This window comes from Eleutherodactylus coqui, chromosome 2 (genome assembly GCF_035609145.1).
Source record: "Eleutherodactylus coqui strain aEleCoq1 chromosome 2, aEleCoq1.hap1, whole genome shotgun sequence".
In the NCBI taxonomy this organism is placed as follows: domain Eukaryota; kingdom Metazoa; phylum Chordata; class Amphibia; order Anura; family Eleutherodactylidae; genus Eleutherodactylus; species Eleutherodactylus coqui.
In genome coordinates, this window is record NC_089838.1 from 113,767,149 (window position 1) to 113,839,076 (window position 71,928).

General features: G+C 44.1%; 2 protein-coding genes across 7 annotated transcripts; one reads left to right on the forward strand and one right to left on the reverse strand.

Moving 5' to 3' along the window:
* Window positions 1–5,447: 5,447 nt before the first annotated feature.
* Window positions 5,448–26,046, forward strand: KIF20A (kinesin family member 20A). Of its 2 annotated transcripts, XM_066591370.1 has the most exons (20): window positions 5,448–5,530; window positions 12,347–12,525; window positions 12,841–12,930; window positions 13,809–13,928; window positions 14,026–14,164; window positions 14,262–14,443; window positions 14,699–14,831; window positions 14,924–15,124; window positions 15,597–15,708; window positions 16,426–16,494; window positions 16,611–16,754; window positions 17,308–17,473; window positions 19,674–19,838; window positions 19,917–20,056; window positions 20,146–20,248; window positions 21,144–21,354; window positions 21,614–21,705; window positions 23,756–23,815; window positions 24,306–24,443; window positions 25,398–26,046. In XM_066591370.1, the coding sequence occupies exons 2-20, from the start codon at window positions 12,370–12,372 to the stop codon at window positions 25,707–25,709; spliced, it is 2,733 nt and encodes a 910-aa protein (XP_066447467.1). In that variant the 5' UTR covers window positions 5,448–5,530; window positions 12,347–12,369; the 3' UTR covers window positions 25,710–26,046. The 2 variants fall into 2 exon arrangements, with proteins under 2 accessions (XP_066447467.1, XP_066447468.1); XM_066591371.1 differs by lacking the exon at window positions 23,756–23,815.
* A 7,279-nt stretch (window positions 26,047–33,325) lies between these two features.
* CDC23 (cell division cycle 23) lies at window positions 33,326–52,654 on the reverse strand. 5 transcript variants are annotated; one of them, XR_010790299.1, is made up of 17 exons: window positions 52,506–52,654; window positions 48,806–48,878; window positions 47,154–47,291; window positions 45,580–45,622; window positions 44,414–44,519; window positions 44,198–44,330; window positions 43,332–43,509; window positions 43,153–43,250; window positions 42,976–43,057; window positions 42,742–42,895; window positions 41,790–41,909; window positions 39,719–39,794; window positions 38,720–38,781; window positions 37,522–37,618; window positions 36,145–36,264; window positions 33,890–34,888; window positions 33,327–33,843 (listed from the first exon to the last, which is right to left on the reverse strand). XR_010790299.1 is itself a non-coding variant. In XM_066591375.1 (16 exons), the coding sequence occupies exons 1-16, from the start codon at window positions 52,613–52,615 to the stop codon at window positions 34,712–34,714; spliced, it is 1,746 nt and encodes a 581-aa protein (XP_066447472.1). In that variant the 5' UTR covers window positions 52,616–52,654; the 3' UTR covers window positions 33,326–34,711. The 5 variants fall into 5 exon arrangements, 4 of the variants coding, with proteins under 4 accessions (XP_066447472.1, XP_066447470.1, XP_066447469.1 ...); XM_066591375.1 differs by having other exon boundaries at window positions 33,326–34,888; window positions 36,145–36,261; window positions 37,540–37,618; XM_066591373.1 differs by having other exon boundaries at window positions 33,326–34,888; window positions 36,145–36,261.
* Between the last annotated feature and the right edge of the window lie 19,274 nt (window positions 52,655–71,928).

Consider the following 71,928-nt stretch of genomic DNA (forward strand, 5'->3'; position numbering starts at 1 on the left):
TCTGTCAACGATGAGCTCAAAATCAGGGAAGCCCAGAATTAAAGTGGCAAGACAAGGGCCTACCTTTCACCTGTGATTTTTGGAGTCTGGGGTCCCGTGATCCTGGTCCCGTGGTGTTGGCAGTTGGCGTCGTCAGATATCGGCTGCAGGTAATGAATAAACTCCGCCCCACATTCTGGGCGCCAAGTAACTGTCGGGGGTCCTTCCAAAAGAGACCAGATGCTAATGTTGCCTAGGTCCAAATTAGTATAAGCAATCAATCGAGCGCTCGGAGAAGACACGCTGACAGAGTGTGATCAAAATGGCTTCTAGTTTATTGAAGGAAATACACTGGATTATAAAGACCATAGACCACTGCCCAGGCAGGAAGGACTTGTTTTGTGGTCAGCAAATAATGGCAAGGATACATTCCTTCTTAATGAGCTATTGTAAAGCAAAAGGAGACAGTACATCTTGTTAGTTTAGAACACAGGATGTTCTTGTTCACTAGATAAGAGAGACCTTGAAGCTTCAGAGAAGTCCATTCTCAACCACCTGTTTCCCTAACCAGAACACATTTTGTATTTAAACTATTTATTCGTATTTTGATAGCCTAGCAACTAAATTATCCCCCTACATGATTCACCTGAAACGGTGAATTATACAGTTCTGTGAAGAAGTGTCACCTGCAGTTCTCGGTAGATACCTGGAACAGATCTTGGAAAGCACTTTGCGAAACTCTTCCCTTGCTTAACACCTGAACAATTAAAGATAGGGCAAAACTGACACTTCGGCTGCATTCACACGAACGTATATTGACTTGGTTTTCACGCCGAGCCGATATACGTCGTCCTCATATGCAGGGGGGAAGGATGGAAGAGCCAGGAGCAGGAACTGAGCTCCCGCCCCCTCTCTGCCTCCTCTCCGCCCCTCTGCGCTATTTGCAATGGGGAGAGGCGGGATAGTGGTGGGGCTAATTTGGGTACCTTGGCCCCGCCCACACCCCACCTCCTTTCATTGCAAATAGTGCAGAGGGGCAGAGAGGAGGCGGGAGCTCAGTTCCTGCTCCTGGCTCTTCTATCCTCCCCCCCCCCCCTGCAGATGAGGACGACGTGTATTGGCTCGGCGTGAAAACCGAGCCGATATACGTTTGTGTGAATGCAGCCTTCCAGTGTGTCTGAGTAACTTCTAGCCAGCACTGATATATCACATTCTCCATTCCCATTGGGAAAACGTGAGCTGAATTTGATATGGCAGATTTCAAAATGGCCGCCAAAAATGTCTCTTTCACCAAAAAATGCAGCCTAGCCACTGCAGTAAGAACGGAGCTGTCTGCTTCCATCAGAAATCAGGTCAGTACATGAGTGCATAGGCTCGGCGAACAGCTGATCAGTGGAGGTCCTGAACGATGCACCCTGCCAATCTACTACTTTCCTGAGAATAGCCATCAATCGTTCACAACTAGAAAACCCCTTTAAATGTCCCAAATTCTGTTGGTAACTATGTATTTACTATAATAAACTCAGCAAATACCTGCACCATGAACTGCCTTCCTACTGTAAAGATCACGATAGGTTCCCTAATGGTGTCCACAGTTTGATAAGCAGCAATCTGGGTATGTTCAGCCATTGCTTACAAGAGATACCTTGATAATTGGGGGAGAGTGGTGGACCACCATGCCCCTTTGAAGAATGCCATTTTCACTTGCCATACTGCATAGATTGCTGGTGGGACATATTAGTCCCATGACAGCAATACTCCTGGACACATTGCTCAAAGGGCTTGTACAGAATTAGAAAAACATGGCTACTTTCTTCAGAAACGGTACCATACATGGACACAGGATGTGTGCGGTATGCAGCTCAACCCTACTCTCTTCTATGGAACTGAGCTGCAATACCAGATACAACCCATGAACAGTTGTGGCGCTGTTTCTGGAAGAAGGCAAGGTAGATAGCTAAAAGCCATAGGGGTGTGAATTTCTTGGAGAGGGACCAGCAAGAAGCTTTTGGCCTCCTTGCCAGTGTCCTTTTTTAATTTTTTTCAAAGTCAGACTGTTTTTAATTCTATCAGTAACAGGTGCTGGAGAAAGACCCTGCTGCCCTGCCAGTGTAGTAACAGGGAGTTATACAAGTGCTCAAAGCGCCAGGAAGGAAGCACACGTAAACGCTGTAGGGCTGGGTTCACACGGGGTATTTTCAGTAGCAGCAAAGTGGACAAGATTTTAAAAATCTCCACATGCTGCAGGAATAACCCGTACAAAACTCGTGTGGAAACTGACTTACAATATGGAATTAAAATGCGCAACGCGTCAATTATGTCGCTGTCTCCACTGCAGAACTTGCCCCCTCTCAATGAGGGGGTGAATTCCGCACAGGAATTTGCGACGAACACGCCTCAAAACCAGCACCAAATAGTGCGAGTTTGGAGATATTCCACTTGAAATCAGCCTAAAGGAAGGTAAGCCTCCCAAGTGACGTGCAGAGATGCAAAGGCACCCTCAGGTGCTATAGAAGGAATTAAAGCTGCGTCACAGTTTGGTGTGATGCAGCTACAGTTGTGTGACAGCAGTAGTACCCCGTTTCCCTGAAAATAAGACATAGCATGATTTTCCAGAATTTTTGAGGATGCAAAATGATTTTTCAGGCTTTTTGAGGATGCTTGAAATATAAGCCCTACTCCAAAATTAAGCCCTGCTAACAGTTAATAAAAAAGTCAATTTAAATAGTGTCCAGGCAGCTATACATGTAAAAAAATTAAACCTTTTTGAACAAAAACTAATATAAGACACTGTCTTATTTTGGGGGAAACACTGTATTTGTGTGCAGAGGGTCAGCCGCACAGCACTGCAGAAGAGGCGGTGGCAGCTGCAGTGTATGGAGAGCGGTGAGCAGTGCTGTCCCCATGCTGGGGAACAGCGAGGGAGGATCAAAAGGGCCCTGATGACTGAGGGCCGAAGATAGAGAGCCAGGATCAAAAGGGCCCTCATAACTGCAGTCTGAAAGCAGAGGACCAAAAGGGTCCTGATGATTAGGGGCGTAAGTTGGAAGGTGAACCATACAGAGCCCAAGGGGATGCAGATGGATTGGGACTGCTGTGAACAGTGACAGAGCTTGTGAGGATGGCCTCGGTAAAGCTGCTTAGTGTGCACACTGTAAAGGGAGCAAGAAAGTAGAGAGAGGAAGACGTACGAGGGGCTGCTGATAAGTCTTTGGCTTTACCCAGGAAGAAATGAAATAGGAAGATGAAACTTTACATTTCTTCCACATACTCTCCACTGATGTCAACATGTCTTACCTCAGTATTCCAAGTTCAGTAAGCCTTGCAAAAAGAATGATTTCAGTTGTGCCTCAAACCAGTCATCTGTAGCAGCCATGGCATCAGAAATGGTGAGAAATTTGCTACCCTTGAGGTGTTTCTTCAGGTTTGGAAACAGATGATAGTCGGAGGGAGCTAGATCTGGTGAATAAGGTGGGTGGTCAACCAGCTGGAAGCCTAGCTCCACCAGTTTTGCCGTGGTCGCTTGTGCAGTGTGAGCGGAGGCATTGTCTTGCAGGAACAAGATTCCTTTGGACAGCTTGCTGCGCCTTTTGGCCTTCAGAGCTGCCTTCAATTGGTCCAAAAGTTCAATGTAATACCTTGCATTGATGGTGGAACCATTTTGAAGGTAGTCCAGTAGCAGCACGCCCTCCTTATCCCAGAACACAGACGCCATCACCTTAGTGGCTGATTTTTGCACCCTGAACTTCTTTGGGCGAGGAGAACCACTGTGCCTCCACTCTTGACTGCTCCTTGGTTTCAGGGTCATACAAATAAATCCAGGTCTCATCCATAGTGACCAGTCGATCCAGGAAGTTCTTATCAGTCTGGAAACGCTGACAAATGGACCGGGAAGTTTTCACTCGCATGCTTTTCTGATCTGTTGTCAAACATTTGGGGACCCACTTTGCAGATAGCTTCTTCATGTTGAAATGTTCATGGATAATGACACAAACACGTTCACGAGAAATCCCCATGATGTCTGCTATTCCTGCAGCTGAAATTCGCCGATTCTCCAGTATGAGGTTGTGCACAGCATCGGCGATCTCCGGAACAACAACCTCTCTCGGCTGTCCAGGACGTTCCTCATCATTGGTGCTAAAGTGGCCCGTTTTAAGTTTGGCAACCCAGTTCTTAACTGTAGAATATAAAGGGCATTGATCCCCCAATGTCTGCGACATATCACCATAAATATCCTTTGCGGTCTTTCCTTGCAGTAACAAGAATTTTATCACTCCTCTGCTCTCATTTGCTGTGAATACCACCTTAGATTCCGCCATTTTCCCCGCATTCCTAGATCACTGTTGTCATAAGCTACAAACACTAAATTTTGAAAACATATATTAAACATATAAGGCTTTCATGTGATGTAACATTCGTTACCATAGAAACAAAAAAAGAACACAAAGCCAAAGACTTATCAGCACCCCCTCGTACATGGCATGTGAGACCCTGAGAGTGGTGATGTCTACGACATTGTGCGTCCTGGCTGAATGGACCTATGGGGTGAAAGCTCAGGTTTTGGGAAGTGATGTGGAAATTGAGTGAATGTCCGGAAGACCCGAGAAATTTATGGATGTCTTGTGGTTACTATATATACTAATGATGTGAGGGTGCAACAAGCCTGATGTAGTGGGTGGGCCTGAGGTAAATTGGGTGTCTTGTGAGTACCGAGGCATCTCCCACGGGGCGGTATAGATTGAGGCTCCAGTTAGTGGAGTCTGCATCGGGCATATAGAGCCTGAGGCTTTGGTCAGGTGACTTGTTGCGGCCCGCTTCAGGACAAAACGTAAAGTTGATGTTACACATAATATTTTAGAAAACTGTGCTGCAACGTTGAAGTCTAACAAGTTCTGCTATGGTTGTTACTTTTGTTCAATAAAGTTAGTTTTTAACAAAAAAAAAGTGCTGCCTCCATCTCTGCCTATCAGCGGCCGCCATCACTTGCTGTAAGTATCTCTGTTTATTCTGGGGTCTGTATATGTAGGGTGTTTGTATAAAAGGGTCTTTATAAAGAGGGGGGTGTATTTATTTTGGAGGGTCTGATTTGGGGTCACACTTATTTTGGGTTGGGGGTCTGTATTTATTTTGATGGCAGGTCTGTATTAGTTGGGTGGGGGTATTCATTGTGTGCTGTGATGGAGTCAGGTACAGTTTGTGGTTGCTGCCCTGTTATTGCCATCTTAGGGACAGGGTATAAAGACACTGGGCACAGTCTCCTCTCACAAGTATGCCAGACACCGGTACCAGATGGTTTCTATCCGGGCACGTGACCATACGTAAGATCACATGGCTGGGTGATAGAGGGAGGACGAACACTCACTGCCCAGCAAGTTCTCACAGCACCGCCTCCTTATTCTGATTGGACAGTTTAGAATGTTCCGCTCAGTGATTGGCTGGCTCGCACATGGTGCGTTGTGAGTGGCTGGAACCCGCAGCGCCTGGTTTGAAAGTGCAGTTAGTAACAGTCGGTCAGCGGTGAGTGCGGAGGTAGCGGCTGTTCTCTGCACAGGTAAGTGCCGACACCGGGCAGTTATATTACATACACGTGTGTTTGGGAGGGCAGCGCGCACACTGCGAGATAGCGCTGCGCCTTCCACACGTGCGGTTGTGCTATGTACAGGAAGCGTGTTCTCCGGCTACCGCACACTGTGTGACTTGTGGCCCCTCCTCGGTGCAGATCTGATGTGAACGATTTGTTGGTCAGGTAATGTTTTCATTGCAGTCACGTGACTTGCATGCGATCTCTTGATCCCCAGGATCTGGCGGTGATCGCCTGGATCCACACCAATGTGGCGGATGGCTTGGCCTGCTAAACTGATGGCAGGCATAAAATGAGAAGTGAGTGAGCCGTGAGGTTCTCCCCGAGCCCCCCAGTGGCAGCTATGCCGTGCTGTAGTGTATGCAAGGTCCCCACAGACTGACTCCTGCCTGATAGTGTTCAGTTATGGTGGCATGGAGGGGATTTACACTGGAAACACACAGTTACAGATCACCCTATTTTTGGCTGCTTCTTGTTTAAGAATTGCCCTTTATTTCCTATGTGAAACTGAAAAAATAAATGACTTTGTGCTTGTAAGGCCGCCTGCACATGGCTGGGTTGGATCCTGCAGCGGAATCCGCCTGGTGACCCCCACATACCTGTCCAGATTCTTCTGTACTGCAGATGTGCGGCCAGCACACCTGCACAGTGCCGATAATTGTATGCTGTCTCTCGGCGATGATGATGGCAGAAGGGTCAGTGGTCGGACAGCTTCCATGAAAGCCGTCTGCACAGAATCCACTTTCAAATAGAGTAGGCTGCGGTCTTTTATTTTTTCCCCTCTTTCTTCTTCTCCCCCACGCGAGCGGAAAATCGCAATTGATTTCTGCTCGTGGGCAGGAAAAAACTCTTTTCCATAGCATGCAATGTAAGGTATTTGCTGCGGAATACAGAGGCAGGTGCCCGCTCCGGGTTCTGCAATGGAAATCCATCCGTGTGCAGCCGGCTAAGTGTGATTTCATTCTTGTGTGATTCGATATTTATTTATTTTTCTTTACAATTGAGTGAATGTGTGAATTTTCATGCACGTAACAAAACCGCAAGTACAGCCGTGTGTTTTTGCTTGCAAAATGCATCACACAGAAAAAACACCTACAGGTGTTTGTTATTGGGTGAGAAAAAAAAAATCAGGAACAGCTCAAGGTAAAAAAAAATTTTCTTTGAACAAGTTTGTATATAAAGTAGTTGACTCACCTGGTGCCTGCGGTCCCCGCCCCAACCAGGGGACAGGCCACTGCACCTCTGGAATTAACCCTCCAAACGTCTACAAACTCACTCCCTTTAACCAGAAGGAATCGCTGGTGAGCAGCAGGATCTCAACAGCGGATATGCAAATGGGCCCAGGAATAACACAGAGGAAGAAGGCAAAAAACAATTGATCCAGCGCTCCTTACAAGGACAGAGTACCAGATATCTTCATCCACAAAAAGACACTTGTTTCTTTAGGAGGTCCCCCTCCCTGGGAACCCCCCAATCCTTCATAAACAGCCTTTCAGATCACTGCAGCATCCTCACAGTACTGGGGAATATTTTATTATTTAGACAAACAAAAACAAATAACCTTAAAAAAACAAAAAGCCTTCAGGTGGAAAAAGTGCAACGCGTTTCGGGGCCCTGGCGGCCCCTTTTCAAGCATACCTTCTGCTGTCACAGCACCCAATGAACTAGAATGAACCAGCACTGTCATAAAAGGCCATTTAAAACCCAGTATATCTAGGCACTCTATTATGGGTCACAACAAAGAAGTAATAGGATTGAAAATAACACCCCTAGAAGTGATAGACCATGGCAACTGAGCTATATGCACTCTCCCGTGTAGACCCACCCGGAGGCCGGCTTCACGCAAGAATATGTCGATTTGCAGAATAAACTGTTTTTCACTTGTTTTTTTGCGCATATTTTGTTAGACAGGCATGTTCATTTGCACGCGGCAAACAAAGAAGCATCAGTTGAAATGCCTCATAAGTCTTAATGTGTTCCAGATGTGTCTTCCTGTGCAATTACACAGTGTAAATAAAGGAGATGGAACGACACCTCTGCAGCGCCACCTATTGGAAGGCAGCATTCCTGCAAGTCAATGTTAAATTCTTTATACAAGCCTGGTAACAATGACTGGGAATTGAAAGCCAAGCCAAAATCCATACAGACAGCTGTTTTGGGGTGTTTGCCACTCATCAGTGTGCAGTATGTTTCTGCACAATAGGTGGCGCTGCAGAGGTATTGTTCCATCTCCCTCATTTGCATATTACCCAGAGAAGCATGAATGGCCTTATAAGGTTCCTCACTCACCTTCTAGGTGCTCTCCTTAAGGAGAAAAGATAACATTGCTGATTACACAGTCTGTCACATGCCTTTGGATATTGCCTGTGGATTTGTGCACCACCCCACCCCCGTTGGCTTCTATGGGGACTTTTGCTAAGTAATACACAGAAAAATAGAACAGGTTCCATTTTCTGCATATTGTGTGCGCGAATACGTCTGTGTGAAGGTAACATTCACAGGTAGCTGAAATTCTGCATCATCAACAGACTTACTTCACCCAACAATTGAAAAGGTGAAATCTGTTGTGAATTTGTCAGCGCTCCATTCAGAGCAACTTCATTGGGTAGCGGGCCTGTGCATGGGGGATAACTTGAAATTCTGGTAAACCTCTTTACCACCTTTGCTCCCCATGATGTACAAATGATATGGGGAGGTGGAGCTTGAGAGGAAATGCTGTATATTTACGGCCTATGCATGGTGTGGGCTCAGGAGCTGAGACTGCGCCATCCTCAGTGGCCTCCTGCTGCGACTTCATCTGCTCTCTGCTATTTGATTGTGGAGGGGTTAAGGCAGACCCCCACCATGAATTCTGCATCAATAACTGTCCATAGAGCCCACAAGCGGAAATCAACTGCGTTTTTGCTTGTTTCTTTTTTTTCCCCTTCTGTTTGCGGGGGAGAATCGCAGCATGTTCTATTTGGTGCGGAAAAACGCGCGGGCAGCTTCCATTGCAGTCAATGGAAGCCGTCCACTCCGTGACACTTCCACTGTGAGCACAGCGTAAGTATCGCGGGAATCTGCATCACCGCCCAGCGCGTCATGCGCTGCACTGTGCATACGCACCGGTTCGCGGGACAAGACACTCGCGGCGGATCCGGAGGGCAGAATCTTTTAATATAGCATGTCTATGGACGGAAATTGCTGTGGAATTTGCGGCGGGCGCCTGGCCGCGAATTCCACAGTGAAAATCCATCCCTGGCCATTGGGCCTTAGAAAAGTAGAAAAAAAGATATGGGTCTATGAATGCAGCGATGCAAAATGAAACCTTTTTTTAATTTTTTTTTTTTATTGTGGAAAAACCTAAAAAATATATGTAATTTTGGAATACTAGTAATCATGCCAACCCGCAGATAAAGATTGTCATTTTATACCGAATAGACTATAGATATACACTTTTATACTTCATTTATCAAACCTGTCTAGTAAAACTGCATTTGTTGCCTGTAGCAACCAACTACAGCTCAGCTTTTATTTTACCAGCGCAGTACAAGAATAGAGAAGCTGTGATTGCTTGCTATGGAAAACAAGATAGTTTTGATAAATGAGACATATTGGCTCATTTTAAAGTTCTTATTCATTGCGCTGCGCCACGGCAGAATGAAGCGAAATGGTTACTTTGTGCACAAACAGTAGTGTGGGATGCCGAGACGAAAGAGGAAGTGAAATGCCCCGTGTCTACAGAGAACATGTCCGAAAAAGCTCTGATTTGAATGTGTGGTGTAATGAAGGGCAGGGTTATTAGTCCCTTTATAAGTTTAGTGAATGTACACTAACTGGCCCCATATACCTTAATATGTTGGAAGAGTTCCTGTAGCCTCTAATAGCTGATCTACAACCTAACATCTTCCAGCAAGCTACATACACCGCTAGCTGTCAATCGCTAATAGCTCCGCCCACTGGACATCGGTCCAGAATAAGCAGGATTTAAATTAGTACAGATTCTACAGAATCTTACCCCATAAATCATATATCATTCTGCTCAGCTCCTGCTCTATAACATGTCTGTAGCTTGCACACTATGTTCCATCTGACAAATCCCCCTTTAAAGGGCCTACGTAAAAAATGTTAGCAGTGTTTACTATGATGGTCAGAGAGGTAGAGGAGAAAATGGGTGGAGCTACACCTGATTTATTTATCTAAAGCCCAAATGGCCATATAAATGTATCCATATAGAAGAAATCACAGAAGGGCTGCCATCCAGAAAACGTCACATCCACTGCAAAACAGTGTGATTATGGTCACTCATAGGGTAAGCCCCGAAAACTGGTAATGGCACATACTTCCAATTAGAAAAATTTTAAACGAGTGATGGGAGTCCAACTTCTCCCTAATTGACAATGTGAGAATGTGTTTCAGGGTGCAAAACCCCTTCCTCAGCTTAGCTAGGGGGCACACTAGACCTCACGTGAATATGAAGGCAACGAAAGGAGTATGGCCTAATGCACACGAGGCAGTTTGCACTGCGGGCTGCGGATCCCTGCATTTCCATACCCACAAGTGGAAATCGACTGCTATTTCAGTCGCAGGGTGGAAATCACAGCATGTCCTATTTCAATGCGAGGCTGTGCGCCAGCCGGCACATCCACAACAGAGTGTAGACGCTGGACAGGTAAGCTGCGGGTCACTGCAGGGGCACAGGGTCGCATCCCGCTGCCAGGATCTTGGGGTTGGCAAAACAAATGCATGAAAGTACAGCAAAAACGGATGTTTCACGAAAAACTGAGGCTTACTTCACGCTGGTGAGCGCAATATAGGGCTATGACTATCTCCCCCATATTGTGCTCCCCACCATGTGAAAGCCCCATGGGTGTGAGGGGTTTTCATGTGAAAACAGCCTCTCATCACTTCAGGAATCCTCTGGCACATGGCTGTCACAGCCGCAGGAGAGGATCAAGGAGTTCGCCTATTGCTTTTCATTGAAAACATGGGGTAGCCCCTGGGGCTGGGGCGTCTTCACATGGAAACTGCCTTGCATCCCTGCGAGGCTGAAGGAATCCCCTGTCACAGCCATGTGCATATTTAAAAAGGTATAGATAAACATCCTTTGTAGTATAAATATACAGGTGTACACCATGGACTTCAAAGTACAAATAGACTACAGACTAGTTTCTGGGTGAGTGATTGGTGCGCATATCACGGTCAGTGGTCCATGACGGCAAACCCGAAGCCCACACGAGCTACCGTGTAGAACTCTTAACCCAACCCGTCCGGTCACAAACCACAGATAGTCAGTCCCGCTGCAAGACTCTCAGCGTAAAACACAACATAAATATATGCTGGTCTTACCTGGAGTTCTGTGAGTTGATCAGGCTCGGTTTGCAGCAGGACGGCTTCTCCGTGGCGTGGATCCGGGTGGAATGCGTTGCAGGCTCTGGCTTTGTCGCCCCACAGTTGGTTGCGCCATTTGTCAGGGTAATTCTAAGTACAGCACCAATCAGGCCCACCCCACTTGCCCCGCTGCCGGCCGTAAAGAAAGAAACACCACACGGAGGTCTGGTATCGTTCCTCACACGGGGCATGGCTGCGCTTCGCGCTTTATTACAGATTACATGAGATCTTATACCCTTTGTCTCATCACCAGCAAGGGGTGATGGGCTCATAACCATATATGGGAAGTCTGGATTTCCGGCCTGAGACAGTGAAAATTATGTACATAGTTGAACATCTTGATATCTTGCTACGGCGCCTCTGGAAAAACAGCCAAGTACGCGTCCTTGTTTCTGGTTCTTCCTTTGCTGTGTTTTAAGATACATTTTGTTCAAGATACATTTTGTCTTCGTCTCGCAAGGCCTTTGGAATATCTGATGTAAGGCGACATATAAGTGTTTTCTCATTTGGAATTGAATAGAACTTGCATATAGGTATAAAGCATAAAAAACATATGGCAATATATACATATACCCTCACACAAGGGTTACAGATGTAACCACAGATAGGAAATTCATTTGGCACACAATGGGTCAATAGATGAGCTATAAGTGTGTAGGGGAATATACTCGCTGTACGCTGCAAACAGAAATGCTGGCAGACTCGCCTGTCTTTTTGGAGCACCGAAGACAGGTTAGCCTGCCAGCGTCTGAAAATGTGAGATCTTAGGCCTCATGTCCACAGGCGGGTCGGATTATGCATGTGGAAACCCACAGCAGAATTCGACCCTGCCCGCGGCTGAGGACCGTGCGCACCTGCTTCGATCTTTTTTTCTTTATTGCGCATGTGTTTGGAAGCACTGGCTGGCGTGCATGCACTGCAGAGTTTTTTTTTAATTTATTTTTTATTCAAACTCCTGCTTTCCCATGGAATCGGATGGCTTCCGTTGACTTCAGTGGAGGCTGTCTGTGCAGGAAACACACTGAAATGGAGCATGCTGCAATTTGATTTCTGCATTCAAAGATCCGTAAATCAAATCTGCATGCTTCAATTCAGGTTTGGACGTCCATGTTTCCCTATGGGTGGCTTGAACTGCGGGGATTCCGCAATTCAAATCCGCCCGTGGACATTGGGCCTTAGGCCGAATGCACATGGGCAGGTTGGATTCCGCATACAGGATCCCACAGCGGAATCCAACCTTGTGGACGGTATTGGCTGAAGAATCTGGAGGCGGGCGCCCACTCTGCATTCCGCAATGCAAATCTACCCGTGTGCATTTGGCTTTACAATTGGTTCTTTGTATGTGGTGGTAGCCTGTGATTAGGGATTCGGTCTCCTTTGTATGTTTTTGACCTTTTAACTGGCATTCTTCTTTAGAAAAGACCTTAACGTCCTCCAGCATGACGTGCCACGCTGGTTCTCCTGGGCTCGGTGTGCTCTCTGATGACGAGTCTCCAGTCTTTGAATCGACAGCTGCTGACTCTATGGCCGATGTCCGGAAGGATCTTCTCAGTGACTTCTCCTGCATCTCGCCAGGACTGGGACAGGCTTCTCTGGTACGAGCAAGAACCCTTCTGATGTTTTTGAAAACCTGGCACTAGTCTAATGACAAAAGCATCTAGAGTATTATTCAGACTGACTACATAGAAGATTATAACATGTTGATGATAAGAAGGCTGTCCACTGGAGAACGATACATTGTAACCTGGTAATCCTGCTGCCAACTTGTAGTACATTGTCTTCCTGTTATTGTGAGGCCAGATGGCAGCTGTACATTATACTGTCACTAGGAGTTAATATATATGTGTGTGTGTGTATATAATATATATATTATGATACATTGTATTCACATCTATTATTTCTACTTTCAGATATCTGCTAATGAAGGCACTGATAAAGTTATGGTATATGTCAGGATTAGACCATTTACAGAGGGTGAACTGGAGAAAAAAGAAGACCAGGTAAGTGAATGCAACAGATGTTTCATGTTTGTCATTCGCCCTCCCTTATTCCCCAACACATTTTATTTTTTTAATATATTGCACATACATACTCGTATAACATAAATGGTCACACACACATTCCCTATCACCAAAACACAATGTGGACTATAAACAAACATAATACCCACGCTGGAGTCACTGAGGAATCCCCATGAAAAAGACAGGACACGATCCTGACCTGACCCTTTTTCATCCTGTAGTGATAGTAAGACCTAAAATAACATCTTATAGTTACACCAGTTGTCATTTATTTAATCACATGTTGTATCTTACATAATCCCACATGTTCTCTTAAAGTTTTGATCTGTAAGCGTCTGTCGGTGTTCACACTAGTGCAGTTAATGCATCCCAGAATGTAAGGGGTTAACAGCGGGGATCGCTGTTCTTATCAATCCTCCTTGATGCAGCAGGAGGCTGGCTGTCAGTCGCAGCCAGCTACAGCAGAGGGCTGGTTGGACTCGCTTCTAAGCCCATGCCATCCACAGGACATATGTTTATAGCCTGGTGCGTGATGTACTGCCCTGCTAGGACATAAACTTGTGTCCTTTGGCGCTAAGGGGTAAATAAAACGCTGGCACGTCCATGGATTCAGAATCAAAACGGTGTTTTATCTCTATAACCACTAGTCCTCTTGTATCAGAACACATGCAGTAGAGTACTAGAGCGGTGTCACTACTTTCAAGGGAGATTAAACTGGCTTTGGACATTTTCAGAACCCATAATACATATTAGTGCGCGATAAACAACATTCTTCAAACAAAAGTTGTTGTGTTTTTTTTTTTTTTTTCTCTTAAAACTACAAATGGTACATATTCATTTATTTCTCCTTCCCCCAGGGTTGTGTTTTGGCAGAGGATCAAGAGTCTTTGGTCTTGCGAGCTCCTAAAGATTCTCTTTCAATGAAGAATGTTGAACGTGGGCACGGGCAGAGTGTGCACAAATTTACCTTTTCTCAGGTGAGGAAGCCTAGGACTTGTGTGGGGTGGGTTTCTTGTCTGATATCTTCAATGTTTCAGTCTTATTTTATTTTTGTTTTTACATCTTTTCAAATAGATCTTTGGCCCAGAGGTTGACCAAAAGCAGTTTTTTGATGGGACTATGAGACAGGTGGTGAAAGATGCCCTAAATGGTCAAAACTGGCTGGTGTATACATATGGAGTGACTAACTCAGGCAAAACATACACTATACAAGGCAAGTTTGTTTCAAGATTTGTTTGGTGCTTTTTTTTTTTTTTTTTTTTGTTTCTGATGTTGTATTAGTTATATAATTGATTTTCTCAACTTCCCAGGAACTAGCAAGGATGGAGGTATTCTTCCTCGCGCCATATCCCTTATCTTCAATAGCGTTCAAGACCGTCTGTACAAAAGTTCTGACCTCAAACCCCTCTCCAATGAGGTAATCTGGCTAGACAGCAAACAAGTGCGTCAAGAAGAGATGAAGAAAATCTCCGTGCTCTCTAACTTGCGAGAGGTTAGCACAGTTACCAGCTATGTTGTCAATAAACTGCTAAATGCAGGAGAAACGTGAAGGACTCTGGACAACCCCTTCCCCAAGCATTGAAATAACAAATCGCGTTCTACTCGCCTCCTCCTGCTGTGTCCTATGACTACTCAGTCCCCTGATCTAGTCTCTGTTTTCAGCTGCATGGGGAAGGGGCTTCCAGAGTTCTAACAACTCAAACAACCCTTTCTAAGTTGTGACTAACTTATGCGTGGGCTTTTGCAGGAACAACTTGTCACACCTATGAAAAGTGGTGGCAACGAATCTCAACTACGAGCCGGCACTAGCATGAGCTTTGACAGTGGCATTGGTGGCCTCTCTTGTACGAACAATAACCAAACCAGCAGTCAGCTGGAAGGTAGGAGTGATTGGCAAACAATTTGCTTTCTATTTATTATTCACATAGACAATAGTCTGCAATTTAACTCTCACCCTTTGTTTGCCTACCAGAGACCACTTCACACTGGGGACTCCAAGAGGCTGTTTCACTTCAGGAACATGCTGATGTGCAGATCTCCATTTGGGTGTCCTACTTCGAAATTTACAATGAATTCGTATATGATTTATTGGAAGCGTTGCCATCTGGGCCAAATCGCAAACGAACTACGCTACGGCTGTGCGAGGACAGGAATGGAAATCCATATGTTAAAGGTATGAGACATGGATTAAAGTGTTTGGGCTTCTATTTTACAGGAATGTTAAACCTACCGGACAAATAAATTATTTAGGTAAACTAAAGATGACTTGCTCAGCGCTTCAGGAAGACGTGGAAACTGTCTATAAAAGATCATGTAGAGAAGATGGGTGTTAATCTCCATATTCTCTTTTCTTTGGGAGATGGCTGAAGTTGCTGGGTTTTGCTAAGTGGTAGAAGCTGGTGGTTTTATTACAGACAGACCAGTGGGTAAGGGATTGGTGCAGCCAGTATATTAGTCAGACGGGAAGAGAAACCCTAATCTCCTATCCTTCTTGGCTTTGATTGTAATACGTGAAGGCATAGGGTTAAATGAGAGGTGAATAGGAATTTATATTTATATAATATATATATTTTTTTTTTTGTTTGGTTCCAATGTATTTATAAAAAAAAAAAAAAACAACAAACATTTTGTTTTCCCTATAACAGATCTAAACTGGATTAATGTTCAGAGTGCTGATGAAGCATGGAAACTGCTGAGGGTGGGAAGGAAAAATCAGAGCTTCGCAAGCACCCACTTAAACCAAAACTCCAGCCGAAGGTGAGATGAACTATGTGTGTGGTTGGGTTTTGTTTTTTTTCTATTAAAGGGTAATCTCCATCTCAAACTCTTATGCCATATCCACAGGCTATGAGCTGCCTACCGTAGTTGAATGCCTTTCAGGAGTTTAGAAACAGCCAAGCTGGCTGTGCTTCGCTATTGTCACATGCAGATGGGTTTTGCCATGAGTGGCGGAGATGGGAGTAACCCTTTTTAATAACTTTTATTCTTTCTAAGGGCTCATCGCGACCAGCTTGCTCTGCCAGCAGAGAGCGCATACAGGCTGCAATAGGTACTGCTTGCAAGCCCGGGATTATGACGTTACGGACACATGCAGTGTGATACTCTTTCCCCCCCCCCCCCCCCCACCCCCCCAACTTGCTGCTCTATACAGAGCGAGGCTGCGTGTTAAATGCTGTCCATTCGCAAAGGGGCCATGTTTCAGTAAGCAGACCTTCAAGGGATCCGTATGAAACGTAAAGAAATATCGCATGCTGCGATTTTTATTTCTTCTGCGTTTTAGGCGCGGTGTCCTCTCGCAGTTACAACGCAGGTGTGAATGGAAGATTGAAAGTCCTACTTTGCCTCCATTCACCGCGTGTGCCACATGGGAAATGCACGTGCCTTAAATAATTCTAGATGGTTTTAACAGCTTTTAGAATTGTTTGTACAGTAATACTAGATGGTAAAATCTTCATATCCTCTCTCCTTTTTCAGTCATAGCATCTTCTCCATTCGGATTCTCCACTTGCAAAGCAACCGTGACTTCTCTCCAAAGATCAGTGAGTAAGTGCAATCCTTTTAATTTGGCAGTTTCACATTTTATGTATCTTAAGTAGAATCTTCTATCTAGTTTCTGATTTTTATTTTTCTCTCCCTTTTCTATGCCAAATTTTTAATAGGCTTTCTTTTTGTGATTTGGCTGGATCTGAACGATGCAAAAATCAGAGGAGTGGGGATCGACTAAAGGAAGCTACAAATATTAACACCTCTCTTCATACTCTGGGTCGCTGCATCGCTGCTCTGAGGCAAAATCAGCAGAACAAGTAAGCTGTTTTTTGTGTTTTTAACCTAAGATGTAACAGTATTTTTCGGATTCTTCAGTTTCATATCTACCATATGTGCTGTATTTAAACACTTCATTGCCTAAAGGGAATCTGGACTGCATGTCCAAGCTGACAAACCGCTGGCAGGAGGAGCTGGGCAGGTTGATACACTGAACCTCTTTTACCATAAAACTGTATAAATTGTATTTTATTTATCTATATCTCTGCTCATTCTGAGTTTAGAGGCCCAACGGGCGGTCCTATCAGTGACGGACAGCTACCTCTGTACAGGCATTCACAAATGGTTGTCGATCACTGATTGGACCGCCCATTAGACCTGAGCTCCGAATCAGCAGAGAAATAAATGAAGAAAATACAAGTTATGCTGGAACTTTCCCCATAAAACTACATGTAAATCTGCTCGGGTCCTCCTGCTCTGTAGCATGCAGTTTTTGTATAGCATGTTGCAGCTGACAGATTCCCTTTAACATAGTCTGAAAGTGACTTTTAAAAAAAAATTCTATTCGTTATTGTTTGTTTGTTCTTCTCTCAGGCTGAAGCAGAATATGGTTCCATTCAGGGACAGTAAACTAACCCGCGTCTTTCAAGCATTCTTCACAGGGAGGGGAAAATCTTGCATGATTGTGAATATAAATCAATGCGCTTCAACCTATGATGAGACACTACATGCCATGAAGTTTTCTGCCATTGCAAGCCAGGTAGATATGCTTAGAGGGAATGTACTGCCTTTTAAATAAAATCAATATTTAACTAGCTTTTTTCCTGAATTGACTGTAGATTTTTATTCTTTGTTTGTATAAATGATTATTGGGGTGGCCATCTTGCCTGGGCTACTGTTTACAGCCCCCACATGGACCCTAGCAACCTATAGTCTGATTACTCTTACTACTTTTGGGAGAGTGTTTTAGGCATGCTCTGTGAGGAGGTGAGCTGACATCACCTATTGACAATAGGGGCTCCTGTTATCTGCTTCCAGCTTAATAGAGTTCACTGTCACGGTTTATATTGGCTGTGGTGATAAGTTGACACGTTCTGTTATCATGAGAGGGTGTTTATGCTTAAATTTCTGGATTTTCCCTTTTTAATATAAATTGTAACATGGGAAACTAGTGTGTTGTGTGTCTGGTTTTTTTTTTTTTGTTTTTGTTTTTTTTTTTTAGCATAATTACTTAAAGCAACCCTCGAGTTTCAGGACAAAATTCTGTCCCAGGACCGGGGGAGGGAAGAGTGTGTTACTTCCGGTCATTCTTCTTTCTTGATGTCCCTTCAATGCACTAATTCCGGATCCTGCTTTAATCTGTTAAAGGGGTGGTCTCGCGAAACCAAGTGGGGTTATACACTTCCGTATGGCCATATTAATGCACTTTGTAATGTACATTGTGCATTAAATATGAGCCATACAGAAGTTATTCCACTTACCTGCTCCGTTGCTAGTGTCCTCGTCTCCATGGTTCCGTCTAAATTCGCTGGCAGCTTGCTTTTTTAGACGCGCTTGCGCAGTCCGGTCTTCTCCATTCAGCACGAGCCGCTTCAGTGTGCTCCCCGCTACAGCTCTTCTGCGCATGCGCAGACGAGCTGTCACTGCTCGGGAGCGCGCTGCAGCGGCCATTCTGTACCTTCCTCTGTTAGAGGAAGGTGCAGAAACTGGAGCTGCCCAGCGGAGAAGCCCAGCCCAGCAGCCCCGAGAAGCGTCCCAGGTAAGTGATTTGTCGGGGGGGGGGGGCTGCCGCTGCGCCGGGCTGCGCCGGGGGGGGCTGCCGCTGTGATGGGGGAACTAGCGCTAGGCCGGGGGGGCTGTCGCTGCGCCGGGGGGGGGGGGCTGCCGCTGTGATGGGGGAACTAGCGCTAGGCCGGGGGGGCTGTCGCTGCGCCGGGGGGGGCTGCCGCTGTGATGGGGGAACTAGCGCTAGGCCGGGGGGGGCTGTCGCTAGGCCGGGGGGGGCTGCCGCTAGGCCGGGGGGGGCTGCCGCTGCGATGGGGGGGCTGTCGCTAGGCCGGGGGGGGGCTGTCGCTGCGATGGGGGGGCTGTCGCTAGGCCGGGGGGGGCTGCCGCTAGGCCGGGGGAACTAGCGCTGGGCTCCGGAACCTAGCGCTGGGCTCCGGGGCCTTCACCTGGGCTGAGGGTCTAGCGCTGGGGAGCCGGGGGCTAGCGCCGGTTACCTGCTGCCTGGCGGTGGGCGTCTGGTCGGCGGCTGCGGGGCGTCTGGTCGGCGGCTGCGATGCGTCCGGTTGCCATGGAGACACAGCTGGCGGCGTCTCGGGAGCGCGCACGTCGGGCTGCAGCGAGCGACGGGGAAAGAGCCGGCGGCCATCTTGAGGAAACTTTTATAAGTTGCTGAAACGCTGGAACGGTAAGTACGAACCAGCTAGAAATGTCATTTACAGGGGGGCTTAGTAATGTGTACTTAATGGGGGGGACTGGGCAAAAAAAAAATTTAACTGCTTCCTCGAGACATCTCCTTTAAAGATGGCAACTGCAATTTTTTTTTTTTTTATTTTTTTAAGCTACTTAATACACTATGCACTGCTCTGACTAGCCAGCACTGATCATGTGAGCAGTAGTGGCCAATCAGAGCAGTTATAGTGCATGCGCAATCTAAGACTACCAGTGCACTGTTTGGATTGGGTAGTTTGCAGATTGTTGGCCATCTTGAAAGACTGAAAACAAGACCTGAAACCAGTAGATCATCAACACAGGAGACCAACAACAAGTAGTTTAACTATTTCCTTGCATCATGACACAAGATTTGTGTCCTAAAACTGAAGGGTCGCTTTAATTTAAACATCGGGGCATTTCATGACTTTCTATTGATTTACATTCCCTTTTGAGGAGTTTGTGAAATACTTGTGTTGCTGACATGGAGACTCGCGGCTCTAACCATTTATTTCCATCTACAGCTAGTCCAAGCACCACCAATGAAACTGAATCTTCCAACTATACAGTCCCTCATCAAGGAGAGCAGCATTCTGGCAAACCGCAGTTATACAGATGATGAAGATGCTGAAGAGGGATCTGATGAGGAAGGCAGCAGTGAGGGCGATATCACCATGTTTAATAGAGAAGTTGGTGCCATTCTTTAACACATTGAAACCTTTTCATCCTTATACAGTGCGTATGCTTAATCTTGCTTACCTTCCCAGGAACTGCTGCAAGTTATTGAAAATCTGAAAGTACTTCTGATTAAAAAGAGTCAAGAAAATCTTGACATGGAGGCAACAATCAGGAAGGACGTTTGCAATGAAATGATGGAAATTATGCAGGAGCAGAAGACTCAGCTCAGGTAAGGCTTCAAATTAGTTTTTTTTTTTTTTTTTTTAAGGGTATAGTTTTGCTAATGTACAGTCTCAAATCCTCTTCCTTCCTTCAAAGTGAGGCAATGGAAGATGAGCGAGAATTGCTGGAAGAGATGTATGAGGGTAGGCTGGAAAACCTGAAGGAATCCCTTACAAACTACTACAAGCGAGAGCTGGAGGTACGTTAATCATAGGGGACAGAATGAAGTCCTCCCAACATCTAGTCGTCCTGTCTCACACGCCGAAAATGGCTTTTAGATGGAATCTTGGATAGTTCCATAGTCTGCCATTATTGAAATGGAGACCAAAGGTGCTCCATTTCAGTGTGTTTCCTGCATTGTGGCTGGAGAGATTGAGCACCTATGTACCCCAACTATAAAAAGTAGAACGTGTCCTGCAAAAAATGCAAAGTCTTATTTTTCCGTTAATGTAGATGCATAAGGCCGCCTGCACACGGGTGGAAATCCCGCCTGCATAGGAGTGCATAACAGCACGCACTCCTATGCAGACGGCCGCGCAAAATCTCGTGCGGCAAACAAACCGCGACATGTCACTCACCCGGCTGCCGGCTCCGGTCTGCGCATGCGCCGGCACATGAAAGAGGCGGGGCCGCTGGGCGCGGGTAAGTACGCGCTTGTCCCTGCAGGCGCTGGAGTCGGGTCCCGCGGCGAGAATCCTCACCGCTGGATCCGACCCGCCCGTTTGCAAGTTAGAACTGTTTGGGAAAACAAACTTTACTAGTTCTTAAAGGGAATCCCTCACCATCTTTGGCAGCTCATTTGACTTAAAGCTTACTGTTTGCTTCCATAGTATTCAAAAATGCCTGTATATAAAAGTTACTTTGTATATAAAAGTTACATTATTGGAACACTTGTTTAATTGGGCTTAAAATGGTCACCTAGACCTTTTTCATAACTCCTCTCCCCCATCATTAAATTATGTAAATGTTTTTCTTTCATTTTAATACACTTGTGATTTGCTGTAATACTAAATGCCATTTTAAAGATGGGGGGGGGGGGCACTCATTGCTGTATTAGAGCTTTTATGCAAACACATTCTGTTTTTACTGTCTAGGAACGAGATCAACAAATTAGAGAACTAGAGAAAGCTCTGGAGGAGGAGCGAAGCAACACAACGTCTTCTATTCCATTAGAAACCAGCATAAGCAAACAGGATAACACCCTTCGCAGGTCTAAGCGTTTAGCAACAAGTGAACAATCTGATTTGGACAGACTCAAACAGGAGCTTGTGGATTTGAAAGATGAACTGCGCTCAAAGAGTGACGGTAAGGATGGGATTGTGCTTCTGGATTTTGGGCTCAAAATAATGGTGGGATTGGTTTTGCTTTGAGTAAGGCTAGACTTACACAGTTGGGCACGATATTGTGCCGAGAAACCCGGCCCGATATCGCGCTTGTCAACGTGCGTCTTACTCGTCATGCAAAAATGCCTCGCATCATTTCAGTGCTTTTATATTGTGTTGCTGCTATATGTGGTGTTTTAAATGCACAATAGGCAATTTATTGTTTTATTAATCTACTACAGAAATACAAAGGCTTAAGGCAATGCAAGAACCACTTCCATCTACCAGAACTTTTACAGCTGATGTAGATCGGAAGATTCTAGACGGCCAAAAGGTAAGTCTATAGTTGTTGTTGACCAATTGCTGTCTGTGGGATGCAAAACTTTTTGAGAATTCTGGCTTTTTCCTGTAGTGTTCAAACTGATTAACACTTGTGGCCATTATTACACCCACTCATTCCCAAAAAGGCAGCTGGAATGAATGATGCTTCCTAATAAAGAGTAAATGGTTGAATGTAAGGACGCAACAATACCTAGAAGAAGAAAATATGCTGCTAATCTCATCCATACTCAACAAGCAACAACTTGGAGGTTGTCAGACCAATGGTTTTCCGGTAGATTTCCCCCCCCCCCCTTTTTCCCACACCTTCTCTAAATCCCGCCTGGTGTGTCTGCCCTCTGGGTGGTGGGACTGAGCAGAGTGATTTCTACCAGTAGGTAACTTTACAGGTGGCTCCTGCTCACCAGCACTGAACACATTAGGTGGATGTTCTTAGAAGAAAATCGGAAACATCAGGGGGCGCCACAGCTATGTAACAGCAATATAGACGCAGAGGACTTAAAACGAAGAAAATGGTTTAATTTTGCATGATCTGACAGATGTATGCAAGGTTTAACTATTGGGCAACCCTTTTAATTGGAGGCAATGGACATTGAAAATGGATTGATGATTGTCCTGCTCGACCATGGGTCTTCTGACCCCCTACTCGGAGCATCATAGTAGGGGCTCAGCACTACGATGCTCTGACTTCAAGTCAGCATACATGTGGTCAGGCCGGGACACTTGTCCTTATTATGGACACATGAATGCACCCGTAATACACTTCTGTGGAAGCAGCCTTATGGTCATTAATTAGCTGATGAAAAAAGGTTTGAAAAGGCAAAATGAAATTTTAGTTGTGACGGTAAAGTCAGTCTGTAGCTACTGTATACAGTGATGGGTAGAAGCTTCAGAAGCCTAGCAGTGCAAAGCCCTGTCACTGGGTCCTCCATGGTATGAACCATTGCTCACCTCTCCTTGCTAATTCCTCGCCATCACAGTTGTGATGTCCCATAAACCTGCTGTAGCAGCCAATGACGGCACTCTGCCATGAGCACTGTCATTTACTGCTGTTGGTAGATGGGCTCAGCAAGCAGTGACATCACAGGGACACTGGAGCCGACATGTATGTATGTATGTATGCCCCCAAAGATGTCCATAGCCTTTAAGCCAGACTGGGGTTCTCCTTAGTGCATGCATAGTGACTGCTGAGCATTAGAGGCTTTTAAAATTGCCTTTTTTTTTTTTTTTTTAAACCTCCTGAATTGAAATGGTTCAAGAGGGGCTTGAGTTGCTTTGATACTATGGTACAGCCATATCCAATGTCTGAGTTTCAAATTGATTTTACATTATTTTAGGTAAACCCCTGCTTATCAAAAATCCCTCTAGCATGCTGCCCACTAAGGGTCTTTCCCTTCTCATTTGCGGTCCACTTCCTACTGTCATGTAATGTCCCTTTCTGGTAAGGCCACATTCAGACGGCAGTATTTTCGTCAGTATGTTGCATCCGTGTTTGGAAATCAAAACCAGAAGTTGGTCCAAAAATATGAAAACAAAGTTCACATCTTCCCATTCTAGTTTTTCTCTGTATGTTCCATTGCTAGTTTTGGCTTCCTCATACTGAAACAAAGTACTAACCTAATACTGCTGTCTGAGTGGGGCCTGAAAGAAAGAAGTCAGAACACAGGAGGTGGAGGGGGTGTTGTATCATAGTGCCCATAGACGTCTATGGCGAGAGAAAGAGGCTGCGGAGGAAAGAAGTAGTGATAAACGCAGGATACAACTCCTCTAATGGTCAGACACAGTGGTATTCCTCATGACAGCTTATCTTAAAAGTGCAGGTTCACTTTAACATTCAGTTTGAAGACCTCTCCAATTTGTGGTGAAGCTACATTGGCTGCACATCTCACCCCATACCCATCATTTAGCCACTATTGCTGTGCTCCATACCACATAATGCTTGGACTTCTGGATTGAATGGGAGCCTCTTCTCACAGGATCTTTCACATTTTGTGGGGATTTAAGCGTTTATATCTGTAAATGTTTCCTATATTTTACTCTTCCAGCAGTATATTCTGCGCTCTCATCACAAGTGCACAGATTTTCAGCACACAAGAGCTCTTTGGGTAACCAACTTAATTGTTTCACCTCTTCCTCACCCTAAGGTTCTGGGGAGCAACTGATTTGCATAACTTGGAGTTCTTTCCTGTTCTTGCTTTGCTTACTTTACTGATGGGGTCCCTTGTTTTCTGTATCTGTTTCTCCATTGTATGCCCGCACAGTGTACTTATTTTAGTAATCTATCTTCTGTATCTAAAGTTGTTCCTCCTTACAATGTAGTCTGCGTAGTGAACAAGCGCTTTACTTCCTATGGTGAGCTTATAACTACTTCAGAGAAAGGGGATTCTCATCTGTAAGGGACAAAAGATTGGGGTTTGTAAATTGCTTGCTCTCCAGAATCTGATGTAGTATCCTTGCTTTTAATCGCACAGAATCCCGCTTCCTTCCTTTTCTTAATGGGTGAGAATCGCAGGGTAGTTGTGTGGGTGGAGGCCTTATAATGGGGGGCTAGTGCTTATTCTAGGATATTCTTTTGACTTTTTTTTTCTTCAACAGAACATCAGATTATTGCGCGCAGAAATTCAGAAGTTTGGCACCTCCTTACATCAGGTTGATAGAGCATGCTGCCACACAACTGGAGCAGAGAAGATGAGACAGGCCCTGGCTGGCTGTGATGACATCTTGTCTAAACAGGTTGGTGTATTCTAGCTTCCAAAATAATCATTTTGGATTATGTCTGTGCAATGTGCATAAAACACCTGACTTATTATATTCAGCAGTACATGGCAAGCACACTCCAGATATGGTACATTCATTATAAACACACGGGCACATGCCAGAGTGGACCACACACAAGCGCAGGCTCTTTGGGTAAACTAGAGGGTAACTTGGTAAATGGCAAACTGATTCCCACAGCGGCATGGAGCCTCAAAGGATTCAGGCTCCCCATGGAGCCCATTCAAGTACAGGCACATCAAACTTGGTTCTGATGGTAGGGAGAATAGGACGTCTCCATGTCTTATGCTTTTAGGAGACTTTGAACCTGTAAGCTTAGCTTACACGGCTCAAAATGGCTGAGTCAAAAAATGTATTTTTTTTAATACTTGCTGTTTCCCTGTTGTCAGCGCTCAAACTCGCTGCTGCAATTTATTGAGGAACATGCTAAGTATTCCTCCTATTCTTGGCATGGAATGGGAGTACCATTTATCCCGCTCTTCAATGCATTGCAGGTTTGAGTGCGGATAATGGGGGAACAGCAGGTTAGCTATTTTGACCGTATAAGCTTTTGCCTATAAGGCTCAAAGTAGCTGACCTTCTACTTAATGGACAAAAAGAACTTGAAGGGCAGGTAATAATGTCTCACTGACTTCTCAAGGTAGCAGGAGACTCTGGCCTATTGTCTCTACGAACGGTCGCTAGACCTGTTCCTGACTCAAAGCAACAGCACTTTCGCCAGTTTCCTGGACTTGGACTCCCATGGGCCTACTATATTTCTCCTATCAGATCTGTCAGACACCACTGCTGGTTAATTGCTGCTTGGAATGCATAGTAATGACTTCAGATCTGCAATATGGCCATACAGCCTTCCAAGAAAGATGAGAAAATTTTCTTTGACCTACAGTAACTTTTTTTTTTTTTTTTTTTAAGGAAAAGACTCTAGCAGAACTGCAAAACAACATGGTTCTGGTGAAGATGGATCTGCGGAAGAAGGCAATTTGCATTGCCGAGCAGTACAATACTGTACAAAGACTGCAAGGAACATCATCTGGTCTAAAGCGGCCGGTCAACAATGAGAATGTGCAGCCAAACCAAAGCTCAGAGAGGAGGCCTTTTCTCCGCAACCTTCTGTCCAGGACGCCTGGATCAAGAGGCCTGCTGGAGAACACCCCATATGGCCGCATACTGCGAGCCCGCCGTTCCCCTGTACTGAAAACTGTTGCATTTGGTACCAAATATTGAATATTTTATGCTGCTAATGGACTCTTTAAGAGCGTTCTGTCGCTGCTAGTTTTGGGCAGTACCTGTACATATCAATAGGCTCTACATTCTCTATAGTGAAGGCACTGATGTATGTGTAAGACTATGCATAAGTTGTGTTCATGTATGTAACTGCTTGGAATGCCATTTTATTTGCCATGTCATTTATTTGTGCTGTTTTTATTAAGTTCATATACAAATTTTGGGAAGTTTTACTTGTTCTAGGCTTTTTGTCGCCTTGATGTTTCAAGGTGAAGCAGTTCACAAGTGCAATAATCATTATGGGCTGTTGCAAATAAACCACTTTTGTACATTTCTCTATAGGGGAATTTTCCATTTCTTTAAGGGATATGTTTGCGATGGCGGAGCTCCCTGATCTCTGAGGTTCAAAGGCATTATGGCTGAGGTTTTATACTTTTGTACCAGGGGTGCAGAAATTTGATGTGAGGCAGAAGACCGTGTCCGGTCCGGTGGTCATTTCTGACAGGGAAACCCTCAGGAGAAGGTTATGTGGCCTCGATGTGATGCAGAGGAGCCAGTACAATTTTAGGATTGCCGCTGTAGGTCACAAGATTTTGCCCTTGACCATTTTTATTTATTTTTTTTCCTCTTGGAGTGCTGTCAATATGTAGCCATTCATGTGTGGAAACAAACTTTTGGCCTCATGTCCACGGCACGTGTTTTTTTTGTTTTTTTTAATGCGGATTTCTGCAGCGGATGCACGGAGTCATCCTTTAAATTGAATTTTTTTTAATTGCTTTTGGGAGATTGCGTTTTTGTTTTTGGCTTTTTTTTTTTTCTGGTGCAGATGCACTAAGGATCATCCGCGTTGAAAATATACACAGCCAGGCGTTGATGATGGCCTGGTTGGGTCCAGTAACCAAGGCAGGATTGGTTCGTAGACTGGGCCCATTCTCCCCCTTAGTGGGAAACCGGGATATTCCCACCTTCCTACGGGGCTCTACCCTAACTAATATAATACAGAACGCAATACCCAGGATACGGGATCTGATCTCGGAATCTGGTTTCAGGCCACTGTGTGAGATACTTGGGGGGGGGGGGGGGGTTCCAGTACCTGCAGTTACGCCATTACATAGGATCTTTGGGGGACCTGCGACAGTTGAGGCTCGCTATCACCCCTTATGAAAATTATGTGTTTCGGCTGCTGAAGATCATCACAAAATATCAAAATTATATCGGATGTTAGTAGAGGGGAACACACTAAATAGTAATGGAGAGCTGGAGTGGGAGGGAGAATTGGGTATCACACCCTCAGAGGAGTCGTGGGCAAAAGCATACACCTTAACCCATAAAATGAACGTATCTAGTAAGATACAAGAATTAAATTACAAAATACTGACTAGATGGTATCAGACACCAGCAAGGTTGGCAAAGATATTCCCCCAATATCCGGATGCCTGTTGGAGATGTATGTCGGGGCTTGGAACATTTGTTCATATTTGGTCATGTCCGCTGATACGCCTCCTCTGGCAGGAGAACAACACTCTCTCCTCTGCAGTTTGTAGAAACCAAATTCTGCTCACCCCTGAAATGGCTATCTATGATGCCAGGATCACTGGCGCAAACCAAGCGCTCCTTACTCAGATTCTTTATACTAGCCATGTGCCAGATCGTTCTTAGGAGGTGGAGATCTCCCCCCCCCCCCCCCCCCCCCCCAACCCCCTACTAGGTTAAAGCTCTAAAATACATGGAAGTGTTATGCGCAAGAGATGAGATGAAGCTTGATAAGCACTTTGCCACTTAAGTGATGTGGAACCAGTTTCGCTTTTCTACAGACCTAGATTTCTGGCTCGAAAGGGGAGCTCTCCCCGATACAGGTATGATTAACAACCTAGCTGTGGTCCCAGGACCGTAAGTCATAATCATCGGCTTTCTGCAAGAAAATGGGTCGGGAGCTACTATGCTAAGCTCCCGCCCCTTCTTGGCAGCCAGCAATGTGAGGGGCTCCCGCCCTGCCCCCTCCCATTGCAAACAGCTAGCAAGGGGTGGAGAGGAGGACGAGGGAAGGGGGAAGGAGTTTAGCTGTCACGCTGCTAAACTTCCTCCCACCTCCCTTCTCCAGCAGCTGTCATAGGTCTATGCAGCCTCCGCTGGCGTAAAACCGCCCGGACAAAATGCGCCATCTTGGCCGGGCACTTTTACGCCATAGGAATACGCCCATGTGCACTAATGCATTGTAATCCAATGCATCAGAGGTGAATCCAGCCTAATCCTGATGAAATTTATACAATTTTCCAAAAATACTACTAAAAATTGTTTACAGCCTCTAAGACTTCATTCTTATTGCAACTTATTCTACCAAAAATCTCTGGAGCAGCTCAAGCGCACTTAAGGAGCTCTTTCCTACAAGTGGATATACCGCGTCAGCGTTTTACGTTTTCACGCCTGCTCAGTATAAGGGCCTGAATTAGCGTTTTTCTGCGATCACGGCCAGCGTTTTCTTGTCAATTCACACAACCGCGAGCATCGTTTTTAGCGAAAAAATAGGTCACACCCTGGGGAAAACCTCGTTATGCCTATATAGAGGCACCTGTAAGCTTTTTGCAGCGTTGGACGCTGCAAAAAATGCCTCCCCCCTCCCCTCTCTTTTCCTGTTCCCATAGGAGTCTATAGGGCCACCCGGTGTATATTGGCCAAAACATAGTTCCAGAACTCTCTGAAAAACAAGAAAAAAAAGTAAGTGAAAAAGATATTAAAAAATAGATAGCCGTCACTGGGAAAAAAACGCAGCAAAAATAATTTTGGTAGCTAAAGGAAAAAAAATAGGGCAGTAAAACCACATGGGTAAAATCCCAAAAAAGTGTCTGGTCCTTAAAGGGGTTGTCTCGTGGCAAACATCAAAATTTTACATTACCCCATTCCCCCTATCACCCCCCCCCCCCCCCCCTGGCATAAAATAGCAATTTAAAGTGGTTTTTAAACCGCTTGCTACTCACCGATCCGACGAAATATGGAGTTATAAAAATCTTCTCCCAAAGATGGCCGCCGGTCCTTTCCCAGGGATGCACTGTGGTTTTCTCCCATGGTGCACCGTGGGTCTTCTCCCATGGTGCACCATGGGCTCTGTGCGTTCCATTGCCGATTCCAGCCTCCTGATTGGCTGGAATCAGCACACGTGACGGGGCGGAGCTACGATAACGACGCGGTGACCAGCTCTCCAGCACAAGCGGCCCCATTCACCAGCCAGAAGACTGGACTGCGCAAGCGCGTCTAAAAACGTCAGAACACATCAGAATTAGACGGATCCATGGCGACGGGGACGCCAGCAACGGAGCAGGTAAGTGAATAACTTCTGTATGGCTCATATTTAATGCACGATGTATGTTACAAAGTGCATTAATATGGCCATACAGAAGTGTATAACCCCACTTGCTGCCGCGACACAACCCCTTTAAGGTGCAAAACCGCTTGGCCCTTTTAAAGGGTTAAACCAGGTAAAACGGGCTTTATGGCCTTGTATTATAACGAAATTTGCCCCTACTCTTAGCTGCCTCTCTGGTTAATTAATTCAATCATTTTCTTTAATGTTATTAATGTAGGCTTTCTTAGAACATGTATCACAACTATACCCAAACCTAGTAGGATTCATACACTTCCTTCTAATTACAGACCCATATTTCTTCTTAATGGAAAATTTTTCTTGTGTATCATTGTGAATAGGCTTAATAGACTGCTCTCCTCTCTGATTCATTGTGACCAAGTGGGCTTCATTCTGGGGCGATAAGCTCCTGATAATGTGCGTAAAATACTCAACATCACACGTTTAGCGAACACTTCCAACACGACAATGTCCGTTTTTTAGCATTAGATATTGAGAAAGCATTCAATGGTCTTTCCTGGTAGTATTTTTAAATAGTTCTATAGAAAATATGCTTTGCAGGTCCTTTTTTAAAGGCCTTCTTTTCGTACTGCCTACCTCAAAATCACTTCTACCTACCCAACTCCAATATATAGAGCTAGGGGCACCCTGCAAGGATGTCCTTTTATTTCCAGCTCTCTTCGCATAGGCAATAGAACTCCTGGCCATTGTTATTCAGGTGTATCCCATGCTAAACGCAGTCTATTTGCAGATCTTTTGCTTCCACTGACTAAAGCCCCATTTACATGGGACGAAGGTCAGGCAAACGATGCCCGACACTCATCCCCTCATGTACTCGCTCCCGTGCTGTTAAACATGTCAGCCACAGATAAGTGTGACACACCATACAGAATTACAACCCCTACTGGCAAAGCAGTGGATTGCCCTGTATCGCCAATGCACCACACTGACATGACATCCCGGGCTCAATCGGCATCTATAGCATACTGCATAAAAAATAAAACCTCTCAAAGACCTTTTTTGTCCAGGCGGTCAGGCAAATCATTCCAAGGTTCTGGTGGTCCACTTCGCATTCTACCAGGGGCCACTTGGTAGAAGCAGTTAACGTGCTGGCGAGGTATGAGGGCGGATGAGGACATTGCCACCGAAGGGTTTTATACAATCTGACAACCCTGGCAGGATTTCAGGGCATGTTGCAGAGTGGGTGGCCCGAGGGCTAATCCTGCCGTAGATTTGTCGTCCAATCTAGCCCTTGAAGTCTTTAATGTATACGGACGTAAGTTCCTTTTACGAGGCAAAATAGCGGCTATGTCTGGTATAACAACTCAGTCCCAGTCAAATGAATGTGACCGAGCTACTCCGAGGCCATATGGCTGAACATGTCATCACTGGCCTTAAGAGGCTGCGGCACACGCTCGAGTGCCACAGATTCTTCAATCAGCTGATCAGTAGAGAACCCAAGCGGTAGACACCTGCTGATCAACTATTGATGACCTATCCTGAAGATAGGCAGGGCTCCAGCTGGGGGCCAAAATGGTCACCAATGTGACCTATAATTTGCAGCTTGCGACAAGACTTTACAGCTTGTTGCCGATTGCAATTAGTCCTGCCACAGCTTTTTTTTTTTTTGCAGATAGAACTCTAAGAAGCTTGGCGGAATGCTGGCTAACTACTGGCGGAAAACCTGAGAGCATGGAGCCACTTCATCATTCTACTGCACCACCGGTATAGTTACTTGATTGGTGGAGATGTCATTGGGAATGTGTTGGTGCCGGACTAGTTTTATCAAGCTGCTGCTAATTTCTGTATGTTGATGGTGGGAGGTGGTATCTGAGTATAACACTAGCGCTGCTTATTCATGTGCACATACTGTTTCCTTTTATTTTCTGCAGCTCATACAAGCACCTGCCTCATATATTCTGTATGTTTGATATATGGTGTGTGGCAGGATGCAAGCAGGAACAGCATACACCAAATGGGACTGTGTCTGGAACATCTGCAGAATCTATGTGCTAAACCCTCCCAAATCAAGATGGGAGATTCTGCAGAAAGTTGTGGAGAATAACAGGGGTACTTCCGGATTTGAATGGACAAATGGGTAGTGGCCAACCAACCAGACATCATGGTAGTTGACAAGGAACAGAAGCGATGAGAGGTGTAGTGGTACCAAGTCACAGCAACATCAGGAAGGAGTATAAGAAGCTAGAGAAGTACCAGGGCCTGAAAGAACAACTAGAGAGGTTGTGGAAAATGAAGGCTAAAGTGGTCCCAGTGGGGGTAGGAGCACTTGGGGCTGAAAACTGGGGACATGGCTCCAACAAATTCCAGGAATTATCTGAGCACATTATGCAGAAGAGTGTAATACTAGAAACAGTCAACATTCAGCACAGAACCCTCAAACTCCAAGACCTTTTTTACAGGACTCAAGGTTGAGGAAGACACAAACACCCATCGGGGTGAAAATATAAATTATATAATCATACATTCGAATTTAAATTGAAGGGGTGAACTCTGGTACATATCTGCAGCAATTGGTACGAATTTGTTGTGGAAAATTCACAGAAAATCAGCTGTCTGTGAACGCACCCTATTATAGAGATAGTCCTCGATATGTATGAGCTACAGGGTAGCCTTGCCCACCCTGACCTCAGGCCAATGACCAACAGCTGTCCCTCTATACACAGTAAGGCTGCCTGTCCACGGGCGTTTCTGCATTGCGTTCCCCGTGGCGATAATCCGGCCACAGAGAACGCAATGCATGCTTTCCATAGTGTAGCTATGGAAAACGCAGTGCCCCTGTCCATGAGCAGAGAATCATAGCATGCTGCGAATTGCCGCAATTCTCTGCAGTGAGCCTATCTGCCAGATAGGGTCACTGCTCTCCAGTAGCGGCTCCACTGCGGAGATCGCAACGCCTGTGGACAGGAAGCCTTATAAGCAGACAGCACTAAATCAGTGACTGGAGGGCGGGATGAGATTAACCTGTAGCCCATGAATATCGAGGACTACTTCCTGTAGTCCTCTATGTATGTGCGGCTACTGATAAGAAAATACTTTCCCATCAGCCACTACCTTAAATTCCACCTTAACATGAAGTGACCTGGTAACTTACCATAAGCAATAAAAGGCAGTACTGTTTTATGTAACAAAGAAGCTTTATTAAAAGGGACCTGCCACTAAAAACCAGAAAAGTAGTAGTCACCATGTTTCTAATAAAATACTATTTTTTTTTAATGGGTTATGCAGCACAGAAAAGATGGAACATTTGGTTTCCAAGTGTGTGTGTATCACTGTTACATGTCATTTGGCATGTAAACGGCAATTCTGTAACACATACCCATTCTATCTTTACAACCACACATTCCAACTATTGACTCCATCAGCTACAACAAACTGCTGGATTCTAAGTGCAACAAAGAGGGGTGTAAAGTTTATTTTCAGTTTCATGTTAAGTCATTGGAAAAAGTTGTGATTTTCTAGTGTACTTTGTGCAGATGAAAAATATTTTACACTCTCTGCTTGCTGTGAGTGAATGGAAACATTCTTCATGCTATTACATATCAGTGTCCTCATTCAATAACAAGGAGAGATTTTGAAGTGGGAAAGAACTGAAACAAAGTATATTAGACGTATACCACTTTATCTTACAAGGAATAAGCCTAGTTTACATAAAAAAATGCCACTGCTCTTTATCTTTGTTGTGCTATACAACGCCCTAATTAGGCTTGGTTAAAAGGTAAATGCACAGTACTTTGGGGCCAAGTGTATTAGATTTGGTCTCTCCCTCAAGGCATTTAAGAGGGCTGTATAGCACTGAAGTGGAAAGAAAAAAAAGGATCTGTTTTTCCAGAAACAGTGCCATGTCCAGCGAAGGACTGTGTGCCAATCACTTAAATGAAGCTCAGATGCAATACCAGAGTGCCACTGCTTCTGGAAAACCATCAGGCCCTTTTCCTTGTCCTGGACGACCCCCTTTAGGAACCTTTCACACAGGTGGAATTATTCCTCCAGGATTTTGATGCAGAATTTTCCTACATCTTTTGCCCAATTCTGCTCGTGTAAAAGCACTCTTAGGCTGTATTCAGATGAACGTATATCGGCTCGGTTTTCACGACAAGCCGATATATGGTGTCCTCATCTGCAGAGGGGGGGGGGAGGGAGGATGGAAGAGCCAGGAGCAGGAACTGAGCTCCCGCCCCCTCTGCCTCCTCTCCACTATTTGCAATGAAAGGAGGCAGGACGGGGCGGGGCTAAATTACAAGAATTAGCCCCGCCTCTCCTCATTGCAAATAGTGCAGAGGAGCGGAGAGGAGGCAGAGAGGGGGCGGGAGCTCAGCACTGCTCCTGGCTCTTCCAGCCTCCCCCCTTGCAGAGAGAGACGACATATATCGGCTGGGCGTGAAAACCCAGCCGATATACATTCGTCTGAATCCAGCCTTAAAAACAGGTTTTCCCAACAGGGTTAGGATTATGTAATAGAGGTTTTCCTCCTTCTATATTATGCAGGAAAGTCACATTTGAATGGCCTTTGTGTAATGCTACATTTACTTGCTTGAAGTTCATTCTGTGTGGAGAATGACTGTACTTAGATGTAATAATTAATATCCTGCAATCCCCTTGCTAAGTATATAACAGCTAACTATATTAAGCCATTTCTGGGGGCAGAGCCACGTCGTTAAATTTCTTAAGAATTACAGGATGTTAAGTCCCCTGCCTTTGTAAGGGCCCATTCAACCAGGGCAGCTTCCACTTCTCGGGTCAAAAGTTGTTTGATCCCTTTGTATGGAATTTGTAATACAGCCTCTTGGAGCTTACATAATACCTTTGAAATCCATTATAGATTGGACTCCGACTTTGGAAGCAGTCCTTTCTGAATTCTGTTCATTGTGAGAACCTTCCCTAATGCGGTTAATTCTTGCCGAATCCCCACTATTGTGCTGCTGGTAGGATGTAAGGGAAGTGTTGATTTCAAATATTCTGTTTTCTCTTAGTCCTAACAGCAGCACAGGCTGCCCGCCATTGTTATATACTACTACTTTATAATAAATTACGATGCAGGATGGGCTAGTTCAGCCTTATTTAGTGTTTGTGTGGGGAGGGCTTACTCATCTAATCATTTCATTCAAGTTTCCATCTATCCTACCAGCCCACAAGGACAGAAATACCCCATTCCTGTGCTGCTGTTAGGACTAATGGAAAACAGATTAACATCAGAAATGGCTACTTAACCAAAAAAATAGAATAGAGGTAAGAGAGAGCAGCCTATACATGAATGGACTACCCTTATCCCGTAGATTCCAGAAACGACAGGTAGAATCTGTCCGGATGTTAGTGACAACTCCAGTTTATCTAAATATCAGCATTTTAGATCACAGTATAAAAAGTTTATTGACAATAAATTCACGAGTAATGCAAGCAATCTCATTAAGGTAAGAAATTTGCCTCTCACAGGACTCTCTAAAGCTCTGTCTGTGCCAGCACAAACCTGACCTGTCCAATATCTGTTTGGCAGCATGATTGGTTTTCACAACAGACGAGCTCTTAATGGAAATTGTGTGAGCTTCAATAGAAGCGACATCTCTCCACAGTTATTGCACTGTTTTTACTATAGCCGTAGCACCAAGGATCCTCTTGGAGGATGCTACTATGGCGTCACTGAGGAAAGGTTTAAAGGAGATACTCTTCTTGTAGGGGTGTTGCTAGCAGAAACAGATTGCGGGAATAAAAATGTAGCATTGGTAGGTAGGTCGGCAGAAGGGCTTTCATTCTGGTTACGCAGCTGCAGAATCTGGCGCAAGAGTGCTTTGCCTTCTTCTCTTGTCTGAAAAATCAAAACTACTTGTAAGCATCACAGCAACAGCAGTAGTAGATATTAAACATGCCATTATTTTCATGAGTGGTGGATGAGGGCATCTCTAGATCTGTTCTTCAAATGATTCCATTAATTCCTACCTTAGTCATCAAGATTCTTTTTCCTAAATGTCAAGTGTCTTAAAAAGTAAACTTACACCAATTATCTGTAACTACTAAAAAGGAAACCTAGTGCCATTTAAATGCAGGGATTTCGACTAAAGAATAAAGAATGTTTTCAACCCATCAGATAGAATTAGCCATCATGGTATAGGGAAGACCTGGACAAAGCTTTGACTGGTTTACAAGCCAGCAATGACATGTGGAGCTGGATGATAAAACGTTTGCTGCCATTAGAAGGGCTTACTACAAATGTATTTTATAGTTTTAACAGCAGCTATATAAATCTATGCACTGTGAGATTCCCTTAGTGGTGGCTCCAGAATTTGATCCCATAACTGGGTGGAAGGAAGCAGAGCGGTTTCAGCTCTGTATAATAAAACCATGACCTCTACATAAAATTTTCAAACTATTTAGATGAAATTAAATATTATATACACACACACTTTTCTGCCCTTGATCACTTCTATTAAATCCTTCACCTACTCAAATAGGGATATCAATTGTACAAAAATTCCTGTTTTGTCTGTAATACAAGGTGGAAGGAGGGAGTTAGCCATCTGCATCAGTGTTTCCCAACTCCAGTCCTCAGGGACCCCCAACAGGTCATGTTTTCAGGATTTCCTCAGTATTGCACAGGTGATGTAATTATTATCGGTGCCTCAGACATTGCCACATGTGTTCTTACTATAGGATATCCTGAAAACATGACCTGTTGGGGGTCCTGAGGACTGGAGTTGAGAAACACTGATCTGCATTACAAGCATCAGCACACTTGGAAACCTTCCTTTTTAGAAATGCTGTTTGTCCCTGGGAGTGTAGTAAAAGTTTAGTCCCCCTCTCTCATCATTAGAGCAGGCTCCAAACTTCTTCCGCTGGGCACAGTAGGGGTCCCAGTGGTCAACCCCCAATTGATTAGTAAGCTATCCCTTATTCTGTAGAAAGAGAATAACTTGCTGTGATGAAAATACCCTTTTAAATGACAGCTATCATGGGAAGCACAAGGCAAAAAAAGGAAACAGAAATGACTTTCTGGGACTCCTACAACTCAGCAATCATCTACAATGCTAGTGTTTTCTAAAGACTAACTGAGAATGAAATACTTACATCGTTAAAGTTAAAACACTTCTGGGCACATGCTGAGGCTTCGTCCCACAGTTTACACTTGAAGTAATACTGAGCCAGGTACCTAAATGCAGTGCTCACTTCTTGATGCTCCACTATCTCCTGGAAAAAAAACAAATCTAAACTGCTGTGACATGCTCCATAAAAGGTAGACTAAAGAGACAATGGGGGGATTTACTAAGCCTGGCATTTCTTGTTTTGGGCTTAAGGCCCATTTAGACACAACGATTATCGCTCAAAAGCCATCTTTTGAGCGATAATCGCTGTGTCTAAACGTGCTGCCATCGTGCATTTTTGTGCACTGTTCGTTCATCAATGATTTTTAGCAAGCTAAAAACCAAGGATGATTCTTATCAGTGCTGAGCTCTCAGCGGGACACCACTGATAACATTCTTTCAGCTGGTACCGTGCTTGGACTTCTCAGTGGATACCAGCTGAGAGTTCTGAGAACAAAGCAGCTGCTGTTCTCGGAGTTATCAGCAATGTCCCACTATTTAACTCTTAAGTAGCTAATTAGCTACTTGAGTTATGCAAAGATGATTGCTCAAAACTGTCAAACTGCCGTTTGATCGATCATCTTTCAGTGTATAAGGGCATTTAGTAAAGGCCCACTTACAAACTGAAACTGAAAGATTAGCGATCATTTTGCATCAAGTTTGAATGGGCACTAATGCCCATTTGTACTTTAGCAGCTTCATTTGCGTGCAAATGAGCCTCCAGAGCTGCTTGCAGAACTCAGCAGGTGGTCTGAGCTCTCTAATTAGCTCCATTGTTCAGCCACAGGCTGCTAAGAGAATAGAGTGTGGTCTGTTTTCTCTCAGGAGCTGCAGAGAGAATACAAATGTCATCTCCTGCTCCTGTGGAGAATACAGTGTGCGGTCTCAATGATGGATTTTAAACTCACCTAAAAATCATCGTTCAGACGAAAAGTGCACGATGGTTGAATTTACACACAACGATTATCACTCAAAAACCATCGTTTTAACGAATTTTGAGCGATAATCATTGCGTGTAAATGGGCCTTAAGATATCCTCCAGTGCATGGTGCACTGATACATGAAGAGGCACACACTTCCATATTTTCAGTGCATCCCCAACTAATCTGCGTGCCTTCTGAGAAATGTATCCCAATTAGGCGCACATTTCTAGCATGATTTACTCCGGTTTGTGGCGTAATCTTTGATTCAGGTGGCGAAACTCCCTCCAGACAAACCCCATCCACTTTTCTAAAAAGTCGTGGGGCCGGTGTAGGAGGAAGAGAAGTCGCAAAATTTTTGCGTATGCAGGGTTAACACAAAATTTTGAAACATTTGTACACCAGTATCCTGGCTACAGCATTTGGTACATGTCTTCCATTACCTTTAACTCAACACTTACTCCACAAGAGTATATATCCTGTATATATTTGATGTAGCACTGTGCAGCCTGTTCAGACTCATTCAGCTGTTCGTGGAGTCTTTAAAAGAAAACCGTAAGAGAGACATGCTGTAAGAACTGATAGTGATAACGTTCGTATTGAATATTTTGAAATAAATGGCACAGAGAAAACAAACCTTAGCTTACCCATTTATAGGACTTTGTAATGAAAGTTGGCTACAATAACCATAGTTTTATCAATCAGATTTTGGTGAATTACGCAAGGCACATGTCTAAGTTTGAAGATTTTACATACATAATTAAACTTCAAAACACAGTTGCGTACTATTGTAGATGCAATGCATGGAGTCGGATTGAAAGACTGTATTGGGGTACGCTCCAGCACAAAATCCGCCATGGACTTTTCTGTGCAGATTCTAGCTGTAGCAGAAATCAACTCTAAGCCACATATTTCTGCAGCATATTTTGCCCAGTAAATGAGCAAAATCCACGTGTGTCATTTCTGACACAATTCTGCTCAAAGTGGCACATCGCGTTTCCCGTGAATGTTGCTACCAATAAAGGGGTTACTTTTCTTTCAGTTTTGTTTTGTGGATCTTTTTTAGGTGTTTATATATTATATCATGTCAAAAAGTTTGAAAAAAGCATAGCTACACTTTTAATAGATTCATTCTATTTTGAGCATAAAACATTTAGTTTGCAGTACTACAAATAATATTAGCAATAGGCTGTAAGCACTCCTCAGATGCAGAGGAAAAAAAAACTGGGTACTAGAGATGAAAATCCACTTTGCCATTGTTTTTCAGACCGCCAATTATGCCACATTTCCCAGATATAATTGGGAGGCTGAAATGGATCTATATTGAAGAATTACAGCCACCATTGTCTTACATACTGCAAATATGGCTCCATAGTAGGACTTTTCAGATTTATTCATCTCTAATGGACACTGTATAGCAAGAACATTAAGCTTTTGGGTTGAAGAGGAGAACAGGCCTCATCTACATCTGTTCCATCACCGATGCTATATCTAGCTAGCGTCTCATCAGGAAGAAAAAATAAAGGACCAATGCATATCTTTTGCATAGTATTGTTCTCTCCCAATTTTGGGGCCAATATAATAAAGGCCATTCTAAATTATTTAAATAATAATGACGACATCTTAAATTCAAAAACTTACTTTGCCAGTTTAACTAGAGCCATTTTTTCCACATCACCAACGGCATATGCTCTCCAATAGCACTGTCAAGGAACAACAAAAACAGTTATGCCGAGGCTATATGGAGACTCTGTAGCGTGACTTTCCAATCTGAACTAAAAAGCTACAGCGAGTTTCACGCAACGGCGTGCACTTTTGAGAACGGCAGCCATCACTCAATAGCTAAAATTGGAAAGTTGCACTACAAAAAGTTCCCATGTAGCCCCAATCTTACTCTGTCAAGGACTGGCATGTTTTGTTTTCCTTCTTCTATATAAATTTACATTATCACAATCTGAGCTGGAGCAAAGGAAAGTGAACTAGTTCTCCATGGCATACAATTATGTCATTGCTCAATTTCCAAAGGGTCTCTGAAAAATCAAAGGTGGAATCTGATTGGCTGCCATGTGCATCTATTACACTTTTCCTTTACACGAGTTTGCATACATCTCTCAGACAGTCCACAATATAAAGTGTGCTTAAAGGAGTCCAAAACAAACATGACAAAAGCGTGAGTGGCTAAAAAGCATCACAAATAAGAGACACATTGGCAAAAGGAACATTTTAGAACTCAGCACAGAGCAATCTATATGGAAACTGAAAACTCCCCTATACTTACTTCATTGGGAAAGATGTTGGCAGATACCGTGTGTGCACGGATTGTAATGCATGTATCCTGTCCTCACACAGCGGTTGTGAAGGACCCGCATGCATGGGAGGTAGCAGACATGAACAAACGGTTTCTGAGAAATAGCTTTTCTTGAACAGGTCTTTTAATACCATGTATACTACAAAAAGAATGTTTTATGCACCCATTCAAGATGAGCAAGGATGGCTTTAAAAACTCCAATAAATAGGCATCACTGAATTCACATCCCACAATGCAAACGAATGGTTACTCCAGCCTACAGCATTAAACCAGACAAATATGTAAAGTCGAATGTGCAACTAAGAAGTTTTAAAGTTAACCTTCAAACTTACTTTTTTGGCTTCCACAAGTTGGTTCAGCTTTTCATAACATTCACCTAAGGCAACAAGCATCCGGGAATCGTTTGGTCTGAAAACAGATGAATAGTTTAACACCACAGGATAAGGACAGTTTCACACGAGTGTATCATGGATGTATTTATGCACCCTTAATATGGCCGAGTATTGTGGTTCAACCACGGTGTGAGGGTATATGTATATATTGCCATGTGTTTTTTATGCTTTTATACCTGTATGCAAGTTCTATTCAATGCTAAAATGAGAAAAACTTAATAAGTCGCCTTACATCAGATATTCCAAAGGTTTGCAAGGCCGAGAGAGATGTGTCCAGAAATTCAGAGATGATACAGAACTGGACACGAAGGCCGCGTGCTTGGCTGTTTTCCCAGAAGCGCCGTATCTAGATAACGACTGTTTAACTACGCATATAACTATCACTGCCTCAGGCGGAAATCCGGACTTCCCATATATGGTTATGCGGAGTGATGAGTAAGGATTTGGCGCTCACTGGAAGGATACTGAAAAGTGTAGTAGGTGAGTGGTCTTGATTGCCAGGTGGAGACGAATATTCATAGGTGCTGTAAACAATCTCATAAGAGAGAGCGGCTAGAGGGAAACTCCGGTCATGGCATGAAGGAGGAAGATATAAATGAGATAAAAGGAAAAAAACCTCAGCGCTCGCACCGTAGAATAGGTAAGAATAGAATATACTGAAGAGACTGAAGTTATATCACTTACTTCAAGGAGGCGCCTTTAGGGTAGGCGCCTCCTAATCCAAATAGGCGTATCAGATATGGTACCGATCAACAATGATGAACAGGTTCCACGATTTTAATAAAATAAAATAATCTATAATACACAACGCGTTTCGGCCGCACGGCCTTTTTCAAGTGACACTTGAAAAAGGCCGTGCGGCCGAAACGCGTTGTGTATTATAGATTATTTTATTTTATTAAAATCGTGGAACCTGTTCATCATTGTTGATCGGTACCATATCTGATACGCCTATTTGGATTAGGAGGCGCCTACCCTAAAGGCGCCTCCTTGAAGTAAGTGATATAACTTCAGTCTCTTCAGTATATTCTATTCTTACCTATTCTACGGTGCGAGCGCTGAGGTTTTTTTCCTTTTATCTCATATATATGGTTATGCGGTGGATTAGAGCCAATGAGACCATTACCCATTCCTAGTGACGTGACCAAAGGGTATAAGACCCCATGTAATCTGTAATAAAGTGCGCAGTTATGTCCCCGTGTGAGGAACTATACCAGACCTCCGTGTGTGGTGTCTCTTCTTTACCGCCGGCAGCGGGGCATTGGGGTGGGCCTGATTGGTGCTGTACGCAGAAAATTTCCCTGACAACGGGTCTGCTGACCCGAGCTTAGAGCATCTTAGGGATCTATGTTGCTCGGAGTTTGGGTCAGTGGACACGGTCAGGCATAGACCCTCATCAATATTACAGGAAGGGTGGCATAGATACGCTTTAAAGCACTTATGTGAAACTGGCCTAACAAGCATTTTGCTACCACTGACATTAGGATCTCATTTCAGCTTTCTCTGCAATAAATAATGCAGGGCTTCAACAAAGCATAATATAATGTTATGTCAGATCCTCACCGCTCAGAAAAGGTTAAGAAAAAAAGCATTATGGTATCGTATAAGAATAAATTACTAATCTGTATGAAAACTGATCTCCAACTGCGCCTTGTGTCTGAAGGACCCAGCCCGTTCATACATTACATGGACAACCCACTACATCGAATGGGCACCTGTAATGTTTAATTGCTACAGCATGAGACCTCTGCACCTAATGCCAGGATTCCCTGCATATTACAGCTGAGTGACAAGAGTCCCAGCAGTGAGATATACTAGAATCCGCTTATTTTGGACAGACTGTCAGAAGAAGACAAATTAACCTATTTACCTTATCTTTGATGTATATAAGGCGACTTAAGTAAATTCATTCAAATGCATATATGGTATAAGTATATATGAAATATAGTATAACTATCTTAGAAAAACTAATATACAAAGAAATCTACCACACAGATAGAACATGGCTTACCGGAGCTGATGGGCACGTCTATAATAATACAAGCAATAGAATGGCATCTTTAGGATCTCATAGGTCTGTCCTAATCCATACCACGCTCGATAATCTCTCTTATTGACCTCAATGGCATGTCTGTAAGAAAGAAAAACATGTATCATGGACAGCAGCATACAGGACCACCAATACAAGCTACCAAACACAGACAACCAATTCCCTTGTAGGCAAAAAACCTGCAAGGACCAACGTGCTTTAGGATGTGTTCATAGGTCGCTGATTTGCTGCAGATTTTGTAGCTGATTAGGAGCAGCTGACCCAAAAAAACACCAAAAACCAAAATGCATTCTATGTAGTGCATTTCCACAGAGACTTTATAAAGAGTCGTCATCACTAGCTTCATGCTGTCTGAACCACGCTTTGAAAATTTATTTGGATGGAGACTTAGTCACAGGGATGGACCCCCAACAGCTTCTTCCCAACTGGAATGCCTAAACTGATAGTTCTTTTCCTATATACAAATAGGAATAGGCCTGTAAGTCTAGAAGGCGCTAGCGAGGCTTCACACCTATGACTCCAAGCCCCAAAATCTGGGGAAATCTGCCTATACATACCTAGCAGCCAATATTTTTTTTTCTCCATTCAGAGGGAAAAGTGCCACATGTCTGGAGGGGACATTACATGGAACAGTTTACAAAGACAAATCCTTTTAAATGAGCAACTAGCTCGGGGATCAGCTGATTACTGCGAGTCCAGGTTCTATCACCGCCGATCAGCAGGGAAAGCTGGGTCCAGGATTATACTTTCTTTGCAGGAGAAATGTAGCATAACATGCCAGCCATTTAAAGGAATCAAAGATGTAATGCATTGCACATGGCTGCTCTAACAAAGCAGGAAAGGGTGTTGCACATAGACAACCCATTAAGATACGCAACAGCAAATTTATAAGAAAGTAAGCCATTTTTCCTACCTGTAAGCCTGTATGGCCGCAGAGGTGTTCTTCATCTCCATATATTCATGACCCATAAGGGTCCATGCGCCAAGATATCTGGGATTCAGCTTTAAGGCTCTTTGAAAATACAAAGCTGCCTTCTCGTGCTGAGAGCGCAAGCTATAATAATTCCCTAAAAGAAACGGATGGCACTTTCAGGTAAGCACAGACCCAGCCGTTGTCATAACCTAGATATGAGGATTGCTCACTTACCAATCACACAGCAGGTTTCCACACGATACTTGTCAATATCACAGAGGTTATGGGCTAAATAGCTCAGTTCTGGTTTTAAACCCTTGGGAAACAGGATGATACAGCAGTTAATATCATGTATTGGAGAAGGACTGCACAAACTGACATATACTAAAGCCAAGAAGTTTTACTCCTTACTCTGACATAAAGCAGGTTAGAAAACGTGTCCATGTTTTCTATTCTATAAGGGTCTTGTTTTCGTAACTCATTGAAAATAGAAAGAGCTTTGTCAATATCTGTCAAAAGCAAACAGTCATCAGATCATGAGATCTACAAATACAGTGAAGCAGAAAATATTCAGAATACTGAGGACCGACCTCTAATATTATGGTACGCAACTGCGATCTGAGAGATAATGTAGGTACTTTTGGAGAATCCGGCATCAATAAGACTCTGATATTTCTGTAGAGCTTCTTCTATCAACTGCTGCTCCGTGTATATATGTGCCAGGAAAAACTCCTTTATCCAGCAGTCTGGCAGGGACAAGAACTTCAGCTGCAAAGGAAACATTCAGGGCTATCAAATATGGCAAGTTTAGTAATGCAGCTAAACCCAGAAGATAGTTGGAAGTTGCTATACCTGGGGCTTTGTTTATACAGGCGTCAAGAGATTTTTTCTAACAGAATCCACAATGGATAAGAAGGATCCACTACAATCTTGAATAACCTATGTGGCAGTGCACAAGACAGCACACATGCTAGCTTACTATGTGACTATTTGATAACATGCTGCTGGTCTCTTAGTAGTTTCTAAATGTTCACTCCTAGTACAGTTCTTTAGGGGAAAGAGCGCCCTGGAGTGAGCAAGGTACTCCATATTTATTAAGATGCGCACGCCTCTTAATAAAATTGGCGCATGGCTAGCCATTCCTAGTGCCAGAATCCAAAATCTATGAGCTGTTCCAGATTACTAATCTAACTGACGCCAGTTTCTGAAGTAAGCTACAGTAGATATGATGGGCTGCATTAGCTCCTGCCCCCAAGCACCAAATACTTTTAGAGAAGTGTGATGTTTAAATAAAAAACGGTAAGTCCCAAATTTGTGCTCAGGTACGACTTGTGCAAAAATTTGTGACTTTTTAATGCCAGAATTCTGGTGTAAGTTGATTAATACATTCCTCCCTTAGGGATATGAGAAATGCATACATTATAATTATCGGCAAAATATAACAAACTATTCTTACCATTTCCTTGTCAGTGATTAAGTTGCACAGTTCCAACCATGTTCCCCAGTGCAAGGGCAAGACATGTGTTGCTTCCACAAATACATCCAAAGCCTCCTTCACCAGATCCAATTTTCGCAAAACCACCCCATATCTGTAGGACAGTAAAATGTACAAGATTAATAAGACAAGGCCTGTCTGAGGACATCAACAGAGGGGAACATTTCAGAAACTCACAGGTAAAGACTAAATCCATCCAGCTCTCTGGCCTTATGCTTCTTACTGAGTTCCACTCGCAGTTCACGAAGGGCCTCGTTCTTTACCTGTCCTTTCTCAAGAGGACCTAAAAAGACACACATTCTACAACTCTCTGTAATAAAGCTCCAAAAAAGGGTCAATAAACCATTGCAAACCCTCCTTTAAAAGCAGAGCAGTGAGACGCTGTCAAAAGCAGCTTCGTCTCTGACGGACTCAGTGTAATCTATATCACATGACCACTAGAGATGAGTGAGTATACTCGCTAAGGCACATTACTTGAGCGAGTAGTGCCTTAGCCGAGTATCTCCCCGCTCGTCTCTAAAGATTCGGGGGCCGGCGGGGGAGAGCGGGGAGATCTTTCTCTCCCTATCTCCTCCCCCTGCTCCCCGCCACAACTCACCTGTCACCCGCGCCGGCCCCCGAATCTTTAGAGACGAGCGGGGAGATACTTGGCTAAGGCACTACTTGCTCGAGTAATGTGCCTTAGCGAGTATACTCGCTCATCTCTAATGACCACCCATTTGTTAGAATACATGCCACCCAATATGCTGCAGCAGAAAAGTCACTACACAGAATTTTGAACTATTTAAGAATTTTATTTAACTTAATTTTGCATTTTTTTGTTCCTTTTGGGGACGTCGTCAACAATATATTACAATATTTCAGTATTGCAGTATATTGTAGTTTTAAAGGCAGGGATTAATAGGCGTAAATACATGGCATAGCAACCATTGGCATTCCATCCCCTGGCTGACATGACCGCACATGTAAGTGTCAAAGGGCCACGACTGGCCCTTGCTCCGATTACAGCAGGGGTCAGCTGTTTCAGACAGCCGTCACCTGTCTGGTATGAAGTGGGCTCGGCTCCTGAGCCCTCCTTGTAAAAACACGCAGAAATCACTACTTACAGTTTCATGTGTTAAAAAAACTGACATTATACTGATAGGCTACTTGCCTAAGAACCACAACAATGTTTTAACTAGACTTTATAAACACACATGGATTTTTCAGTTCTAGAATTTTCTACAACTAATTCGCCATGTATGAATATATCCTAAATCTTCCCCTGCACTTCTGGAGACTATTCCAATATGCAAGAAGTGTGATATCAACTCACAGATGAGTTAAACAAATATCGTACTTACCCAGGCTATCTACGGTCTCATCATCTTTTCTCTTTTCTCCAGACTAGAAGGTAAAATTGTGTTTTATTACAAAAGGTACAAAGAACATTTCATATTTATTTCAAGCTATGTAAGCTATGATATCAAACCAGCAACCTACATAAATAGGAAAAGGCAACATGACAAGAAATGTAAAAAAGGGCTAGTAAAACAGAACAGTTGGCTCAGAGTATATGTCAGAATTCTAATCAAGAAGAAACTCAGGCACGTAGTACATTTAAGGCAACATGAAAGTTGCATCCGAGAAACTCGGACACAAGAGGGAAAAAAAATTATACATTTCCTCCATACTCTACTCTTGTCCATAAAAGCAGATGTAAAAAGTACATGTGGCAATTTTCACCCGAACCATCAGTCTATACTAAAGAAAAATGCACATTATAGCCACACTGGCTATACTGTGCCCATGTAATATATAAAGAGCACAAGGACTGAAAATATGCCCCATTACGAAAACTCCTGATCTAAACGGCCCCAAAAATCACATGGTACATTTTAGACAGGTGTGGTTAAAAATCCTGTATTAGGGCTCGTTTACATTTGCATTACAGCCCGCCGCAGATTCTCCATGCAGAATCCCGCAGCGGGTCCCTCCTTTCCCGCAGACATGAGGCCTAAAAAGAAGAATTACTTACCTGTCCGGACGCTGCGGATCTGCCCTCCGTCGCGGCTGGATCTTCTTTCTTCGGCCCGGCAGATGTGCTCGGCACGCCGGCAGCGTGCCGCGCGCGCGCGCCATGCACCCTATATATATATTTTTTTAACTCCTGCTCTCCCGCACTGGAGAGCAGAAATTCAGCTGCGGGTGTGCCGTGGATCCGGACGGCTTCCATAGGCTTCAATAGAAGCCTGCGGGAGACCCACACTAAACTGGAGCATGCTGCGGGTGTTTTCCAGCACACGCAATCCGCGCCACAGGGGAAAATTGACATCCGCAGGTATTTAACTACCTGCGGGTGTCCAGTGCATCCCTATGGGGCGCGGATCCGCATGCAGGAGAAACGCTGCGGATTTTAAATGTTATTTTGCGTGGACATGAGGCCTTAGGGTTTTTGGAGCAGAGAAGAATTAAAACTGAATTAAACTCACCCTCCCCACCCCATTGATTTCAATTAGCGTAAAAAAGCAAAGCATAAACCTAACAAATAGCGCTGCAGACTGCGCTACTTGTTCAGCTAAAAAACGGAAACCTGATGGAATGGAAACAAACTGTAAGCTTTCAATTTTTTTTCCCAAAAAGACTGAAATTTATGGGGGAAAAAAATGAAAACGTTTTAATTAATGTTTAATTTGGTTTTAATTCCGTTTCTCCGCTCTGAAAACGGAATAGAAAGATAGAAAGTCCTAACGGAGTCCTAACGTAGGTGTGAACGAGCCCTTGCTCAAATATTATTGCTCTTAACATACAAAATACAAGTAAAGCCAAACATCCCTGGACTCCATAGCTCACCTAGTTTCAGCCCATAAGCTTAGCCTATAGGGCTAAAAGTAGGTGACAGATTCCCTTTAACTGAATATATATGAACTGCTCTTACCAAATACCTGGAGTACATATACAGAAAATAGGCTTTCTGGCTCTTACACCCTCGAAGGAAGTACGCAGCTCTGTCATATTCTTTTAAGTCAAAGTAAGACTTAGCCAGTGTATACGCATCCAGATCTTCTGCATCTTCCTGGAATAAAATATATAAAAGGTTAAACAAATTCTCCCAAGATGGCAGTATATCCTGGAGCACTGATATTAAAGGGTTGTTTCATCTTGACAACACCTTTCAATGCGCCCGACTAGGATATATGGATGACATATAGTGGGTTTCCCTTTACGAGCAAGAGCAGAGAGACAAGAACAAGCAGCAGCTCTCACCTTGAGAAGCCTGGATTATCCATATACTACATGAACAGCCATTCATTGGAATGATTGCATGTAAATCGGTATTTCCCCTGTAGCAACCTCTAAAGAGGAAATATACATTTAGCAGAAACTTTTCCCCCACAAAATGAATTAATTAGTGAGGGTCATGGAAGCCGTACCCGCAGCTATCAGCGGCATGTATATTAAAAAGGACTGACTGTGATGAGAGAATCCATTAAAGGGGGTTTCCACCACAAAACTATTGATGACCTGAGTGCCGTGGCCTCTTCAATCAGCTACTTGGCAGATTCCAAGTGGCAGACCCCTGCTAATCAACTACCTTGTTCCCCCGAAATTAAGACATCTTCTTATATTAATTTTTTCCCCAAAAGAGGCACAGTGTCTTATTTTCGGCGGTGGGGCCTTATACTCACCTGGTCCGCAGCGTTCCAATGCTTCCCAATGGTCTTCAGAGGCGCTGAGGCACTCTGCGTCCTCCCCGTCTGACATCTGAGCTTCTTCTGCTGACAGGGCTTTGAATACCCCACCTCCTAGCAAAGTGAGCGCTGTGATTGTCTAATCGAGCGCCAGCAGCCCGCGCTCGATGAGCCAATCACAGCCATTCAGTGATGTCATTCACTGAGTGGCTTTGATTGGCTCATCGAGTGCTGGCTGTGATTTGCTGCTGGCACTCGATGAGCCAATCACAGCGCTGCTGGAGGTGGTGTATTCAAAGCCCCGTCACAAGAAGAAGCTGAGATCGCAGATGGGGAGGACTCTGCGGTTTGCCACAGCAGCGCTGGAGACCATTGGGACGCCGCGGACCAGGTGAGTATTGATAACTTATTGTTCCTGTGCAATAGTCACTTAGTGAATGGGGGTGGAGCATGCTAGATCTTTTCCGGCCATCCACTGTGAAGAAGCAGCCAAAGATGAGCGACTACCTGTTTTCACCGAGTGAGAACTCACCCACTAGTTGCTATGTTTCACTAAGCTGAAAAAGGTGGTCAGCGAACACTGAGCGATTTCTAGCGCAGTACCTTGCTTGGTCCTGTGCTTGTATAGGACATCCATCACTTAAAATGACTAGTTTTGGCAATTTTGTGGCCGATCGTTGCCCCGTATAAAGTCACTCATAGACTAGTGTGAGCTGTTATCACAATGCAAACCAAACACGCTCGATTTCCCCCTCCGATATCTACCATAGGTGACTGAACGGATGCATCTGTAACAGATCAGATGGTTGGCCGATCAGACCAAACTTGGCAGGTTTGGACAACTAATCTAAAGTGGCCAAATGTACTGAGAAAATGGGGTGAACATTATTAAACCTACCTCTGTTAGTGCAGGTGCGGAGGGCAGCTCACTTAAAGGGATAGATTCCAAAGAAAAAGCCAATTCAGATGCCCTAGAAAGGAGAGGAAAAGAAAATGCCAAATGTTTCTCCAGTTAAAGAAGTTGGGGGAGATTTATCACAACTGATGCAAAGGGAGACGTTCAGACTTCATTATTTTTAGAGGACCTTTTGAAGAAAAAATCTGATAGTATTGACCTACCTGTGTAAACAGCCTGGCAGAGCAGTGTGCTTCCAAATAACACTGCATTTACAGGGAATAAACTAGGAAGCTATTCCTGCATCCCTTTGAATCCAGTCTAATGCTCGGGGCAGCAAATAAGTCGTACTGCCGGGCTGTCTAGTGACCCATTGTTCTCTGTCCTTTGGGGTCATTCCATGTCAAGTGGCCTAATGGTCCCTGCTTAACCATCTTCAATTTTTGAAAAGAGTGCCTTTTATGCAAAAGGTGTCTAGTGCCTCAACCAAGGTATAAACCAAGCTGAAACTTTGCAGAACTTCATACAGGTGGTGTGTGAGCATTCTGTAAAGATTTCAGTAAAATTAGAAGTGGTTGAGCAGGAACCCTCTCCCAAAGTAGGCCAGTTGACATGGAATGACCGTTTCCCATTCATGCCCATCATCAGACCGGCTCTGGGCACATTGAATGGCAGAAATGCTTTGCAGCACTGCGTTTAAACCTAACAAAGGACAAAATCTGCATGGGGTTCTGTGTTCTCCCCATGTTGTGTGGGTTTCCTATGAGTGTAATTTCTTCTTCCCACCCAGAGCTACTGTGACTCTAGAGTCTATTCACCCGGCCAATTAGAAAACTCAGGTTCCGTCTTTGCCCGACAGAAGGTCCACCCACTGGATGCAAATACTGATGTATCTTGTTTCATCATATGTCCGTACTACAGATACGCTTCATCTAGTCCTTGTAGACTAGACCCGTGTCCCTGCTCCTGAGAAACTGATGCAATGGAGGAACAGGGATACTATGGAGCTTAGGGTCTTCATGGATATCCTCCTTTTTTTGGCGATAGATCAAGAATTGCGTTCTGAGAATCTAGGGCTCGCCACACTTACATTTTGATCTTCTCCTCTGGTGTGGCTGGGTCTATCTACTGGTTTGGGAATTATCGAGTTCCTTTTGTTTTGTTGGTTTGTCCTTGTGATCACGTCATCCTCACAAACAACCACCATTCGAAGTCTATTCTAGAGACTGGGGATTATTGTGTCACTCCAACATGTCCCTGAGCCCTATTTTTTAATCGGATTAATAAACTTTAACTTTAATAATTGTCTCTACTGTGAAGGGCTAATTACTTATAACAGACCTTTCATTGGAATGGGGTCACACACATTACCAAGGTTTTCCTGCATGGCACCGCAAGAGGAAAAAAAAAAAATCATCGCAGCACGTTCTATCTTCCGGCGATATTGCCCATTGAAAACAATTGGAGAGCTCCTCTGTGACCGGCCGGAGATTCCTTCATCCCCGCAGTGATGTAAGGCTGTTTCTATGTGGAACGCCTCGCATACAGGGGTTTCACATGGATTGCGATGTCGCCCATGAATCACAGCCCAATATCACCCTCACATGTGTGAGGAGCCCTAACAGTAGCAACAAAGCGGATAGGATTTTGAAAAGCTACATGCTGCGGAAAGAATCTGTACAAAACCGGTGCGGAACTTAAATCCGCAGCATGTGAATGTCATGGCTGCTTACTCTGCGGAGTCCACCACAAAATCCACATAAGAAAATCCACGTCAAAAATCGGCACCAAGTCCATCGGTGGGAATCAGCTGCGTATCCGTAGATTTTTAGCATCTGCAGCGCTCCTCCTCACCCCGCAGTACTTGGCTGGTGCCATCAGTGCTCCCATCATCATCAGAATAGCAGGAACCTGCTGATTGGTGGGGTCTCACTAGTGAGAGCAGTGGTGGTCCTGTGTCCCCCATCCTCATTGGTAGTTCTCATCACTACTGCCCCCAGCAGTGAGGAGCAGATTGAGGGGAGTGCTGGGCGCGTTGGGCTCGGTACGCTGAGTACACTGGATGCACAAGTATGTCCGTCAGCCCCATTGAAATGAATGGAGCACCAACCACACATCCAGCGCGCCATTCCTTTTGACTTTACTGCGGGAGAACAAGCGGTCTCCACAGGGACAGGCAGAGGGGAAACGTTTGACCGATACATAAAAGCAAAAAACTAGACACCTCGATCTCCATTTGTTTCCATTTTTCATCGGTTTGCGACGGTTCATCAATTATACCGCGGATCCGTTATGTGGAATAAACAGCAAGGAGAAACAACGACGGTTCAGTTTGCATCCATTTCCCATTGAGGTCAATATTTAAGGAGAAAAAAAAATGTACGCAATCTACCGTCCATCGTGGCTCCGTTATCATGACCAGAAGAAATAGTGTCGCACGCTGCGCTGGTTTCTCCGTCCGAACGACGGAATTACGTGCAGCGGATGCGAATGGAAGAGAGATTTTTCCCCATTGAGATCAGTGGGAATTTTAACAGATCGGTTTAGTTGCGTTGTTAACATATGTTCGCACGTAGCAGAAAACTGCGTCAAAACCTGCACCTTCAATGTGGGTATAGACTAGGAATCAGCATCAGCAACGCTCCGCCTCACCTCGCAGTACTTGGCGCCATCAGCGCACCCATCATCAAGCAGCCTCTGGTGAGCATCAGTTGATAACACTTCCGCGTCACCTGATCAACAGCACGGCGCTCCCTAGAGGCTGCTTGTTGGTGGGGTGCGTGGCTAGCGCCAAGTACTGTGGGGTGAGGAGGAGCGCCGCTGATGCTGATTTCCAGTCAGTACCCACATTGAAGGTGCAGATTTTGGCGCAGAGTTTTCCGCTACGTGCGAACATATGTTAACAACGCAACTAAAGCGATCTGTTAAACTTTCCATTGAAATCTCTCTTCCATTCGCATCCGCTGCCACAGAGTTCAGTCGTTCGGACGGAGAAACCAGCGCAGCATGCGGCACCATTTCTTCTGGTCACGATAACGGAGCCACGATGGACGGTCAATTGTGTACATTTTTTCTCCTTAAATATTGACCTCAATGGGAAATGGATGCAATCTGAACCGTCGTGGTTTCTCCCCGCTGTTTATTCCACATAACGGATCCGCGGTATAATTGATGAACCGTCACAAACGATGAAAAATGGAATAAATGGAGATCGAGGGGTCTAGTTTTTTGCTTTTACGTATCGGTCAAACGTTTCCGCCCCCTCTGCTTCTTCTCCCGCAGTGAGATCAGAAGGAATGGTGCGCTGGATGAACATGTGTGGTTGGTGCTCCATTCATTTCAATGGGGCTGACGGACATACTTGTGCATCCAGTGTACTGAGCCCAATGCACCCAGCACTCCCCTCAGTCTCCTCCTCACTGCAGGGGGCAGTAGTGATGAGAACTACCGTACCAATGAGGTTAGGGGACACGGGACCACTGCTCTCACTAGTGAGACCCCACTAATCAGCAGGTTCCCCCTATTCTGTGGTAACCTTGGTACAACCCTCAGACTGAGCTGTTACCAGTGATGTAGCTGGCGCGGACTACCAGACGGTATAACCGGCAGACAGGGGGGAAAGGACTCCGCACCCCCGACAGGATCTGTCAGTGCGCCCGTCCGGCTCACCACACATGGATACTAGTGTGCTGGCAGCTCTCACCATTTGACGCTGTGCATGAGCCCGCGCTCCCGGCACAGCCAGCTAATGCTCAGCAGCTGCTTCTTTATCTCCCGCAGGTCGGAAAACAAACTGTTCGTTGCCGCCATCATGCTCTGCTAGCGTCACGGCAGCTGGATAACGTCCACCAATCAGACGGCAGCTTACTACTTTGACGTCACGTCGTTACGCCAGTTGAGGCGGATAGTAGGTGAATCCTGATTGGTCAGAACGTGAGTGAGGCAGCGGTCAGTGAGTGGGCGCCAGTTACAAGTAGCGGGGCGCGGGCGGAGCTGGGGGTGTGTGAGGTAGTGCCGGAGGGTGGCTGTACATACCTACCTGCCGGCCAGTTTGCGCAGTGTTAAGTGGCTCCGGGAGCACTGCGTACTTACTATATGTATCCACGGCAACCATTGTGCACTGACCATCAGACTGCTGGTGGTGCCTGTGACCAGTACCTGTTAACCCTTGGAGTCACGGTTGGCTTTGGAGAACCTGATTTGTCAGGTTGCCCTGTCTGTTATGTATGACTATGAACCCCATTCTTTTGCGTGGGGTCATACGAGTACATGAGCGATGGCGGTGCGGGAAAAATAATGGCGGCACGTCCTATCTCTAGGACGTCATTTTCCTTGGAACGTCTCGCCCGTTGTTTTCAATGGAGCCAGAAAAAACATTGTGCAGCTTCTGAGGTTTTTCATTAAAAACAATGGTAAACCCTGCCGACCCTCCTACTTCCCTGAAGTGATGGGAGGTGTTGTAGACGCACAAACGCCTCGCCTCCACAGGGACATCGCACGTTCCCTTCGGCTGCCTTCACATTGGCGTTAAGGTCAGTTCAGGGTTTCCATCTCTCTGCTCCAATTCTTGAGGAAACAAGAATAATACTTTAAAAAATGCATACTTTTTTCCCCCCAAAGGCTTCCATTTGGTCAGTTTCCAGGTTTCCATCACGTTATGTAGGAGGGATTTATGAATTGGCATGATGATGAGTCGCAGCATTGATTGGACAATTCATAAATCCCGCCTCCACAATGCGTCAGCTGTGATTGGCTGCGCAGTGGTCAAAGAACCAATCAATGAAGCGTGCAATGAACCAATCACAGCCATCACATTGGGTCATCGAGCGCTGCATTGATTGGTTCTCAAGAGCTGCTCAGCCAATCAGAACCATCGCTTTTTGGAGGTGGGATTTATGAATCTCATAATGAGGAAGTGATCTTCTGTGGGTGAACGAGGACTGCAAGAAGCGCGCCAGAGCTCTCGAGAGCAGCAGGAGGAACCTGGACTGAGCCCATTAGGTAATGCATTCCTTTTTTTTCATATAATGCAGCTAGGGCTTATATGTCAAGCCTCCCCCAAAATTAGGGTAGGACCTATTTTCAGACAAACGGGGTATTCGTTTTATGTTTCTCCATTTCAAAAACTGAGCAGAGAGAGATGGAAACCTTGATCTGAGCCTTGCTGCCTTTGCGCAAAACTTTTTTTTTAAATTTCCTAAATTTTGTGTTAGTATATTCTAAAAGCAATAACTTTTTTTTAGTTTTTCCTTAATGCAGCTGTGTGAGGGCTTTTTTTGTGGAATGAGTTGGCTTCCATCAGCGCCATATTTGGGAGTGCAGGGCCTTTTGACTGCTTTTTATACCATATATTTGTGTGCATATTATAATATTCACTGGCGGCGCTGTCAGTGGACGCACAATCGGCTGATCCAGAGCGTTGGACCGCAGTCAATCAACTATTGATGTATTCTGAGGAGAGGTCATCAGTAGTATTTTCCCTGGATAACCCCTTTAAAGGGGTTGTCCCGCGAAACAAAGTGGGGTTCAGCACTTCTGTATGGCCATATTAATGCACTTTGTAATATACATCGTGCATTAATTATGAGCCATACAGAAGTTATTCACTTACCTGCTCCGTTGCTAGCGTCCCCGTCTCCATGGTGCCGTCTAATCTTCAGCGTCTAATCGCCCGATTAGACGCGCTTGCGCAGTCCGGTCTTCTCCTTTGCTGAATGGGGGCGCTCGTGCCGGAGAGCGGCTCCTCGTGGCTCCGCCCCATCACGTGTGCCGATTCCAGCCAATCAGGAGGCTGGAATCGGCAATGGACCGCACAGAAGCCCTGCGGTCCACCGAGGGTGAAGATCCCGGTGGACATCTTCACAAGGTAATTATGAAGACGCCGGACCGCGGGGATTCGGGTAAGTACTATCTGGGTTTTTTTAAAATCCCTGCATCGGGTTTGTCTCGCGCCGAACGGGGGGGGGGCTATTGAAAAAAAAAAAACCCGTTTCGGCGCGGGACAACCCCTTTAATGTTACGCACTGTGCGATTCATTCATGGTGTGGAGCTCCATCCAAATGTATCACAGAAGCCCTCTTTGTTCATGAAACTTCAATCCAGAGAAGCTATTTATGACTTCTTCATGTTGTATACGGAGTTCCTTATCTTCGTCCTCAATGTCCCTATTGAAGAAATGCCTCCAAAGGGTTAGTGACCTCGCAATTCTATTTAAGTCCAAACGAGTGTCAAATATACTAAAACTTTGTGTGGGTGCAAAGCTGAAGCCCTCATGTGAAACTTGAACTTGTTCTATTGATAAACCACGGCGGGAGAGATGTAATACACGTCCACTGGTCACCGCATTAGCCTCACGTGTTTACGGAGCCAAGGCTGACATACTCATTCACTTTCTCTTGCTGTGCATCGTAGATCTCCCTGTATTTCTACTCTCTTTTCTACGTTTTTCATTTTTTTAAATTAGTTTTATTATTCCTATTACTTTCATGTCTTCCTTGTTTGAGTGGCCACGTCTGCTGTGGTATAACTCCATGCACCCTCCTGCCCTGCCACATCAGACGTATCAGTCTGGAATTAAACGGACACGATTCTGATTTCTATCACAGTGATTAAAGGCCCATTTACACCGAAAGATGATCGCTCAAAAATCGCTCAAACGACAGTTGGAGTGACAGTTTTGTGCGATCATCTTTGCATAAATTTTTAAGTAGCTAATTAGCTACATAATAAATGCAGGCAGAGCGGGAAACCGCTGTCAGCTCTGAGAACAGCAGCTGCTTTGTATATGCAAACAACTGCTTTGTTCTCTGAGCTCTCAGCTAGTATCCCGCTGAGCTGATAGTGCAGAGAACAGCAAGAGTTGCTTTGTACTTAGAGCTATTGCTGAGAGCTCCGTGCGGGATACCAGCTGAAAGAATGCTATCAGCTGGTGTCCCTCTGAGAACTCAGCGCGCGGCACTGATAAGGCTCATTGCTGACTTTTAGCTTGCTAGAAGTCAACGATGAACGAATCGTACACGATGGCCGCCCGTTTAGACACAACAATTATCGCTTAAAAGATGGCTTTTGAGCGGTAATCGTGTCTAAATGGACCTTTAGTTCATTTTTGTCTATTGACTTTCGAATGGATTTATTCCTTTTCCAAACACATATTTTGCCTGTTGTGAAATCATCAGTCTCTCTGAAATTTAGACTTCTTCACTTTCGCTATTTGATCTTCTAATCTGGTTGAATTGACACACAATTTCTCATCCATAACATTAAACATTGTCAGTGTTATATTTCTGCAATTGATCTTTGATGTCCTTAATCTGAACTTTTGTTCCCTCCAGTTTTCTTCCTCGTACTGCACAATCAGCTTCATTATTTGGATCAACAACTCTGAGAGGGGTAAATTTCAACCTTCCAGAAAGTTTTTAGATAACACAAAAGTGGGAATTTTCTTTATTTTTCCTGTATCATCGACTTCTCAATATACATTTCAATCTTATGAGATCCCCCCAGGTGCGTAACTCTTTTGTGGAAACTTTGCTCAATTTATGAAAGAGATCTCTGCAAACTGTGTTATCGTCATTGTCTTCTGATTGCAAATTAAATACTGTTCTTCCAGGGATCTATCAGTCATTTTTATGTTCTTACACTTTCAAATAGTCCAAGAGGATTGAAATATTTTAAAAGACTGAATGTGGCAAATACTCTCAAATGTATAATTGACCATTCCACTTGGCCCACTCCTTAAATACAACTTCAAATAGAGCAAAAAGGTCTTTATATCTTGTAGTGAAAATGTCTGTATACAGGAGGAGCACGACCTCAGGCCAAATGTTACATTCAAACACACAAAGTATTGTCAGCTCACCCGCATACATAACAGACTAATATGGACTTGTATGTCATGTGCGGAGTTGGGGAGAGTGCATGGACCCCTTGTAGGACGCAAAGTCAATAAAAATCCCAAAAATGTATCTTCAAGCACCACACCATTGACAGAAAGCGAACAATGGTATAATGCTAATTACATGGAGGTAATAATGATTAGTAGGAAATATATTTGCCTATATTATACCAGGATGATGTATTGGCACATATATAGAAAAAAGCTTGCAGTGTCTTCAGGGAGAGCAAAAAACCAAGGCAAAACATGTCGGGGTGGCTAGAGGTTAGATTTTACTAGGGTTTTGGTGGTGCTGACTGATTCATTTCCACATAGGCTTTTGGAAGTTGGCCATCCAGGCCTATATTTTAGTGTATATATGCACAATTACACACATGATAGTAACGGATGACTGCTGGTCACATTTCATTGTTACCACCGTTTGCCTGTTTATTTTAAATATCATTCAATGTTGTCTTTGCCTTTTTTAAATAATGTATTTACATTAGATTTTAGGGAATATTGCCTATCTGTATTTTTTTTTACCTTTAATTTAACTGGCATGATTATAAATATAGTTTTTTTTTGTTAAAGTGGATCTGTCATGTCCTCTGACAAGTAGAACAGGTTGCATACGTTTCCAGCAGTGCCCACACGGATTCCTCCATTGTTTCTATTTTAGTTTTAGAAGCCCTCTTCATAATGACTTCTGTTACTTTCAGCGCTTGATACTAGTCTACTTTCAAATAGACAGCCTTTAGTGTCCAGTATCAATCAAACGTCATATCAGCCAATTGATATTGGGTAGTGGAGACCACCAACTTGACAATATAATGGTATCGGCCTCTGAAAGTAACAAGAGCCATTTGAGGAGAGGTCTAAAACAAAAATAACACTAAAGCAATCAGTAGTACTGAGTTATGTAGCTCCTACCATATGTAAGAGCATATGACACGTCCTGTTTAAATGGAAGCCGTCATGTTAATATTTTTCGATATGCAGACACCATATTTTGGAGCATGAGCTGAGCAGTGTACAATATACAGTACTGTGCAAATGCATTAGGCAGGTGTGGGAAAAAATGCCGCAAAGTAAGAATGTTTTCAAAAATAGAAGTGTTTCCTTGGCTGACCTCTTCATCTATGGTTACTCAGCGTCTTTGCGCTTCTTCAAAAGAGCTTCAACATCACAGCTTGAAACCCCAGTCTGCTTTGAAATCTTTCCCTGGGAGAGACCTTGGTGATGCAGTGTAACTACCTTGTGTCTTCTTGCTGTGCTCGGTCTTGCCATGGTGCATGGCCTGTGACCGGAAACTATCTTCCACAACCTCACCTTTTTAGGAGAGTTTGGCTGTTCCTCACCCAGTTTTAAGCCTCCTACACCGCTGTATCTGTTTCAGTTCATGACTATAGTTCCGCCTACATATGAAAATAAAGATCATTATCGCCTATTTGGAATAATTGGTGAATCATACACATGACTATAATTCAACAAAATTCCTGATTTAGTGCAAGTGTACCTAGAAGAATTGATGCTGTTTTGAAGGTAAAGGGCAGTCACACCAAATACTGATATGATTTGAATTCCATTTTTTTTCATTCGCTTTGCATTTTGTTAATGTATTTTTGTCAATTAACACTTCTTTTTTTGTCAATTAACACTTCTAACTTTGCAGAATTTTTTCCACACCTGCCTAAACATTTGCACAGTGCTGTAGTTTGTAGGAATAATTAATTATAACTTGTTATATATTAATTTACACCTCTGCTCATTCTGGGCTTCGGACCATCCACTGGACTCCTATTGGTGATTGACAACTTTCCTTGTGTAAGTCTGCATACAAAGGTAACTGTCAGTCACTAAGTCAGACTGCCCATTAGACTTCTAAGCCCAAAATAAACAGAAGTTCAAATGAATAAATTACTAGTTTTACTGAGTCTTTTCCCCAAAAGATGTATATAAATCTGCTTAGCTCAACTTACCCTAAAATATGGTGCCTGCGCATTGAACAACATTTTCATTTTAATTAAAGCTAAAAGCCTACAAAATCTATTGTGCTGGTATGCAGATGATAAACTATGAAAACTTTAACATTGGAAAGTCCTATTGACTTTTGCAATAAAAAAGTGTGCAATTCTATCGCAAGTGGCAGCGATGCGAGATTATTCTAAAAAAAGGCAGCACTGACGCTCAAAATTCGCGTAACGAAGATGCAATTTAGACGCAATTGTCTCGTGGCAAAATCACGATTGTCCGTGTGAAGCTAACCTAACCATTCTTAAACAGTTACTGGCTAACATTTACGTAAATTTCTAGCTCATCAGTATGAAATATATGCATATAATAATAAATTTAACATATCTCGTGCCAACTTATTCACACTATTTTAACTGATTTTTTTTTTTCCCCTTAAGGCCCCTGCACACGGGCGGAAATTCTGCAGCGGGATTTCCCGCAGAATTTCCACTCCTGGGCGCCTGCATAGGATTGCATTACAAAATCCTATGCAGACAGCCGCGATTTGTCCGCGTAAAAAATTCACGCGGAAAACAAATCGCAGCATGCTCTATTTCTGTGCGGGTCTTGCAGAGGCCCACACAGAAATGTCTCTCCCGGTGCCACAGCTCTGCTCTGCGCATCGCCGGCTGCCGACACATCAAAAAGCCAGAGCCGTGGGAGAGGTGAGCGCCGCACTGGTCTCTGCAGGGGCTCGGGTCGGGTCCCGCTGCGAGAATTCTAGCAGCGTGATCCGACCCGGCCATCTGCAGGCGGCCTAAGAGGAAAGACTCCTACGTGAAATTACATATAGTTTAAAACCTGCTCTTTCTAATAGCACAAAGCAAAATAAAATTAGAAGCATCCTTTTTGAGTCACAGTAGTTTTTAAAAAATGCTAGCATTTCCAAAAAAGATTTTTTTTTCACCAATTTCAGTGGGAGATAAAACAGTAAGTATGCAAGCAAAAAAGAAGCCCGTGTTAACAGTGCTTTGGTCGGCACTCGTACTACTCACTGGCCAAGTTCCAGCTTATTTAAGCTATTTATTAATAAGTTTATAGGTTCCTAAACTTGTGGACAATTTTGTAGCAACATTCACCAGCCACTTTGGGCATTATTAGCCACCAAACCAATGCTTACGTTCAGAAAGTGTCAGTGAGTTAGCTTGCTTATATCAAGAACAGTGGCAACACAAACTTGCATATTTCTGCAAAATTACATCCCTGAGGCAAGAGTGACTTTTATGCAAATGGTTCTAGTGCCTCTACCAAGGTATACACCAAGCTGAAACTTCGCTGAACTTCATACAGGTGGTGTATGAGCATTCTGTAAACATTTCAGCAAAATTGAAGGTGGTCAAACAGGGACCCTTTCCCAAATCAGGCCAGTTGATATGGATTGACTCTATTGGAGTAGTTGGCTTATGGGTATCCTGTTGGCTATGGTCATTTTGATCATCAACTGAGGTAGGATGGTAGCTGATTTAAAAATTTCCTTTTTAATATGATATAAATGTTCATCTCTCTGTTGATTTGGAGCAGATCCGGTTGTATCCCATGGCCTAACTGCAGATGATTAACATTTTGATGTGTTTGGTATGGATACTGTCCCATCTGAGGTATGTGGGCCGATCAATAGGTTTTCGCTATAGGGATCTCTATATTAAGTTTTTTAAAATTCTTATGTGTGGTGTCCAAAAAGTTGATTTCTTCATTTGACTAGCTCAATGTCAGGTTTATGGTGGGGTGAAATGCATTGCATCTCTAATGGAATTCTTTTAGTTCTTGTTCGGTGTAGGTCCAGATGATTATGATGTCATCGAAATAGCGGAAGTAGGCCAATCGTTTGATGGAGCAGGAGGCCAGGACGTCACTCTCTAGTTTTGCCATGAAAAGGTTGACATATTGCGCTGCCCATGGTGGTTCTGGAGAGTTGCAAGTATATTTCTTTGGTACAGGAGAAGTAGTTGTGTGTGAAGATGAATCTTGTTAGTTTTAACACAGATTCAGAGGCAAATCCACTGGCCTCAAGGTGTGCCTGGCAGGCGGTCTGTCCATCTGCATGTGGGATGTTGGAATATAAGGATTCCACATCCAGGTTGGCGCTATCGGGGAGGGGACCTATGCTTGACAGTTTCTTCAGTAGGTGTCCTGCAGGTAGCTGGTTGTATTTCTCACCTGTGGTTTGAGGACACCTTCTATCCATTCTGAGATTTTTTCAGTGAGAGTTTCCACACCTGAGATTATTGGCCTCCATGGATTACCAGCTTTGTGTATTCTGGGAAGCATGTAAAATATTCCAACCCTGGGGTTCTATGATATCAAGTCTAAATGTTTTGTGGAATCCACAGACAGACTTCTGATGACCCTTCTAAGTTCCCTCATTTTTGAGTCGGGTCTTGATCCTGTCTGTCCACAATTACGAAAAAGTGAATTCTACATGAAAAAAGCAGACAAACACCAGCACTTACTGAACAGCAGGTGGTGCTGTGATCCTCCAGTCATAGCCCATGAAACCTAATGAAATGTGATTGCCCTGTGTTCTGTAATTGAATTTCTTGAGTCTGGCATCTTGATTAGGAGCCATTATTCACCTTGTCATTCTGCTGTATGATAAATGCTGCTTTATGGAGTCGCTAGGGCCTGACATTGAAGTTTTGAACCTAATTAAAATCTCATTGAATGTTGATGATGATGGCTTTCTTGGCATATAATTGTTATGGGAAACACTTTAAATCTGTAACATTTCCAAAAATTCCCAGTTGTACAGTGTAAAAGGAGTTTTCTCAAAAGCAATAACACCTAACTATAAATCATCTGTTGTTCGTGCAGTGGGAATTTAGAAAAGGATCAAGGAATTTTTTAGCATTTGTATAAATAACTTCAATAGATGCATATATATATTATCTAATAAGATGCGAAAGCCATCACTGATTGACTTCCCGATGTCGTACAAACCTGTAATTTGGCACGACCATTCTTTAGGTCCTAAATAGGAAAAGTAAAGGGGTCGCAACTTGATTATTCAATTCTAAGCATGAAAATCTGCTAAAAAAACGTGATACATGAGATAGTTCTTTTTTCAGAAACCATAAAGCATAGGGAAATGATTTTTGCACACACACTACCTTCAGGTTGTGGAAGTGTACTAAGCAGGCTTTTTTGAGAAATTCATTGTCCAACCACAATTATTCGTGATTAGAGATGAGCGAACGTACTCGTTTCGAGTAATTACTCGATCGAGCACCGCGATTTTCGAGTACTTCCATACTCGGGTGAAAAGATTCGGGGGGCGCCGGGGGCGGGGGGAGGCGTGGCGGAGCGGGGGGTAGCAGCGGGAAACGGGGGAGCCCTCTACCCCCCACTCACCCACGGCGCCCCCCGAATCTTTTCGCCCAAGTACGGAATGACTCGAAAATCGCGGCGCTCGGGTGAAAAAGGGGCGTGGCCGAGTAGGTTCGCTCACCTTTATTCGTGATCAAAACGGGAATCTTGAAAATGCAAAATTGAATCTATTTCCCTAAACTTATTTAAAAACGGCATGTATTGCATACATTATTGTTAATGGATGCACTATCCCACACAAGTAGTAAATATTCCTCTGGATTGTTCCTGTCTGCATGGTCACCTCCATGTGGTATTTCCTGGGTAACCATGAAGAATCATGCAAAATGGTGAACATATTTTTTTCCTTGGTTCCTCTGAAGTAACCACGACTTAATAAAACTTTCCATGCAAACAACAGGTAAACACCTGTACCAAGTAAACTCGGGTGAAGCCAGGTATGTCAGCTAATATATATATTTTATACACACATGTACACAGTGTGTATGTATATATGTGTATTGTGAGGGATTAGCGTTTAGGATCGGTAGCAACCTGGGCATAAGCAGTCAGAGACAGTGACACTTGCGATAAAGTCTTTAGTCCAGGCTTTGCCTGGGTTTATTTCCAAGCAAACAAAGCAAAAATACAGGCCTTAACATCAGGCAAACATAAAGTAAATCCTGCTCGTCCGAGCACTTACTAAACATGTAGCGTCCCCGTCTACACACTGGTAAACAAATGGCTCCTGCACACAGCCAGCCAGGACTCTCAGACCTGCAGAGGTCTCAGCTCTCCTTCTAGGCCCTGTAGGCCCAGGCTTTATAAGGCCTGGTACCAGCCTCACCTGGTACGTGGGAGTGACCATCCCACCCTTCACATTGGTCACTCCAGGAAAAGCCGGCCTGGATTATGTGGCTTGGAGCCACTTACATACTACAACGTGTTAGTGGCTTAATGCTACTAACACTATACTGCCGGCTTCCTCCACCGAGCCCAGGCTGCTCGGTGGCACGTATCTGCCCAAGCGCTCCCCAAAGCAGCATAGGAGAGCATCCTAGGCGAAACATACCTGCCCTCCAGCACCTTGCCGGTCACCGTCTCACAGTATGTATGTGTATATATATATATATATATATATATAAATGAAATGACAAAACTGTGAACCCTAGGGCACATTTATTAAGACTGGAGTTTCACATACTTGAGAAAAATGTACCAAATTTGTTCAGAGGTGTGCTAATTATTAAAGTTGAGCAAACATACTCTGCCGAGCTTGATGCTCGTTCGAGCATTAGCGTACTCGATGGTGCTTGTTACTCGAACGAGCATCAAATCATGTTCAACCCCGCCCCAGTTTTTGGCTCCTCCCCGCTGTGATGTGCCTGTTTTGGCCCCTCCCCACCGCAGCGCGCGTTATTGGCAAATTTTTTGTCTGGCAGGCAGGGGGAAAGGGAGAGCGAGAGAGAGAACACACACAACCCAAGAAAAAAACAACAACTCAGGACCCAGTGTCCCACATACAGAAAAGCTTGAGTCTCCCATTGTAGTCAATGGGGTTCGTTACTCGAGTAGAGCTCTTGAATTTTACGAAAAGCTCGACTCGAATAACGCAGACCCAAGCATTTGGGTGCTCGCTCATCTCTACTAGTTATCTAACGTGTATGGAAATTTCTCTGCTCTCCAAAGATAACACATCAAGGGCAAAAGATTGGGCGTGTTGGCTTTTAACAGGAGAGCGGGGAGTGTTTTTTAAATTTTTTTTTAGCTCCCTACCAGTGCTTACTATATCTTACAGGGACCCAAGAAAATCTGTTTAATATTTAAACTAGAAATTGCCTTTAAATTGGACCCCTTTTGATGCACAAGTACACCTACAAAATATTCCTAGCAATAAATATAGTTAGAAATTTCCTACAGTTGGTACAAATTGTACATTTTTACTGAGCCCCATTTACACGCAAAGACGATTGCTCAAAAGACCGTTTGAGTGACAGTTTTGAGCAATCATTTTGCATAGCTAGCTACTAATGGGCACTAATGCCTATTAGTAGCTTATTAGCTTCATTTGCATTTAAATGAAGCTCCCCTTGCTGTATGCAGATAATAGCAGGTGGTCTGTTATCTGCATACAGCTCCATTGTTCTCCCATGGGACAGCAGCTGAAAACAATGATCAGCGCTCCTGTGGAGAATCACAGCGTGCAGTCCCTGCTATCAGCTGGCTATTATGCTGAACTAAAAATCATCGTTCAGCCGAAAAGCTAACGATAGTAGCATTTACACGCAACAATTATCGCTCAAAAGACATCATTTGAACGAATTTTGAGCAATAATCGTTGTGTGTAAATGAGGTTTAATAGACCATGACTATGCATTCTCTATACTTTTTTGGGGGGAGAGGGGGGGGGGGGGTGATTTTGCTGTGGACTCTGAATGTATAGCACATTTGCTCTATTTCTGCCTTAACTACAAAGTGTGAAGTCCATGGTCAAATACATGTCAAAATCTAGATCAAAATCACTTTGCAGCCAACCCAACCCGTGGGAACATAGCCTAACAGGGAAGTGAGGAACACATTAGGGCAAATTAACTTCTGAAAACCGTCATACATGCTTTGTACCACATTTACAATCTAGGCAATTTAAAGATTATTTATCATGCAGCAGGAGCCATTGCAATAAATTGGGTGCATTTTAAAGATAGTACATACACTACGTCCGGTGACTCTTCTCCTGGGAGCAGGAGTTAATGGAAACTCCAGCGCTGGCACTAGATTCCCTGCGGCCTACAGCAGGGCATTTAAAAGGTGCTTCTGGCCAGAAGCACCTTTTAAATGTCCCGCTGTTAACTCCTGTTAGTCCCCACTGGGATGAGGGGACTCCTCGAGGGTTCCGTTAATCCCTGCAGGGACTGACAGGATTTTACAACGGGACATTTAAAAGGTGCTTCTGTAAGCGGTGGGGTATTCCTACTGCCCACCTGCTGGGAAATTCCTCAGCAGTAAGGGACTCCCCCCACCTCTCTCCCCAAAGGAATTCTCTATAGTGGGGAGAGAGGGGGGTTGGGGTTACAGGGAGCATGGGAGGAGAGGGTGGGGCTAGCAGGACCTGCGCCCCTAGCCACTCCCTCCATGATTTGCTAACCATGGAGGGGCGTGGCTAGGGGATAGGTCACGCTAGCCTTGCCCTTCTCTCTACGCTACAGAAAAATCTCTCGGGATTTCTGCATATCAGAGAGACACAGCGCTGCTATAGTGGATTTCCCCAGAGCAGGGACAGTGAGCGAAGCTATGGATGGTTCCCTATGGACCTTTTCATGGCAAAACTGGAGAGTGACTTTCTGGCCTCCTGCTCCAGCAAACCATTGGCCTACTTCCGCTACATTGCTGACATCATAATCATCTGGACCAACACTGTGCAAGAAATAATAAAATTCCATGAGAGATTCAATGCATTCCACTCCACCATAAACCTGATATTAAGCTACTCGTATACAGAAATCAACTTTTTGGACACCACCATAAAAATTTCAAACAACTCGATACAGACATCCCTATACCGAAAACCGATTGATCAGCCCACATACCTCAGATGGGACAGTTTCCATCTGAAACACATCAAAAGTCCATCGTCCACAGCCAGGCCATCAGATACAACCGGATCTGCTCCAACCCAACAGACAGAGAGGTATATTTATACCATCTTAAAAGGACATTTTTTAATCAGGACTACCATCCCACCTCAATTGATGACCAAATCACCAGAGCCACCAGAATACCCAGGAATCAACTACTCCAATATACAGAGAAGGAAAGAAACAATCGTGAAAACCAACACACCAGGTAATGCATACTACACAGAACAGGACGGTTCATACACCACATGTCTGGCCACCTGCACAGACCCAACAGAACACGTTGCTGCTCACACCAACACACCAGGTAATGCATACCACACAGAACAGGACTGTTCATGCACCACATGTCTGGCCACCTGCACAGACCCAACAGAACGTGTTGCTGTTCACACCAACACACCAGGTAATGCATACCACACAGAACAGAAACCCCACTCAGAACTCTCATGCATACAGATAGTAAACCATAGCTAGTCCAAGTGTTTTCACACCAAGGGGAAAGAGTGAGCCACCGTGCTGACAAAGGGAACCATGTAAGGAATCACCTATCTGACCATATGTGAGTTTAGACGTGTAGAGGCCGCACTTGTAAAAGGGGAAGAAACGGGGGGTCCGCAGATGGGGAAAACAGGTGTCCAGACCGTCCGCAGGGAAGGTGAGAGCAACACTTCAGACTAAACTTACATAACACCCAGCTCTGAATGGGAACAACACAGAATGATTAAAATGACCAGCAACCTCTAATCAGAGGAGCTGTGTAGCAGACCAGAGGGGATTGGCTGGCTGGTGAAACGCCACACCCAGCCAGCTCAATTATCTGACCTGTGAAGGTGTGCTATTGGAAGCCATATAGAACAACAGATCCCAGCAGCACAAACCTCACAGTGACCAGTACAGTCCAAATCTCATTCAAAAATATGTATATATGAACTATACTAAACTATCAGTGAACACCAAATCAGTGAGTATTATTCTGAAGGCTCATGCAGTGAAAGGATCCTCTTATAGTCTAGTAAACCAGTGTGACCATTGTTAATAGGCCAAATGGATATAGCCCCTACAGTCAGAGTGGTTTTACAATACTGATATACAGTATTTAGATGACTATTATCTTTCAGTACCTGATAATTTAATTTAGTTTTAAAAGTGTATAAAAAAGCTACATCTGGGTTTTTTTTTTCCTTGTCATATTTGAGATTACCTGTGGGAAAGTAATTTTTCATGACCATCTAATTATATTTAAAGGGCCACTCTGGCAAAAAACGTTTTTTTCCGTTCCTGTCCCCTCACTTGATTGCATGTCACGCTCTAGAGGTCTTTTCTATGTATTCCAGCCACTTCTCTGACTGATATTTTTCAGGCACCATCTTGATGGTAAGATTTTTTACTTTCACTTTCAATTAAATCCACGATGCATCAACCCAGCATTAGGTAAAGGGGTTCTGTCACTAAAAAAGAGAAATGCTATACTTATCTTTTCCTCCCCCATCAGTCTACTTACCAGATCTTCACCTCACTTATCTTCTCCTGTCTCCTGCAGTCCAGGGGGTCACTTCACCTCCAACTGCCTGATTCTTCTCCTTCCTGCGAGGTTATGTACATTTGGTTGACAGTCTTCCAATGTACGTTTGGTCACAGGCCAGCAGGAGGACTGCCTATCTTCTTCAGAGATTGCTCATGCGAGCTGTCTCTGAAATAGATTACAATTCCTTCCTAGGCAGTGAAGCTATAGCACAGGGATGTGACCTTCACTGACCCCGCCGGAAGGAATTTGTGATAATCAGCCCTCATAACAAGCTGGGCCCAGCCTGCAGTGAGCTGACCTGGGGCACTGGAGAAGCTCAACCAGGAGAAGATGTGATAAGGAGACTGACAGGGAAGGAATAGGTAAGTTTAGATCATTTTTTTAATGACAAAACTACTTTAAGGCTATACAATTTTTGCCTAAAGGAATAGATGGTTTAATTATCATTACCTTCTATATTCATCTAAATAAGCTACAGACCATAACTATACAGTGAAGAGGATGAACTGTGATCTCCTCTATTATAACTATGTGACAAGAACTGTGTGATCATTCTCAGTAAAGGAGTGTCTGTATCCTCCTCTAAGCAGTTGCTGTGGTGGATCCATGTAACCGCATCACACAAACTGAGAAAGTGACTAGAAAATGAACACAACCCCAAGTAAATTAGGGGTGGTCAGAATGGAGATCACATGACCATCTGAGGAGCAAGAGGCCAGGAGATTCAGACAGAAAGAAATAACTAACCAGTGTAACACTGGCTCACTTATATATACACTGGAGAATAGCTGCATAATGAATGAATTAAAAAAAGTTAGTGGCCCTTTTAAGAGAATCTGTCACCTACTTTTCACTCTATAAATTAAGATTATGGGCAGAAAGTAGATGACCCATCCAGTCGGGAATGTAAGTGTTATACTTACCTTTCCCGTCGTTCCTCCTGTGTGAGCACTGAAAGCGTCGATGTAGTGCATTGAGTGGCACTGATAAGTAGTCCACCTATTATATAAAATTAGAATGGGCAGATTACTTAGCAGCACGGCTTAATGCATTGAGCGGCGGCTTTCACCCTTTAAAGACTACTCACAACTAATCATATTAATCAGATGAATATAATACGGCCATACCCTGGAAGTGTGCAAGTTGGGATCAGCTTTATAAAATGACAGCCATTTGAAAGCAATTTTCATTTTTGGCAGCTCATCCGTATTTACTAATTGTTAACATATGTAATTTCAAAGCATTATCTAGAATATGTGCCAAAGACATAAAAAGCACTCAACTTGATGAGCAAAATGCTATGCTGTTATTTGTAAAAAGGGAAAACAAAACATTGTGGCTTTATGTATTTGAAGATTTTCTTTGTTCTAAGTCCGTTTTGATCTTATAGGAACTTTCTCAAAACACCGAGAACGTGGGAACATTAACAGTAGACTCAGTCCAAGCAGCACGCTAATATTTTGAACTCTGATGTCACTTGTTGGTATAGGTTATAAACCAAACTACTCAAGGATTGGTGCAGACTCTAAGGGCTCATGTCCACGGGCAAAATGATATTTAAAATCCGCAGCGGATCTCCCGCGCGCGGATCCGCACCCCATAGGGATGCATTGACCACCCGCGGGTAGATAAATACCCGCGGATTGTCAATAAAAGTGATTTAAAAAAAAATGGAGCATGAAAAAATCTGGACCATGCTCCATTTTCATGCGGGTCTCCCGCGGGGACGGCTCCCGCGGGCTTCTATTGAAGCCTATGGAAGCCGTCCGGATCCGCGGGAGACCTAAAATAGGAATTTAAAGCATTTACTCACCCGCAGCGGGCCGCGAAGCTCTGCTCTTCCTCACGGCCGCATCTCCCTTGCTTCGGCTCGGCGGATGTGCCCGGCGCATGCGCGCGGCACGTCGACGACGTGCCGGCGATGTGCCGCCGGCGTCAGGAATTCATCCGCCGGCCGAAAATGAAGATCCGGCCGTGAGGAAGAGCAGAGCTTCGCCGCCCGCTACGGAAAGGTAAATGCTTTTAAATTGCTATTTTCAGCGCTCATGTCCGCGGGGCAGGAGGGACCCGCTGCAGATTCTACATGTAGAATCTGCAGCGGATCTGATTTTCCCCGTGGACATGAGGCCTAAAGGCAGGATAATTCAAACTTTATTACAATTGCCACAACAAAAGAGAATTGATAACATAATTTAAAATTCATGCAAATCATGACAGTATAATGCTGGTCAGCCTATGAAGGTATCTCAAATGCACATGGTAATTAATACTTGTAATGCTGACATACATCACTCCACAGAAATATAAAAAAAACTAAAAAATTATATACACCATCACAATATCAATCACTATAAAGTGCTAATGCATGTTGTAAGGTCTGCTACTCATGTATGCTGCCCTCTTGCAGTTCCTGGCAGCTGCAGGCATCATTCTGCTATTTCTGTGCATATGGACCCTATCTGTCTGTTTTCATCCAGCACTGGGAGGGTTAAGCAGTCCTCTGCCTCTCAGCTCAACTGTGGGATTAATGGGCAATCACTTCCCTATTTAAGCTGAGCTGATACACTTACTGGGGGCCTCCGAATTGGCATTTGTTAGTTTTTGACACTCAGCTTTCTTTGGTCACTCTGCTTTGTCTGATCTGTATTTTGTCAGCCTCTCTGTGTTGGGTCTGTTCCAGGCCTTCTGTTCTGTCTTAGGCTTCTTGCATATCTGATCTGTATGTACATTTATTTTCTGTCAGTTCCCATTCTTGTTTATGTTTTGCCCTTGCTCTGTCCTGCATCTATTCCTATGTTTGCTACTCCATCAGGGATCGTCAAATCCGAAAATCCAGCGCAGGGCCACCCTTATTGGAGCGATCGCCTTGCTTTAGGTAGGGGTTCTCCATTCCCCCTGTAGCCAAGGGTCAGTCTCCTTTTTCCTGGCAGCAGTCTCCCTATCTGAGGAGTCCGATGCCAACCACACCAGGACCTGTCTAGGCTTGGTTGGTTGCTTCAGTGGATCCACAATCTGTAATCTGTAACACATGTAAAGTTAAAAAAAAAAAAGAACAATTGTAAGTAAGAAAACAAGTGATACTCTGTATCCAAAATCCAATGCTGGCAAGGACATAATGTATATAAGGATACCACCATAGAGAAGCAATCAATAAATATAATGAAGTGGCATCAGAGAGCAAAGGCTGAGAGCCATAAAATAGAAAAAGAAAGCCTATATAAAGTCATATGCATCACGAGACCTGTGGTGGAGAGGAGCCCCACACATCACCATATGTGGCTTCATCAGAGAATTACACCACAAGGTCTCACAATGCAATTCGCCTTTTTTTGTCATAATTTTAGTAAAGTTTATATTATTTTGCATTTAGAGATTTGGAGTGTGTGCTAATGTTGGAGTAATTTGGTTTTTTATGAATACTTGTTGGTGGTTTCATAGATATACATAAACTATTAAAAAGGTTGAATGACAGAAGCTAACTTTGTTGGTTCATTGGCTAACTTGCTCTTGGAATTTGTCCTTCATTGACCTACCTTAAAAGAGCCATGCAAGGTAGAATGGTGTAAAGCTTGTGAATGGAGCAGTTTCCTTTTGTTTTAACTTTTATACGAGGGGCTGCTGATAAGTCTTTGGCTTTACCCAGAAATAAATGAGATAGGAAGATGAAACTTCACATTTATTCCACATACTCTCCACTGATGTCAACACACTTCTTACTTCGGTATTCCAAGTTCTGTAGGCCTTGCAAAAAGAAGGATTTCGGTTGTGCCTCAAACAGTCATCCGTAGCAGCCATGGCCATGGCCATCAGAAATGGCGTGAAATTTGGTACCCTTGAGGTGTTTCGCCAGGTTTGGAAACAGATGATAGTCAGAGGGAGCTGGATCTGGTGAATAAGGTTGGAGGTCAACCAGCTGGAAGCCTAGCTCCACCAGTTTTGCTGTGGTCGCTTGTGCAGTGTGAGCAGAGGCGTTGTCTTGTAGGAACAAGATTCCTTTGGACAGCTTGCCACGCCTTTTGGCCTTCAGGGCTGCTTTCAATTGGTCCAAAAGTTCAATATAATACCTTGCATTGATGGTGGAACCATTTTGAAAGCAGTCCACTAGCAGCACACCCTCCTTATCCCAGAACACAGACGCCATCACCTTAGTGGCTGATTTTTGCACCCTGAACTTCTTTGGGCGAGGAGAACCACTGTGCCTCCACTCTTTTGACTGCTCCTTGGTTTCAGGGTCATACAAATAAATCCAGGTCTCATCCATAGAGACCAGTCGATCCAGGAAGTTCTTAGCAGTCCGGAAACGCTGCCAAATGGACCGGGAAGTTTTCACTCGCAGGCTTTTCTGATCTGTTGTCAAACATTTGGGGACCCACTTTGCAGATAGCTCCTTCATGCTCAAATGTTCATGGATAATGACACAAACACGTTCACCAGAAATCCCCATGATGTCTGCTATTCCTTTAGCTGAAATTGGCCGATTAACCTCCAGTATGAGGTTGTGCACAGCATCGACGATCTCCGGAACAACAACCTCTCTCGGTCGTCCAGGACGTTCCTCATCATTGGTGCTGAAGTGGTCCGTTTTAAATTTGGCAACCCAGTTCTTAACAGTAGAATATGAAGGGCATTGATCCCCCAATGTCTGCGACATATCACCATGAATATTCTTCGCGGACTTTCCTTGCAGAAACAAGAATTTTATCACTCCTCTGCTCTCATTTGCTGTGAATATCGCCTTAGACTCTGCCATTTTGTTTTCCCGCGTCCCTAG

Coding starts and splice junctions, on each gene's coding strand:
- KIF20A (XM_066591370.1), top strand. CDS start 12,370: ATGACGTGCCACGCTGGTTCTCCTGGGCTCGGTGTGCTCTCTGATGAC. Junction 12,931..13,808: donor TGGAGAAAAAAGAAGACCAG/GTAAGTGAATGC, acceptor TCCTTCCCCCAG/GGTTGTGTTTTGGCAGAGGA. Junction 14,832..14,923: donor AACCAGCAGTCAGCTGGAAG/GTAGGAGTGATT, acceptor TTTGCCTACCAG/AGACCACTTCACACTGGGGA.
- CDC23 (XM_066591372.1), bottom strand. CDS start 52,615: ATGATGGCGGCAACGAACAGTTTGTTTTCCGACCTGCGGGAGATAAAG. Junction 41,910..42,741: donor GCGGCCATACAGGCTTACAG/GTAGGAAAAATG, acceptor TCTTTCTTACAG/ACATGCCATTGAGGTCAATA. Junction 39,795..41,789: donor AGACGTGCCCATCAGCTCCG/GTAAGCCATGTT, acceptor ATCTGTTTTCAG/ACCAAACGATTCCCGGATGC.